Raw genomic sequence first — 72,089 nt, forward strand, 5'->3', positions numbered from 1 at the left:
ATGGCCCTCCGTGCCCCCGCACCACCGAAACCTGGTACCTGCAGCCCAAGCACACGGCCCAGCCGAACCTCCCCACCAGGACACACGCACCGACCCGGACATCCCCGTCCCTGGCCTCTCTCCTTTCGGCCACCCCGGGCCCGCGTGCCCACTTCATGCACCAAGATGGCCGCCCGGCCCCAGCGCGACCCGGGCCTAGAGGCGCCACTCCGGCTGGAGGACATCACGCTTCCAGGGGATGAGAGAGGGAGGAGCAGTTTCTATCGCACCTCTGAACTCCCCCGGGACGATGGGTTTCGATCGGCCCTCCGGCCTCCCTGAGGGCTGGCTCCATGCCTGCTGGGTGTCTGGGACTCCTCCCGACCCGGCCCTGAAAGGATCAAAAGACAATAGCAGGAAATCCCGACAAGCGACCCCCAGGTGACAAGACCCCTGCCTGCACAGACTCCGGACATCAAAGAGGGGTCGACCTATAACAAGGGGTGCTCTGGGTCTGTCCGGCAGATTCGACGCTGGAACAACGAGAGCCTGCCGACGTGGTCGCGGCTCCTGGAACTTGGACCCTCCTGAGCCCTGCTGAGTGACTCGCGGCTCCCTGAAGATCGTAAGACCTCCGAACTTGTACCTGAGCCCTGCTGAGTGACTCGCGGCTCCCTGAAGATCGTAAGACCTCCGAACTTGTACCTGAGCCCTGCTGAGTGACTCGCGGCTCCTTGAAACTCGTAAGACCTCCGAACTTGTACCTGAGCCTGCTGAGTGACTCGCGGCTCCTTGAAACTCGTAAGACCTCCGAACCTGTACCTGAGCCCGCTGAGTGACTCGCGGCTCCAACAGACTCTCACGGTCCCGCCGGACCCCGACTACAACATCGTATCCCCCAGCTCGAGGATTGTGAGCTGTGCGCCGGATACGTCCCTGCTTTGAACCTTTACCAGAGACTGTCCCGCTACCCCCTACCCCTTCCGAGACTCTTGAGCCCGTGCTCACCTTGTACATATTTGCAGTGATAACCTACCTGATAAAGATTGTTTTCTCAGAATACCCGGTGTGGTCACTCTGTGTCTTGTGGTGCCAGAAGTACGATCCTAGATACGAGATTCCTCCCCCTGGGGAGTCTCCCGCCAGTGCCCGGCTACGATACTTTGAGGGTGGGTCTCAGGGTAGTCAGGACCCCTTCCAGGCTCCTCTGAGGTCGCCGTCTAACAATAGCCTTGAATGGCCCTACCTTTTCAGAGTCTTGAGGGCCTTTGGCCTTGGGGAAGGGTTTTTGGCCTGGACAGCAATACTGTATAAGAGCTCCACCGCCAGGGTACGCGTGGGAGGAGTGATTTCAGAGGCCTGTGATGTGGGCAGGGGGACGAGACAGGGTTGCCCACTGTCTCCCCTCTTATTTGCCCTGGCGGTGGAACCCCTGGCTGTGCATGCGCTCTCAGGGCGGTACTACTGGGGGCTGGATGGAGTAGGCCAATCCCAATTTATTGCATTATATGCCGATGATCTTCTAATGTTCCTAGCCAACACTGCGGAGGAGCTGCAGGGTGCCAAAACTCTACCGACCAGACTAGGAAGGGTGGCAGGCCCCAATGTCAACTGGAGCAAGACATGCCTATTCAGGACTGACCCACCGGATGGGCTTGATGTTTAATGGGAGAACAGCTGTCTGACCTACCTGGGAGTACGCATTTATCATACGAACGCTGATGTACTGGAAGGTAATGTCGGACGAGCGATACCAACCACCAAGAGTAATTTCGAATTTTGGGGGACTCTCCTGCTATCAGTGGCGGACGGGTGGCGCTCCTAAAAATGGTCACGTTACCGCGATTACTCTATTATTTTGGGTCATTACCACTGTGGATCCCGCGAAGGTTCTTTACCCATTTTAACACCATGATCACGGGATTTTTGGGGGGATCCGGGAGACGCAGGGTAGCACTAGCCACAATGATGAGACCGAGACGGGAGGGAGGCTTTGCCGTGTCGGTTTTTGTGGCCTACTACCACGCAGCGCAGCTGCAGTGGTTCATGAAATGGATGGTGGGAAGGCTTCGCAATGGGGACGAGCTGGGGGGCTCAGACCCGGATCTGAGACCGCTCTCTCGCATGTTACTACGGCTCCCATTGAGCGAAAGGGACGCTCCGAGAGACCTGTGGACGATACGCCAATGCTGGAACCGAGTTAGTAGGAGAGCTCAACACCTACCCCCATATGCCCCTGAGATCCCGCTGCTGGTGTGTGAGGCCCTGCCCCATGGGGGAGACTGTCAGGGATTACGGACCTGGGTGGAGGCAGGGATCTCCACTATTGGAAACCTTTCTGAGGATAATACCCTGTTACCCTTTAATGACTTACTGGAGCGACACGAGCTTCCCAGGAGGGACTTTCTGCTCCATGCCTCTCTGACGATGGCCATCCGTAAACACTGGAAGAAGGGGATGGTAGAACCACCGGTTTCGTTGCCCTGCCAATATGTAGTATTAGTCGCTGGGACGATCAAGGCTTTCACTTGCCTCTATAGGTGGCTCACCCAGGAACTGAGGGAGCCGTTAGAGAGCCTTCGTCTTAAATGGGAAATGGACCTTGAGATGCCCATAGCTGAGAAGCCGTGGGAGGCACTAGTGGAGAGGGCATGGAAATGCTCTTGAAATGCGCGATTCCAGCTAATCCAGTTTTTTGGCCTCCACAGAGCGTATCTCACCCCGCACAAGATTAATGAGTATTTTGGGACCCGATCAGTTTGTCTGAGATGTCAATTAGAAAACGCCAAATTTTTACATATGTTTTGGGAGTGCCCATTGCTGGAGGGATTCTAGAGGGGGTTACTGAATGTACTGGACGACATAACGTAAAGAGACACTACCCTGACCCTGGGATATTGCCTGCTGCATAGGTTCCCCCACACTGCCCGGAATAAAGTTACCAGCAAATTTATAGACCTGGGGTTAGTCCTCGCTAAACGAGAAATTACCAGCCACTGGAAGGCGGCCGGTGCCCCTAGTGTCTTGAGGTGGCAGAGGGAACTTATAAAATGGGCTGACTGTGAGGGAATTCTTAGGCTGCAAATGGCACAGAGACTGGATAATGAAAAAATGCTGGGCATGGCGAGAGCGTGGGAGGCATTCGTTGAGTTGCTCAAGCGCCCGACAGATAACACCAACCCGCCCCTGAGTGAGAGGACCTGTGAGTGAGAGCTGAACCGATGCCTTATTGGGTTGTGGCATATGGGAGAATGACAATCTAGAGCCCATAGTGGCTTCCCTGGTCTAGATACCTCCCTAGCGGAATCACTGTGTCTGTTGACTTGTATGGATGGGTAGGATTCTCCACAGAACCAATGACGACCAAGCGACATGCCTGAGGGGTGGGGGCGGGAGTTACTTAGGGGGGAAGGGAAAGGGAGGGAGGGGTACGTTATTCTTGTTGTTTGTTGCGACCTCAATAAGCTCGGACTGGGACAAATTATTGGGATGCCGTTCTCTTACCTTGACGGTGCAACGCATAACTTCCCTGAGAACTCGAACGCCATACTCTGTTGATAATTCCCCATGGCCCATGCATGGGGAACCCTGCACCGGGAACTATGCGCCTGACTGTTTTATTTATTGCCACCTGATCACACGCTGTAAGCCTTAATCCCATTGTCTTATTTGTGTACCTGAAAATTGCTGAATAAAATCTGTTTACAAAAAAAAAGAAAAATTGGCTAAAACCGTCCTCTGTGATTCCATCATGAGCCTCCTAGCATCCCTTCTGTTCTCCAGCTCCTCTGGGGACAAGCCACTGCAGCATGGTCTGGAGGGACCCCCTCTACCAAAGCACATCTACCCTAGGAATAGGCTCTTCTGCCTCCACATTGAAATCTTCAGACTGCCCACTGGCATGTCTGGCTGCTTCCCAGGCCCTCAGCGCCTTTTATAGCTCCTCCTTCCTGGTGAGGCCTCTGACTTGGACCTTTAGGTTTTTCAATTCAATTCAATTCAATGAAACTTTATTCGGATCGTTGAGAATCCATAAAAGTACAAAAAGACAATTATAAAATCGTACAATAAACTAAAATACTATTTGCACATGAGAAATAATCCATCTAAACTTTAAGACATAGTAGACCGGGCACGAACCGCAGTTTTTAAAAAAGAGCTCACACGAAAAACAAGTTCATCATCGTCCAAGGCCAAAATCATTGAAAATGCAAGTTCCAGGCTAATAGGTTTTGTTTTTTTAAAATACGGAGTTAAAAACCATTTAATATACTTCATATAAAATTTACAGAAGAATAAAAAATGTAGAGTTGTCTGCCTGCTCTGGGAATCACAAGGGCATGGCTCAACACATTGGTCATTAAAATTCCATAGAGGGAAGCTAAGTGCATGCTTGATGGTGCCTGCCCTAAGGCGAAATATAAGGCCTCGCTCCCAATGACTCAACGGCAGGGTTAAATATCTGGGTGTGGGATGTATTATAAAATTGCAAGCTAAATAACCAGAAACACTAGATTTCAAGGACTCCCTTATTACCCTTTCGACATCAAATGACTTATAAAGTACTTTTTTAAATTCACATTTAGTGGGGTGCTTAGTGGTAGAGGGTTTAAGAAAAATGTCTTCAGAGTTCACGCTGCGAAAAATGCTATGCACTCCTGATAGCCAGGGAATGGTCATACCCCTGTCGCAGCGGAGGCAATCCTCAATGATGTCCCTAGTCAGTTTGGCAGCGGGGTTTTTCCAGATCGACAGCCAAAAAAGGGCTGGACGAGCACGGATAAAATCCCCTATAAAATGCAAACCCAATTCCCTATGGCATATAAAATGTGGGGAAGTAATGGGAACACAGAGAAGTTTCCTACAGAATCTATGTTCCTCAATAATTATGTCTGAGCAACTGGCAGTACCCCAGGTTTTTACAAATAGCCTTCAACCCTTTGACGTTGTAGGTTTTCAAACTTTCCTCCTCAAAGTCCACTTCTAGGGATGCAGTTGATGCTGAACCAGGCATGATGCAGTACGAAGTTCAAGTTCAAATAAAGATGGAAAGACAAAAATAGACCGAAAAAACAGTATGTGGTACGTAATGGTCTGTGATACGGTAGTAGTGTACACCAATCACTGTAGGTCAAGCGCAAACACAGGTCCCATCCTCACAGCTGACAACCAATGGAGGTCTCTAGTTGGCAATGGTTTGCACCTTTGTCCAAGTAGGGACCCTTCCTTCTAGTCAGGGTAAGGGGGATAACCTACTGAAATAACCGCTGCTCATCCCCTTGGTAGTTTGGTACGAGCAGTCAGGCTTATCTCAGAGGCAGTATGTAAAGCATTTGCACATAACCAACAGTAATATTTATTTATTTATAAAGTTTTGTATAGCGCGAACAAGACCCGAGCGGATATCAGAGCGCTTCACAATCAGGGTAGGTAGAACACAGTGGTAGGGGGAAAAACATTTGTTACATATATGTGCATAGCATGCTAAAACTGGGATTCCCAGGAGTACAATTATGTAGTAGTCCATCAAAGCATCAACACAGAGAGCAGGTTAGCAAACAGTAGAGCTAAGGCCTTTTAGGGCAGAAACTTGTTCATTAGGATTTTTTTCACTTCCTTTTTTGAAAGAATCGTGGATGAGATTCAACTGACTTCCCATGGTAGAGAGTTCCAGATATTGGTACTATGCACTTCCTGAACTGAATTACTTCATGGTTTTCTCAAATTGCTCGCTCCTGGAAAATGAGGCACTGTCATGTAAAGGGATCACACAATTTGGTCAAGTGAGGAAGCTGTGATTAGAGGCAATACTGTCTGATTACACATTGCACAATTCAGCCTCTGGATGGTTAGCTCTTCCGGTCTCCCATTGCTTAACAAAAACAAATTAATTTCAGGTGTCACTCGACAATAGCATCTTGGACACAATTGGTCTTAATTAGTATGACAATGGTGCAGGTTTTCTACAAGTGCACTCTGCTTCAGTTGTATTTTGCCATTTTCTTCTGCAAATGAGATCTGCTCGCACTCGCTCTTTCATTAGTATTTTATGCTTCAAGTGAAAGTCACTTAACGGCATTTTAGAATACAGGGAAGATAGTATGGTGTGGCTGGTGAGAGTGGAGAAGATCCTAGCATAATTCAGTGGAAACATCACAAAAGGACACCACATCAGTTTAGAAAAATATTCAATAATGTATATATCCAAAACAAGACCAACATGATGAGAATCCAACATACAGTACTTAAAAATATGCACTTTGCAAGAATAACCTTAAAAATGCAGTTTCTTGGAGTCAGTAGGTCCGTCCGGTGCTACCGCGGTGCTTAAAACAACAGAATCAAACAGTTCTGCCTGACCACGTCGGTCGAGGTGTCGGCCTTTTCATTCCGGCCGTTCACGTTGGTTTGAGCCGATTGTGGCGACCGTCGCAGTTGCGATGTGAAGTGCAGTGCGGCAAGGGGTGCCCTCAAGCCGCGGTGCAGGCAGCGGCAGTCGTCCAGCGGCATTGGTGAGACCAGGGTTGCAGTGAGGAGTGAGGCGGTGCTGACAGGTCACGGTGCAAGCGACAGAGTGGGTTGATAGAAGCGGGAGTTGGTAGGCCCAGACTGCGGTGTGGGACTGAGCTGTGCGTCGTGAGACTTACGAACTGTGCCCCCAAGCCACAGTGCATTCACAGGTGCCAAAGTCAGCAGGCAGCGATGGTGTCGGTGAGACCAGGGCCGCAGAGTAAAGCAAGGCAGTTTGTAGTGCGGTGCCCACAGGTAACGTTGTAAGCAGCGGCTCAGTGGCTGTCGTTGTCGGTGAGACCAGGGTTGCAGTGCGAGATGCGGCGGTGCCCTCTGCGGTGCCTCAGGACACAGATCCAGCGACGGAGTCGATGATGTAGTCGGCTAATTTCCCCCTCTGTGGCAACTGAAACCATGGTTCCAGAGGCAGTACCCAGTGGTCGGTGAAGTCCTTGTGGTCCATGAGACTTCGTGAACAGGAGGCAAGCTCTACTTCAAGCCCTTGGAGATACTCCGCAAGTTCAGTCCAGTCCTTTCACTGCCCAAGGCAGAAGCAGCAACTGTAGGCCAACCCAACAAAGCAGCAACACAGCAAAGGGGCAGTACTTCTCCTAGTAGTTCTTCCAGCTCTTTTTTTTGGCAGGTTCCTTGACTCCAGCAAGTTCTAACGTTGTGGGGTTTGGGTCCCAATATTTATACTCAGTTTATCTTTGTTCTCTTGGGCAGCGAGTGTCTGTGCTTAGTCCAAACCAGTTTTGTCCTCTCTGCCCAGCTTCACAGCAGGAGGTGGAGACAGCATTGTCCACGGCAGATCAGGCCCATTCAGGTGCAAGGAAATATCCTCCCACTACTCTAAATGCAGCCCAGCCCTGACTCATCCAGGAAAGGCAGGACACACCTCAACCCCCCCCAGTGGCTGTCTGTAGAGAATGCACATCCCCAGACCCTGTCATTCCAAAGCCAGCCAGTCAATACACAAACCAGCAGACACACACAGGATGGCTAAGCATGAAAATACCTTCTTTCTAAAATGGTATTTTCAAACACATAATGTAAAAGTCACCTTTATAAAAAGATGCATCTTTACATTCTGAGTTCAGTTATACTATGCCATTTCTCTAACTTGTGCCAATGGGAAGATCTGCTTATAAGATGCTATATGTAAACTCCTATTCTATCCTATAGGACAAATAGCCTTTCAATAGTGAAAAACAAATTACACTATATTTCACTGTCAGGACATGTTACACACACCAGTACATGTCCTAACTTGCACATACACTGCACCCTGCCCATAGGGGTACTTTGGGCCTACCTTAGGGGTGGCTTACATGCCATAAAAGGAAAGGTTAGTGCATTTCAAATGCAAGTCGACATGGCAGTAAAAACTGTGCGTAGACACTGCTGTGGCAGGTCTGAGAACCCTTTGAAAGGCTGCTCATGTGGGTGGCACAATCAGTGTTGCAGGTCCACTAGCAGCATTTTGATTCAAAGTCACTGGCACTCTCAGTGCAATTTACTAGGGACTTACCACTAAATCAAATATGCCAATCATGAAAACACCAATCCATAATATAATTTACAATAGGAGCCCTTGCACTTTAACACTGGACAGCAGTGGGAATGCACGCAGAGACACTAAACCAGCAAAAACAGAGTCAAAACCGGGAGGTCAGAAAGCAAAAAGCTAGGGGAAACACACCAAAAGTTGCCAGATCTAACAGATTGTGATGCTTCTGGCGTGCACTGTGTAGCATCTGGTGGATGGGGTACTTGTGGGTCATCCTCTGATGATAGGAAGGGTGCTATTTGCTCGGACGAAGGTTCTAGCGACTCTGGAGATGTCAACGGCAGTCTGAGTCTGCGCCATGTTTTGCAACTCAACAAAGTGGAATGTGGCCTCAAAGACAAGGATCTAGAAGTAAACAGTCTGGAAGACTAAGAAACTCTTGATGTTAAGATAGTCATTGAAGAATACTTTGACATCGGACCAGAATGCTCTGAAAAACGTTGAGCCCCTAAGAACATGTGTTGGTAAACACACTGATGGTGTCTTCAAACAAGATTGGTAGCCCCACTTGCAAACAGCGGTCAAGCAGAAAGGTGGAAGAGATATGACCTGGATCTTTTAGGAGCCAAGGAGAAGGAATGGGAGAGCACCTCTTGAAACAAAAAGGTCCTGGTAGGAGGAGAAGAAATAGGTGTGTCAGTCTCTCCCAGTAGCACCCACACTGAGGTGAACTCCTTTTCTGACTATCCATATCCTGTCTCATTAAAATAGTCCAAAGTACCATACCAGCTTATTTGTCTGACTGGGACAAACAACATATAAATAAATGCAGAAAAAGATTGTGCCTGCAGCATTGTTTCCTGATAAGCAAGGTTTGATAATTTTTCAGTGTTTATATTTAAAAATGTGTTACGGGATTTTGCAGACACAGAGATATTTCACTGTTTAGGAATATCATGCAGAATTCAAGGACTCTGAACACTAGATTGCCTACCCACCATTACCACAGTTGCAAAAAGACATGTGTTAATGTATCTACTGTCTAGAGCAGCACTCTCTCAGAGCCAGGAGACTTTAACTTGCCTTTGCATGCATGCATGCATGCATCTAAGTTCAGGTGAATACATTTAGTTTTTTGTGATTTTACTGTTCTTTTGTCAATTGTGCCTGTGTGTACATGTAAGTGAATTGTACATATAGAACCTCCTTCCTCTTACTGTTAGTTTGGACTTCCTCTGCACCATAAGAATGATGGGTGTGGAGGGGGCTTGGCCAACTGCTCCATCCTCTACCATCATCTCTCCGTAACTGTCCTGCATTGATCCAGCTGCACGAGATGTGCTTCAGGCTGCGGCAAAGCTGGGAGCCTGGGGTCTCGGCTCCAGGAACCTAAGAGTGTCTTTTGGTGCGCCTGTACGCCCGTGGAGTCGCAGCCTGACAGAGCGCAGAAGCAGCTGTGAGATGAGGGCGCAGGCCCGACCGCGAGGCTGCAGACTCGGCTGCACGGGCGCGCCCATGATTGCAGTAGTGAAAAGAGGCCTTCCTCCTGCCGCAGCGCAGAGAAACACAATGGAGACCCTGATCGGGCGGCGGAGGAGAGGACTCCTGAGAGGAGCACGTCTGGCAAATACAATCCTGTGAGATAAATTTCCCCCCAGATATGCCGATGTGACTAGTCGTGCGCCTGGACCAAGACGTGGTGTGATGCCGGTGCACACAAGGCTGGGCCGTTCTGGACCCCCTGCCGGCGCTCTTTCTGGGTGTAGAGGTGATCCTGACTCCCGGTGGCATTCGAGGTGCGGCCTGGCTCATGGAGGCACCGAGACTGGACTGCAGGTTCGTGAGGGCAAATATCCACTGGTCATCAATTTTATTTCACCCTAGAAAACCTTTACACCAGTATTCTTACCAAATAAGGCAAGCTCTCAAGGGGGCAGCCTCAGGAGGGGAGCACTTGCCGGAGGCATCTCCTCTGAAGGTTAGGCTCATTTCTGAATATATGCCGAGCAAGGCCATCCCATTGACATATAAAAAAATCATCAATTACCTACCAGACCGTTCCTTAGTCTCCAAGAAAGAGCCAGGCAGACGTCGGGTTTCTGGAGGAAGAGGACTGGAGGGAGGCGCTTGCGTCGCTTCGTGATTTGGCAATATCATCAAGACTGCGACTTGTTCAACTAAAAATACTCCACAGGTCATATATTACATGTACCTCACTTGTTAGAATGGGCAGGCTTGAGGATGCGTGGGTAGAAAAACATGTGGAGGTACTGGCACCTTCTTCCACACTCTCTAGGAGTGTCCATCCATCCAACGGTTCTGGGGTGCAATAATTACATGTATGAAATAAATAAATAGGGATACAGTATCACTGTCTCCTACAGTGTGCCTGCTGAATGTGTGGGAACCTACCATTCTCAATCGCGCTGAGCAGCTCTGGACTACCATGGGACTAATGATTGTAAAACGCAATATGGCTCGAAGATGGGGGGTGTGGGAGACACCGACTCTGGCTGAATGGAAGCAAGATATGGATTGGTGCATGATTGCTGAAGCGGAAGTTTACAAAACTAGAGGTTGCCCCCAGAAGCGCGACCAGGTCTGGGGAAAATGGAACAAGTTTAGAGGAAATATATGTACCCCTTCGCATGCCCGGAGATTTCCTGCTGGGAGGGCAGATAGCAGAGTGGAAGACCCAACTGCAGTCCTATGAGGTGGTTCTGTATGTCATTATTAAATTGCCTTGGAGGGTGTACTGGAAGATTGAGCCTGTGCAGGCTAAGTGAATGTACTGCTGCTAAACTGTTTTACTTCAAAATGTTCAATAAAAAGATTTTATTTTAAAAAAAAACAATGACAGGTGTAGGGACGTGGCCAGACTCACAATGGAGTAGAATTTGATCGCCATCCAACGCACCGGAGCTGGCCCACCGCTAAACAGTAAGGGGGAGTAATCAGTACTACTGTCCCCGCATGATGAAAGAACTTTGAAGAGTCATAGCTAACCGGCCTGGCAAGAAAGTGCACACCCTGGGTGGAGGTCTAGCCTCGCTGATGCCGGCAACTTGAGAGTTGGTGTTGTACCGAGGCACTGTTGGCGTTCCTGCAAGGACATTAAGCCCTGGCCCGGAAATGCAGACTCGGCAAAGGCATACTATGAGGGGGTGCATGAGCCAGAGCTTCTGCCGCAATGACTACAGCGGGCTGATGACTCCAGCGATTACTTTGTGGGATGCCTGTCAAGCAGAAGCAGATGAGCGGAGGTGGCTACAGCACTGCCAGGGAGTGATTCTGCCTTATGAAGCTGCCACTTGGAAAGGCCTGTCGCTGCAGCCCCACCACTGGGGCAGTGCTAGATAGAGTACTGGCAATCCCGCAGGGGGATTTGCCCTGCTGCTACCTCCTGGGCCCGCACAAGAGGGGGAGGTACTGGGCACATGAGCCTGCGATACTGCCACAGGAAAGCCGCAGCACAGACGCACCTTGCATCACTGTCCCCTATAGCCTGGCTGTCCCTGGGGGCTGAGAGACTTTCCCTGACTTGGTTGCGGCCCCCCTGGGGGACGCGCTGCCTGAAGGCATCTACATGTTGGGAGCCCAGTAGGCCTAGTGGGGAACTGGGCCTGGTGCCCTGGTCTGGAGCAACGGGTCTGCCTCTCGCCCGCATGATCACCAAAGGGGTGGCAGCACTCTGAGACTGCGATGTGGATTGAGCGGGTGCCTTTGCGATGTGACCTATTGGAGCTCTTGAGGTTTCTCTCTGCATCCCCCCCACCTCAAAAGACTAGAGGATTGTAGTGGTGAGGGCTGGGTTGTCCATAGGTGTGCCTTGAACAACTGCCAGCGCTTCACGCACAAGAGGTCCTCATCCCTTACACAGCCTCCCTGCTCAGTCCTCGTATCGTGCTCCCAGCTGAATCACAGCACTACACATGGGGGAGACAGTAAATGTGCTGCTGGGTCGTGTGTCTAACTCTACACGCCTAGGAGCCACTCCCCCTAGATTGCCAGGACCTATCTGTGGTGCAGCCTCTCTGAGGAAATAAAAATTATGAGACCTATGTGTCCCCTATGTGCCCCCCAACGCTTTATGTACACATGCATGTATCCCATGCATTTCCCCTCCATGGCCTGTCTATCATGATGCTTATGCTATAACGTGGCCTGCCATCATCCAGTCTCCCATGAGAGAAACGACAATTCTGCATTGAGGCCTACACGTTTTGCATCATGTTTTCCTGCACTTGTGTCATTTTCATGAAAGCCCATTTTTGTGGCTCAGCCAGAGCCGAAAAGAGGTTTCAGGCCTCAGACGCCCTGAGAGCTGCAGCTGCGTATCCTTGGCCTCGCACACTTGGGCCTCAGCCAAAGGGGCCCAGTCCGGGGTGCCGAGACAGTATTGAGCACGGTTATCTGCTTACTCCTACTGAACCACATTCCTGCCTGGAGAAGGAGGAATAAACACCACCCGTCTGCAAAGGAGAGAGCCTAGCCTTTCTGTCTCTTTTTGTGTGATTGCAAAGCTCACGTCAGTGAAAAACCCATAGCCCCCATGTAAGGCCTACGCAGTGAATGAAGAAATAGGTGCCACATCGGCTCTTGGTGATGGGCAACCTATGTCACAGATCAGTCCCTGCTCCGGACTTTAGATATCAGATAATACAAAATGTACTGGTCGTCCTGACACTGAAGGCCTCTCTTCCAGACTCCCCGACTGCACAGCAGCCTTCCCCCAGTTACACGTCAGTTACACGTCATGCTCGAGTTGAGCACAAGTAAGGCAAAGTTCCAGTAAAGTTCCAGCTGATCACGCAACCCCCTCCAGGTATCCACCCACCTATGACACTCACCTATGACTCATCAAGTGGACGCCCACATGGACGCCCACCTTCACGCCTACTTACACGCCCACATGCTCTTATCTCATTCTCTCTTGCTCTGCCTGAAGCACTCCTGCTTACGTATATTATTGAATGTATATATACTGTACTCTGTGAATAAAGTTTGAGAATATTCTGAGCAGAAGACCCTTCCTGATCCCTTGTGGTGATGGAACCATTCTCCCTATAACTCGAGTTATTGGAGTAAAAGCCCTTTTGAACCTGATACCACAGACTCAGCCTCTTGCTTTATGCATGATCCTATTGATACCTATAGAAATTATGAGTGCGTAATACTTTATTTACGACATTTAATGGCGCCCGAATAGGGACAAATCTCTTTCCCCACGCGCCGGAGATGAAGGTCCAGTTTTGCCCCCTTCCACAGCCGTGACGGACTTCAAGTGCGCATGTTGCGGGTTTTCCCGCCAACTCCCTCAGGCCAACGAAGGAGACGGACTGTGACCAGGCATCCATACGAGGCGGTGAGGATTGCGGATCGTCCCGACCCAGAGCCCACCCTGCGAGAGAGCTGTGTCCGAGGTTTCTAGAGATCCACCAAAGATACGCCATTCCCTGCGCAGCGTCAAGTGTCCGAGGCCTTCAAGTTCTGCTTCCCGGTGAGTTTTTCATGGGGGTTGCATAAAGACGGGTTCATTTAATGAACACGGTAAAGACGTGTCTCACTTCTGAGACCGGTATGTTTTCAAGTATTCAAGAGCATGCATCAAGTATTCAAGTCAAGTATTCAGGTGCACCGATTTAACTGTATGAATGTTATTGTCTTAGTCAGGTTCAGTTAGGTTTGAATGTGTCAGGTTTTTATGTAAGTTTGTTTCATTGTGATTTTTGTTTTTGGGTCATTGTGATTTTTGTTTTCGGTTACATTCCAACATGCCGTTGTTTTCGAAACTGCGTAAGATATGTACCAGAAAAGGTGTTCTAGAGGAACCAGTTAACATTCCGCCTAGAGACACACCTGGACATTTCATGTATTGTAAGCATGGTTTAGATGCCGTGTTGTTTTTAGAACTATGGGTGGATTACATGAAGGATTTAGAGACAAAGTATAGATGGCCTATCATGGGAACGTGGGATGCGGAATGCATCATGAAGGTAGAGGAAGAGCTATGGAAGAGAAAATGTAGACCTGCTCAGAAGGATGCCATTGAGTTTTGGCGCAAGGAGTCACATAGAAGAACAGACTAAGTGTTCGCCAAAGCAGAGAGAAGTAGACAGGAGTCTGAAAAAGCCAAAGAAAAGAAGTTACAGGAGGAAGGGGAGCGGGTAAAAAGAGAACAGACTGAAAGAGAAAGAAATACTGTCGTTGCTGGTATTTATCCCGTCCTTTCAGAGGAACTAGCAAGAGTGGCCCCAGTAGAAAGACCAGTTAGAGTGCCACCGCAAGTACCCCGATACATATAATAATGATATAGTAGCCCAAAGGTTCTTGAGCCTCCCACCAAAAGAACAGCGCATAGCTGGTGTTTACATGGTCCAACATTTGATTACGTTGTCAAAAGGAAATTGAGAGGGGTGTAGCTAGAGAAGGAGCAACACCTGTGATTTGATGACACCCCTAATGTACAAAGTGTTAACGAAAAAATAATTAGTGATCGGTTAAAAGTTTAGCTTGAGAAAAATTGTGGGTATTTCGAATTTGCAAATTGTTCAAGAATACAGGTTTGTGTTCTTGGTGGTTCAGTGAGCCAATGTGCTGGGTCCAGACGGTTGTGGGTCCTGATTCACGCTGAACATGCAGAGACTCCCACCTATTAGAGGTTGATAAAATAAGTACCATTGTGTGAAGTACTACCCAATATCTGCCCTGTACTAGTAAGTTATGTGCTGTACATTATTCACAGTGAGCGTTTCTACTAAACTGAGATTAGAAAAATAAGATTACGACCCCCTGAGAACAAATTGTATATAAAAACGATCTTTCAATAGGGCGAATTATTGCAGTTTATATGGAATTGAGAAGACTTTTTGTCTTTGACAGCTTCAGAGTGAGGAGAAGGTGGGGGCTGAATAGAGCAGAATTCTGACCTTGAAGCCAGTAAGGTGGGGGCCGGAAAAGGAGCAGTACACAGGCACTGCTTAGAAAGCTTCTCTGACATAGCATCTGTGTAATGCCTGCAGCCGGAGAGCCTTGAGGGCCAGGAGTAGACAGAAACAGATGGCTGGCAGCCCAGGCTCAAGCCGCGGGCTGAGGGGCTAGTTTTAGCTTCTCTGATAAGACAGGGCAGCTGAGAAATGAAACTCGAGAAGCATTCCTTTGTTCTATTCTGTGCAAAACCAGTGCCCCGAGGAAATGTCTATGGAAGACTGTTGTTTTATTTCTTAGCAAATGTTACATTGCTTCTAGACAAAAAGTAAAACGATGCTCTTGCTTGAAATTTTAATGGCTATATGCCTATATAAAAACGATTTTCAAATTCAGACAATTTTAAATTGTGGCCCAAAGCTGCCACCAGTTGGATTGGCAAAATGATCCAAAGGTTACAAGTATGAGAAGACACATGAGATATGCGCCTTCAAATAGGAAATCAGGGTACATTGTGTTGAAATAGATGCATAACACCTTTCCAAATAGAAAGAAATGTTCGTGTGTTCTTCATTTTTGATTATTCTTGCTGGTCCTGTGTGTCAGAAATAACGCAGTCAGTCCAGCTGACAGCTGCTCATCATTAGGATGAGCTTCTGTCAGATGGGGGGTGAGTAAGGCAGGAAAGGAAAATCAGTTATTGATAATAAGCCTGACAAATTAAGCAGGCCAGAATGTTCGCCTCTGAGCTGTAGGTACGGTAATTGCGCATCACTGCTCATTTATATATGTTATTAGTTATTACTAAATTTCACAGACATGATATTACCATTATCATGCTGTCAAAATAGCAGACAACACGTTATCAGTGTATGTCTAATTGGTATTGGAGATGAATAAAAGAAGAAAAAAGGTTATGCAAGACTAAAATATGTGTCACATGACTGCCCTTCTCTTATAGACAGGCAGCCTCGGTCATATGTTTCCAGATTGGACATTAAGGAACAATTATGATCTGTACACTGGCATCTTAACACTTGAAATGCCTGTTTTAAATAAGGACTGCCACCCCAGAGTGACAACTCTGCCTTTTAGAATGTTGTAAATGGGCTTCCACAAATGAGGCTCGGTATTTAGGGTAATGAGAAAATATCTGACAGGATTTCCTTTTTAAAGTTTTCTTTAGTAAGCTCATTCTTGTAAATGGTGGCGCCAAAAGTTGACATGTTTTTAACCCCTTCGCTGCCAGGCCTTTTCCCCCTCCTGTGCCAGGCCTTTTTTTGGCTATTTGGGGTAGTGCGCGCTTAGGCCCCTGTAACTTTTTGACCGCATTAGGTAGCCACGCCAAATTTGCGTCCTTTTCTTCCAACATCATGGGGATTCTAAAGGTACCCAGGGTTTGTGGATTCCCCTGGAGGGGTCACAGAAAAGAGCCAAAATACAGCAAAATTTTGGGTTTTTTTGGAAAAATTGGAAAAACGGGCTGCAAATGAAAGCATCTGGGTTTTTCCCTGCAAATGTTATCAAAAAAGGGTTTGTGGGGTTGAAATCACCATTTTCCCAGCTTTTCGGGGATACTTGACTTTTGATAGAAATCCAACATTTTTTACACAGTTTTGGCATTTTTCTGGGACATAGCCTATTTTTGCAATTTTTTGTGCTTTTGACCTCCTTCCAGTTAGTGGCTGAAATGGGTACAAAAGCAATAGTGGATCCTGGAAAGCTATACATTTTTGAAAAGAAGACAACATTCTGAATTCAGCAAGGGGTCATTTGTGTAGATCCATCAAGGTTTTTTTATAGAAACAAACAGTTAAATGTAGGATAAATTGAAATTCAGTTGAAAAAAACAGCCTTTTGTGTCAACGTTTTCACCTGTAACTTCTTCTAATTATGACAGCTCTTTGAAAGCAATTTACCGTTGCATCCGCTGGACATTACTGGTTGTGGGGATATATAGGACTTGTAGGTTCACCAAGAACCCGACGAACCCAGAGCCAAAAACTGAGTAGTAACTTGCAATGGTTTTTTATTATGTATCGGGTATATAGTAATTATTCTGTAAAAAAGTGTACATGGAAAAAACGGTATGAAAGACACCTATGTATTTCTGATTTGGGAACAAAATATAGAGTTTAGAAACAGTAGATATTTGCACATTTCTGAAATTGGGAATACTCATACTAGCATGAGAATTATCAGTCATTTTTTAGAATGACTTCTTTTTTACACAATATCTTTCATTTGGAAAGCAGAAATGCATGTAAAGTCAATAGATAATAACAGTTCCTTTACAAATCTGAATTACCCTAAGTCTCCCGATAAAAATGGTACCTCACTTGTGTGGGTAGGCATAGTGCCCACGACAGGAAACGGCGCAAAACGCAACGTGGTCACACCACATTTTCACAATGCAAAATTACCCTTTTTTTGCAAAGTGCCTAGCTCTAGTTTTTGAACCCTAGCTCTGCGGGCACCTTGGGAAACCTAGCAAACCTATACATTTTTGAAAAGTAGACAACCAGGGGAATCCAGGATGGGGTGACTTGACTGCTTCCCACCAGGGTCTGTTACCCAGAATCCCTTGCAAACCTAAAAAATTGGCAAAAAAAACACATTTTCCACACATTTCTGTAGTGGAAAGTTCCGGAATCTGCGTGGATCCACAAATTTCCACCCACCCCGCGTTCCCCAAAGTCTTACGAGAAAAACGGTACCTCACTTGTGTGGATCGGCCTAGTGCCCGCGACAGGAAACGGCGCAAAACGCAACCTGGTCACACCTCTATTTCGCAGTGAAAAATGACCCTTTTTTGGAAAAATGACTAGCTGTAGTTTTTGAACCCTAGCTCTGCGGGCACCTGGGGAAACCTAGCAAACCTATACATTTTTGAAAACTAGACACCCAGGGGAATCCAGGATGGGGTGACTTGACTGCCTCCCACCAGGGTCTGTTACCCAGAATCCCTTGCAAACCTAAAAAATTGGCAAAAAAAACACATTTTCCCCACAAATCTGTAGTGGAAAGTTCCGGAATCTGCGTGGATCCACAAATTTCCACCCACCCCGCGTTCCCCAAAGTCTTACGAGAAAAACGGTACCTCACTTGTGTGGGTCGGCCTAGTGCCCGCGACAGGAAACGGCGCAAAACACAACCTGGTCACACCTCAATTTCGCAGTGAAAAATGACCCTTTTTTGGAAAAATGACTAGCTGTAGTTTTTGAACCCTAGCTCTGCGGGCACCTGGGGAAACCTAGCAAACCTATACATTTTTGAAAACTAGACACCCAGGGGAATCCAGGATGGGGTGACTTCACTGCCTCCCACCAGGGTCTGTTACCCAGAATCCCTTGCAAACCTAAAAAATTGGCAAAAAAAACACATTTTCCCCACATTTCGGTCGTGGAAAGTTCCGGAGTCTGCGTGGATCCACAAATTTCCACCCACCCCGCGTTCCTCAAAGTCTTACGAGAAAAACGGTACCTCACTTGTGTGGCTCGGCCTAGTGCCCGCGACAGGAAACGGCGCAAAACGCAACCTGGTCACACCTCAATTTCGCAGTGAAAAATGACCCTTTTTTGGACAAATGACTAGCTGTAGTTTTTGAACCCTAGCTCTGCGGGCACCTGGGGAAACCTAGCAAACCTATACATTTTTGAAAACTAGACACCCAGGGGAATCCAGGATGGGGTGACTTGACTGCCTCCCACCAGGGTCTGTTACCCAGAATCCCTTGCAAACCTAAAAAATTGGCAAAAAAAACACATTTTCCCCACATTTCTGTCGTGGAAAGTTCCGGAATCTGCGTGGATCCACAAATTTCCACCCACCCCGTGTTCCCCAAAGTCTTACGAGAAAAACGGTACCTCACTTGTGTGGGTCGGCCTAGTGCCCGCGACAGGAAACGGCGCAAAACGCAACCTGGTCACACCTCAATTTCGCAGTGAAAAATGACCCTTTTTTGGAAAAATGACTAGCTGTAGTTTTTGAACCCTAGCTCTGCGGGCACCTGGGGAAACCTAGCAAACCTATACATTTTTGAAAACTAGACACCCAGTGGAATCCAGGATGGGGTGACTTGACTGCCTCCCACCAGGGTCTGTTACCCAGAATCCCTTGCAAACCTAAAAAATTGGCAAAAAAAACACATTTTCCCCACATTTCTGTCGTGGAAAGTTCCGGAATCTGTGTGGATCCACAAATTTCCACCCACCCCGCGTTCCCCAGAGTCTTACGAGAAAAACGGTACCTCACTTGTGTGGCTCGGCCTAGTGCCCGCGACAGGAAACGGCGCAAAATGCAACCTGGTCACACCTCAATTTCGCAGTGAAAAATGACCCTTTTTTGGACAAATGACTAGCTGTAGTTTTTGAACCCTAGCTCTGCGGGCACCTGGGGAAACCTAGCAAACCTATACATTTTTGAAAACTAGACACCCAGGGGAATCCAGGATGGGGTGACTTGACTGCCTCCCACCAGGGTCTGTTACCCAGAATCCCTTGCAAACCTAAAAAATTGGCAAAAAAAACACATTTTCCCCACATTTCTGTCGTGGAAAGTTCCGGAATCTGCGTGGATCCACAAATTTCCACCCACCCCGCGTTCCCCAGAGTCTTACGAGAAAAACGGTACCTCACTTGTGTGGCTCGGCCTAGTGCCCGCGACAGGAAACGGCGCAAAACGCAACCTGGTCACACCTCAATTTCGCAGTGAAAAATGACCCTTTTTTGGACAAATGACTAGCTGTAGTTTTTGAACCCTAGCTCTGCGGGCACCTGGGGAAACCTAGCAAACCTATACATTTTTGAAAACTAGACACCCAGGGGAATCCAGGATGGGGTGACTTGACTGCCTCCCACCAGGGTCTGTTACCCAGAATCCCTTGCAAACCTAAAAAATTGGCAAAAAAAACACATTTTCCCCACATTTCTGTCGTGGAAAGTTCCGGAATCTGCGTGGATCCACAAATTTCCACCCACCCCGCGTTCCCCAGAGTCTTACGAGAAAAACGGTACCTCACTTGTGTGGCTCGGCCTAGTGCCCGTGACAGGAAACGGCGCAAAACGCAACCTGGTCACACCTCAATTTCGCAGTGAAAAATGACCCTTTTTTGGAAAAATGACTAGCTGTAGTTTTTGAACCCTAGCTCTGCGGGCACCTGGGGAAACCTAGCAAACCTATACATTTTTGAAAACTAGACACCCAGGGGAATCCAGGATGGAGTGACTTGACTGCCTCCCACCAGGGTCTGTTAACCAGAATCCCTTGCAAACCTAAAAAATTGGCAAAAAAAACACATTTTCCCCACATTTCGGTCGTGGAAAGTTCCGGAATCTGCGTGGATCCACAAATTTCCACCCACCCCGCGTTCCCCAGAGTCTTACGAGAAAAACGGTACCTCACTTGTGTGGCTCGGCCTAGTGCCCGCGACAGGAAACGGCGCAAAACGCAACCTGGTCACACCTCAATTTCGCAGTGAAAAATGACCCTTTTTTGGACAAATGACTAGCTGTAGTTTTTGAACCCTAGCTCTGCGGGCACCTGGGGAAACCTAGCAAACCTATACATTTTTGAAAACTAGACACCCAGGGGAATCCAGGATGGGGTGACTTGACTGCCTCCCACCAGGGTCTGTTACCCAGAATCCCTTGCAAACCTAAAAAATTGGCAAAAAAAACACATTTTCCCCACATTTCTGTCGTGGAAAGTTCCGGAATCTGCGTGGATCCACAAATTTCCACCCACCCCGCGTTCCCCAGAGTCTTACGAGAAAAACGGTACCTCACTTGTGTGGCTCGGCCTAGTGCCCGCGACAGGAAACGGCGCAAAACGCAACCTGGTCACACCTCAATTTCGCAGTGAAAAATGACCCTTTTTTGGAAAAATGACTAGCTGTAGTTTTTGAACCCTAGCTCTGCGGGCACCTGGGGAAACCTAGCAAACCTATACATTTCTGAAAACTAGACACCCAGGGGAATCCAGGATGGGGTGACTTGACTGCCTCCCACCAGGGTCTGTTACCCAGAATCCCTTGCAAACCTAAAAAATTGGCAAAAAAACCACATTTTCCCCACATTTCGGTCGTGGAAAGTTCCGGAATCTGCGTGGATCCACAAATTTCCACACACCCCGCGTTCCCCAGAGTCTTACGAGAAAAACGGTACCTCACTTGTGTGGATCGGCCTAGTGCCTGCGACAGGAAACGGCGCAAAACGCAACCTGGTCACACCTCAATTTCGCAGTGAAAAATGACCCTTTTTTGGAAAAATGACTAGCTGTAGTTTTTGAACCCTAGCTCTGCGGGCACCTGGGGAAACCTAGCAAACCTATACATTTTTGAAAACTAGACACCCAGGGGAATCCAGGATGGGGTGACTTGACTGCCTCCCACCAGGGTCTGTTACCCAGAATCCCTTGCAAACCTAAAAAATTGGCAAAAAAAACACATTTTCCCCACATTTCTGTCGTGGAAAGTTTCGGAATCTGCGTGGATCCACAAATTTCCACCCACCCCGCGTTCCCCAGAGTCTTACGAGAAAAACGGTACCTCACTTGTGTGGCTCGGCCTAGTGCCCGCGACAGGAAACGGCGCAAAACGCAACCTGGTCACACCTCAATTTCGCAGTGAAAAATGACCCTTTTTTGGAAAAATGACTAGCTGTAGTTTTTGAACCCTAGCTCTGCGGGCACCTGGGGAAACCTAGCAAACCTATACATTTTTGAAAACTAGACACCCAGGGGAATCCAGGATGGGGTGACTTGACTGCCTCCCACCAGGGTCTGTTACCCAGAATCCCTTGCAAACCTAAAAAATTGGCAAAAAAACCACATTTTCCCCACATTTCGGTCGTGGAAAGTTCCGGAATCTGCGTGGATCCACAAATTTCCACCCACCCCGCGTCCCCCAAAGTCTTACGAGAAAAACGGTACCTCACTTGTGTGGATCGGCCTAGTGCCTGCGACAGGAAACGGCGCAAAACGCAACCTGGTCACACCTCAATTTCGCAGTGAAAAATGACCCTTTTTTGGAAAAATGACTAGCTGTAGTTTTTGAACCCTAGCTCTGCGGGCACCTGGGGAAACCTAGCAAACCTATACATTTTTGAAAACTAGACACCCAGGGGAATCCAGGATGGGGTGACTTGACTGCCTCCCACCAGGGTCTGTTACCCAGAATCCCTTGCAAACCTAAAAAATTGGCAAAAAAACCACATTTTCCACACATTTCTGTCGTGGAAAGTTCCGGAATCTGCGTGGTTCCACAAATTTCCACCCACCCCGCATTCCCCAAAGTCTTACGAGAAAAACGGTACCTCACTTGTGTGGCTCGGCCTAGTGCCCGCGACAGGAAACGGCGCAAAACGCAACCTGGTCACACCTCAATTTCGCAGTGAAAAATGACCCTTTTTTGGAAAAATGACTAGCTGTAGTTTTTGAACCCTAGCTCTGCGGGCACCTGGGGAAACCTAGCAAACCTATACATTTCTGAAAACTAGACACCCAGGGGAATCCAGGATGGGGTGACTTGACTGCCTCCCACCAGGGTCTGTTACCCAGAATCCCTTGCAAACCTAAAAAATTGGCAAAAAAAACACATTTTCCCCACATTTCGGTCGTGGAAAGTTCCGGAATCTGCGTGGATCCACAAATTTCCACACACCTCGCGTTCCCCAGAGTCTTACGAGAAAAACGGTACCTCACTTGTGTGGATCGGCCTAGTGCCTGCGACAGGAAACGGCGCAAAACGCAACCTGGTCACACCTCAATTTCGCAGTGAAAAATGACCCTTTTTTGGAAAAATGACTAGCTGTAGTTTTTGAACCCTAGCTCTGCGGGCACCTGGGGAAACCTAGCAAACCTATACATTTTTGAAAACTAGACACCCAGGGGAATCCAGGATGGGGTGACTTCACTGCCTCCCACCAGGGTCTGTTACCCAGAATCCCTTGCAAACCTAAAAAATTGGCAAAAAAAACACATTTTCCACACATTTCTGTCGTGGAAAGTTCCGGAATCTGCGTGGTTCCACAAATTTCCACCCACCCCGCATTCCCCAAAGTCTTACGAGAAAAACGGTACCTCACTTGTGTGGCTCGGCCTAGTGCCCGCGACAGGAAACGGCGCAAAACGCAACCTGGTCACACCTCAATTTCGCAGTGAAAAATGACCCTTTTTTGGAAAAATGACTAGCTCTAGTTTTTGAACCCTAGCTCTGCGGGCACCTGGGGAAACCTAGCAAACCTATACATTTCTGAAAACTAGACACCCAGGGGAATCCAGGATGGGGTGACTTGACTGCCTCCCACCAGGGTCTGTTACCCAGAATCCCTTGCAAACCTAAAAAATTGGCAAAAAAAACACATTTTCCCCACATTTCGGTCGTGGAAAGTTCCGGAATCTGCGTGGATCCACAAATTTCCACACACCTCGCGTTCCCCAGAGTCTTACGAGAAAAACGGTACCTCACTTGTGTGGATCGGCCTAGTGCCTGCGACAGGAAACGGCGCAAAACGCAACCTGGTCACACCTCAATTTCGCAGTGAAAAATGACCCTTTTTTGGAAAAATGACTAGCTGTAGTTTTTGAACCCTAGCTCTGCGGGCACCTGGGGAAACCTAGCAAACCTATACATTTTTGAAAACTAGACACCCAGGGGAATCCAGGATGGGGTGATTTCACTGCCTCCCACCAGGGTCTGTTACCCAGAATCCCTTGCAAACCTAAAAAATTGGCAAAAAAAACACATTTTCCCCACATTTCGGTCGTGGAAAGTTCCGGAGTCTGCGTGGATCCACAAATTTCCACCCACCCCGCGTTCCTCAAAGTCTTACGAGAAAAACGGTACCTCACTTGTGTGGCTCGGCCTAGTGCCCGCGACAGGAAACGGCGCAAAACGCAACCTGGTCACACCTCAATTTCGCAGTGAAAAATGACCCTTTTTTGGAAAAATGACTAGCTGTAGTTTTTGAACCCTAGCTCTGCGGGCACCTGGGGAAACCTAGCAAACCTATACATTTTTGAAAACTAGACACCCAGGGGAATCCAGGATGGGGTGACTTGACTGCCTCCCACCAGGGTCTGTTACCCAGAATCCCTTGCAAACCTAAAAAATTGGCAAAAAAAACACATTTTCCCCACATTTCTGTCGTGGAAAGTTCCGGAATCTGCGTGGATCCACAAATTTCCACCCACCCCGTGTTCCCCAAAGTCTTACGAGAAAAACGGTACCTCACTTGTGTGGGTCGGCCTAGTGCCCGCGACAGGAAACGGCGCAAAACGCAACCTGGTCACACCTCAATTTCGCAGTGAAAAATGACCCTTTTTTGGAAAAATGACTAGCTGTAGTTTTTGAACCCTAGCTCTGCGGGCACCTGGGGAAACCTAGCAAACCTATACATTTTTGAAAACTAGACACCCAGTGGAATCCAGGATGGGGTGACTTGACTGCCTCCCACCAGGGTCTGTTACCCAGAATCCCTTGCAAACCTAAAAAATTGGCAAAAAAAACACATTTTCCCCACATTTCTGTCGTGGAAAGTTCCGGAATCTGTGTGGATCCACAAATTTCCACCCACCCCGCGTTCCCCAGAGTCTTACGAGAAAAACGGTACCTCACTTGTGTGGCTCGGCCTAGTGCCCGCGACAGGAAACGGCGCAAAATGCAACCTGGTCACACCTCAATTTCGCAGTGAAAAATGATCCTTTTTTGGACAAATGACTAGCTGTAGTTTTTGAACCCTAGCTCTGCGGGCACCTGGGGAAACCTAGCAAACCTATACATTTTTGAAAACTAGACACCCAGGGGAATCCAGGATGGGGTGACTTGACTGCCTCCCACCAGGGTCTGTTACCCAGAATCCCTTGCAAACCTAAAAAATTGGCAAAAAAAACACATTTTCCCCACATTTCTGTCGTGGAAAGTTCCGGAATCTGCGTGGATCCACAAATTTCCACCCACCCCGCGTTCCCCAGAGTCTTACGAGAAAAACGGTACCTCACTTGTGTGGCTCGGCCTAGTGCCCGCGACAGGAAACGGCGCAAAACGCAACCTGGTCACACCTCAATTTCGCAGTGAAAAATGACCCTTTTTTGGAAAAATGACTAGCTGTAGTTTTTGAACCCTAGCTCTGCGGGCACCTGGGGAAACCTAGCAAACCTATACATTTTTGAAAACTAGACACCCAGGGGAATCCAGGATGGGGTGACTTGACTGCCTCCCACCAGGGTCTGTTACCCAGAATCCCTTGCAAACCTAAAAAATTGGCAAAAAAAACACATTTTCCCCACATTTCTGTCGTGGAAAGTTTCGGAATCTGCGTGGATCCACAAATTTCCACCCACCCCGCGTTCCCCAGAGTCTTACGAGAAAAACGGTACCTCACTTGTGTGGCTCGGCCTAGTGCCCGCGACAGGAAACGGCGCAAAACGCAACCTGGTCACACCTCAATTTCGCAGTGAAAAATGACCCTTTTTTGGAAAAATGACTAGCTGTAGTTTTTGAACCCTAGCTCTGCGGGCACCTGGGGAAACCTAGCAAACCTATACATTTTTGAAAACTAGACACCCAGGGGAATCCAGGATGGGGTGACTTGACTGCCTCCCACCAGGGTCTGTTACCCAGAATCCCTTGCAAACCTAAAAAATTGGCAAAAAAACCACATTTTCCCCACATTTCGGTCGTGGAAAGTTCCGGAATCTGCGTGGATCCACAAATTTCCACCCACCCCGCGTCCCCCAAAGTCTTACGAGAAAAACGGTACCTCACTTGTGTGGATCGGCCTAGTGCCTGCGACAGGAAACGGCGCAAAACGCAACCTGGTCACACCTCAATTTCGCAGTGAAAAATGACCCTTTTTTGGAAAAATGACTAGCTGTAGTTTTTGAACCCTAGCTCTGCGGGCACCTGGGGAAACCTAGCAAACCTATACATTTTTGAAAACTAGACACCCAGGGGAATCCAGGATGGGGTGACTTGACTGCCTCCCACCAGGGTCTGTTACCCAGAATCCCTTGCAAACCTAAAAAATTGGCAAAAAAAACACATTTTCCACACATTTCTGTCGTGGAAAGTTCCGGAATCTGCGTGGTTCCACAAATTTCCACCCACCCCGCATTCCCCAAAGTCTTACGAGAAAAACGGTACCTCACTTGTGTGGCTCGGCCTAGTGCCCGCGACAGGAAACGGCGCAAAACGCAACCTGGTCACACCTCAATTTCGCAGTGAAAAATGACCCTTTTTTGGAAAAATGACTAGCTGTAGTTTTTGAACCCTAGCTCTGCGGGCACCTGGGGAAACCTAGCAAACCTATACATTTCTGAAAACTAGACACCCAGGGGAATCCAGGATGGGGTGACTTGACTGCCTCCCACCAGGGTCTGTTACCCAGAATCCCTTGCAAACCTAAAAAATTGGCAAAAAAAACACATTTTCCCCACATTTCGGTCGTGGAAAGTTCCGGAATCTGCGTGGATCCACAAATTTGCACACACCTCGCGTTCCCCAGAGTCTTACGAGAAAAACGGTACCTCACTTGTGTGGATCGGCCTAGTGCCTGCGACAGGAAACGGCGCAAAACGCAACCTGGTCACACCTCAATTTCGCAGTGAAAAATGACCCTTTTTTGGAAAAATGACTAGCTGTAGTTTTTGAACCCTAGCTCTGCGGGCACCTGGGGAAACCTAGCAAACCTATACATTTTTGAAAACTAGACACCCAGGGGAATCCAGGATGGGGTGACTTCACTGCCTCCCACCAGGGTCTGTTACCCAGAATCCCTTGCAAACCTAAAAAATTGGCAAAAAAAACACATTTTCCACACATTTCTGTCGTGGAAAGTTCCGGAATCTGCGTGGTTCCACAAATTTCCACCCACCCCGCATTCCCCAAAGTCTTACGAGAAAAACGGTACCTCACTTGTGTGGCTCGGCCTAGTGCCCGCGACAGGAAACGGCGCAAAACGCAACCTGGTCACACCTCAATTTCGCAGTGAAAAATGACCCTTTTTTGGAAAAATGACTAGCTGTAGTTTTTGAACCCTAGCTCTGCGGGCACCTGGGGAAACCTAGCAAACCTATACATTTCTGAAAACTAGACACCCAGGGGAATCCAGGATGGGGTGACTTGACTGCCTCCCACCAGGGTCTGTTACCCAGAATCCCTTGCAAACCTAAAAAATTGGCAAAAAAAACACATTTTCCCCACATTTCGGTCGTGGAAAGTTCCGGAATCTGCGTGGATCCACAAATTTCCACACACCTCGCGTTCCCCAGAGTCTTACGAGAAAAACGGTACCTCACTTGTGTGGATCGGCCTAGTGCCTGCGACAGGAAACGGCGCAAAACGCAACCTGGTCACACCTCAATTTCGCAGTGAAAAATGACCCTTTTTTGGAAAAATGACTAGCTGTAGTTTTTGAACCCTAGCTCTGCGGGCACCTGGGGAAACCTAGCAAACCTATACATTTTTGAAAACTAGACACCCAGGGGAATCCAGGATGGGGTGACTTCACTGCCTCCCACCAGGGTCTGTTACCCAGAATCCCTTGCAAACCTAAAAAATTGGCAAAAAAAACACATTTTCCCCACATTTCGGTCGTGGAAAGTTCCGGAGTCTGCGTGGATCCACAAATTTCCACCCACCCCGCGTTCCTCAAAGTCTTACGAGAAAAACGGTACCTCACTTGTGTGGCTCGGCCTAGTGCCCGCGACAGGAAACGGCGCAAAACGCAACCTGGTCACACCTCAATTTCGCAGTGAAAAATGACCCTTTTTTGGACAAATGACTAGCCGTAGTTTTTGAACCCTAGCTCTGCGGGCACCTGGGGAAACCTAGCAAACCTATACATTTTTGAAAACTAGACACCCAGGGGAATCCAGGATGGGGTGACTTGACTGCCTCCCACCAGGGTCTGTTACCCAGAATCCCTTGCAAACCTAAAAAATTGGCAAAAAAAACACATTTTCCCCACATTTCTGTCGTGGAAAGTTCCGGAATCTGCGTGGATCCACAAATTTCCACCCACCCCGTGTTCCCCAAAGTCTTACGAGAAAAACGGTACCTCACTTGTGTGGGTCGGCCTAGTGCCCGCGACAGGAAACGGCGCAAAACGCAACCTGGTCACACCTCAATTTCGCAGTGAAAAATGACCCTTTTTTGGAAAAATGACTAGCTGTAGTTTTTGAACCCTAGCTCTGCGGGCACCTGGGGAAACCTAGCAAACCTATACATTTCTGAAAACTAGACACCCAGGGGAATCCAGGATGGGGTGACTTGACTGCCTCCCACCAGGGTCTGTTACCCAGAATCCCTTGCAAACCTAAAAAATTGGCAAAAAAAACACATTTTCCCCACATTTCGGTCGTGGAAAGTTCCGGAATCTGCGTGGATCCACAAATTTCCACACACCTCGCGTTCTCCAGAGTCTTACGAGAAAAACGGTACCTCACTTGTGTGGATCGGCCTAGTGCCTGCGACAGGAAACGGCGCAAAACGCAACCTGGTCACACCTCAATTTCGCAGTGAAAAATGACCCTTTTTTGGAAAAATGACTAGCTGTAGTTTTTGAACCCTAGCTCTGCGGGCACCTGGGGAAACCTAGCAAACCTATACATTTTTGAAAACTAGACACCCAGGGGAATCCAGGATGGGGTGACTTCACTGCCTCCCACCAGGGTCTGTTACCCAGAATCCCTTGCAAACCTAAAAAATTGGCAAAAAAAACACATTTTCCCCACATTTCGGTCGTGGAAAGTTCCGGAGTCTGCGTGGATCCACAAATTTCCACCCACCCCGCGTTCCTCAAAGTCTTACGAGAAAAACGGTACCTCACTTGTGTGGCTCGGCCTAGTGCCCGCGACAGGAAACGGCGCAAAACGCAACCTGGTCACACCTCAATTTCGCAGTGAAAAATGACCCTTTTTTGGACAAATGACTAGCTGTAGTTTTTGAACCCTAGCTCTGCGGGCACCTGGGGAAACCTAGCAAACCTATACATTTTTGAAAACTAGACACCCAGGGGAATCCAGGATGGGGTGACTTGACTGCCTCCCACCAGGGTCTGTTACCCAGAATCCCTTGCAAACCTAAAAAATTGGCAAAAAAAACACATTTTCCCCACATTTCTGTCGTGGAAAGTTCCGGAATCTGCGTGGATCCACAAATTTCCACCCACCCCATGTTCCCCAAAGTCTTACGAGAAAAACGGTACCTCACTTGTGTGGGTCGGCCTAGTGCCCGCGACAGGAAACGGCGCAAAACGCAACCTGGTCACACCTCAATTTCGCAGTGAAAAATGACCCTTTTTTGGAAAAATGACTAGCTGTAGTTTTTGAACCCTAGCTCTGCGGGCACCTGGGGAAACCTAGCAAACCTATACATTTTTGAAAACTAGACACCCAGGGGAATCCAGGATGGGGTGACTTGACTGCCTCCCACCAGGGTCTGTTACCCAGAATCCCTTGCAAACCTAAAAAATTGGCAAAAAAAACACATTTTCCCCACATTTCTGTCGTGGAAAGTTCCGGAATCTGCGTGGATCCACAAATTTCCACCCACCCCGCGTTCCCCAGAGTCTTACGAGAAAAACGGTACCTCACTTGTGTGGCTCGGCCTAGTGCCCGCGACAGGAAACGGCGCAAAATGCAACCTGGTCACACCTCAATTTCGCAGTGAAAAATGACCCTTTTTTGGACAAATGACTAGCTGTAGTTTTTGAACCCTAGCTCTGCGGGCACCTGGGGAAACCTAGCAAACCTATACATTTTTGAAAACTAGACACCCAGGGGAATCCAGGATGGGGTGACTTGACTGCCTCCCACCAGGGTCTGTTACCCAGAATCCCTTGCAAACCTAAAAAATTGGCAAAAAAAACACATTTTCCCCACATTTCTGTCGTGGAAAGTTCCGGAATCTGCGTGGATCCACAAATTTCCACCCACCCCGCGTTCCCCAGAGTCTTACGAGAAAAACGGTACCTCACTTGTGTGGCTCGGCCTAGTGCCCGCGACAGGAAACGGCGCAAAACGCAACCTGGTCACACCTCAATTTCGCAGTGAAAAATGACCCTTTTTTGGACAAATGACTAGCTGTAGTTTTTGAACCCTAGCTCTGCGGGCACCTGGGGAAACCTAGCAAACCTATACATTTTTGAAAACTAGACACCCAGGGGAATCCAGGATGGGGTGACTTGACTGCCTCCCACCAGGGTCTGTTACCCAGAATCCCTTGCAAACCTAAAAAATTGGCAAAAAAAACACATTTTCCCCACATTTCTGTCGTGGAAAGTTCCGGAATCTGCGTGGATCCACAAATTTCCACCCACCCCGCGTTCCCCAGAGTCTTACGAGAAAAACGGTACCTCACTTGTGTGGCTCGGCCTAGTGCCCGCGACAGGAAACGGCGCAAAACGCAACCTGGTCACACCTCAATTTCGCAGTGAAAAATGACCCTTTTTTGGAAAAATGACTAGCTGTAGTTTTTGAACCCTAGCTCTGCGGGCACCTGGGGAAACCTAGCAAACCTATACATTTTTGAAAACTAGACACCCAGGGGAATCCAGGATGGGGTGACTTGACTGCCTCCCACCAGGGTCTGTTAACCAGAATCCCTTGCAAACCTAAAAAATTGGCAAAAAAACCACATTTTCCCCACATTTCGGTCGTGGAAAGTTCCGGAATCTGCGTGGATCCACAAATTTCCACCCACCCCGCGTTCCCCAGAGTCTTACGAGAAAAACGGTACCTCACTTGTGTGGCTCGGCCTAGTGCCCGCGACAGGAAACGGCGCAAAACGCAACCTGGTCACACCTCAATTTCGCAGTGAAAAATGACCCTTTTTTGGACAAATGACTAGCTGTAGTTTTTGAACCCTAGCTCTGCGGGCACCTGGGGAAACCTAGCAAACCTATACATTTTTGAAAACTAGACACCCAGGGGAATCCAGGATGGGGTGACTTGACTGCCTCCCACCAGGGTCTGTTACCCAGAATCCCTTGCAAACCTAAAAAATTGGCAAAAAAAACACATTTTCCCCACATTTCTGTCGTGGAAAGTTCCGGAATCTGCGTGGATCCACAAATTTCCACCCACCCCGCGTTCCCCAGAGTCTTACGAGAAAAACGGTACCTCACTTGTGTGGCTCGGCCTAGTGCCCGCGACAGGAAACGGCGCAAAACGCAACCTGGTCACACCTCAATTTCGCAGTGAAAAATGACCCTTTTTTGGACAAATGACTAGCTGTAGTTTTTGAACCCTAGCTCTGCGGGCACCTGGGGAAACCTAGCAAACCTATACATTTCTGAAAACTAGACACCCAGGGGAATCCAGGATGGGGTGACTTGACTGCCTCCCACCAGGGTCTGTTACCCAGAATCCCTTGCAAACCTAAACAATTGGCAAAAAAAACACATTTTCCCCACATTTCGGTCGTGGAAAGTTCCGGAATCTGCGTGGATCCACAAATTTCCACACACCCCGCGTTCCCCAGAGTCTTACGAGAAAAACGGTACCTCACTTGTGTGGATCGGCCTAGTGCCTGCGACAGGAAACGGCGCAAAACGCAACCTGGTCACACCTCAATTTCGCAGTGAAAAATGACCCTTTTTTGGAAAAATGACTAGCTGTAGTTTTTGAACCCTAGCTCTGCGGGCACCTGGGGAAACCTAGCAAACCTATACATTTTTGAAAACTAGACACCCAGGGGAATCCAGGATGGGGTGACTTGACTGCCTCCCACCAGGGTCTGTTACCCAGAATCCCTTGCAAACCTAAAAAATTGGCAAAAAAAACACATTTTCCCCACATTTCTGTCGTGGAAAGTTTCGGAATCTGCGTGGATCCACAAATTTCCACCCACCCCGCGTTCCCCAGAGTCTTACGAGAAAAACGGTACCTCACTTGTGTGGCTCGGCCTAGTGCCCGCGACAGGAAACGGCGCAAAACGCAACCTGGTCACACCTCAATTTCGCAGTGAAAAATGACCCTTTTTTGGACAAATGACTAGCTGTAGTTTTTGAACCCTAGCTCTGCGGGCACCTGGGGAAACCTAGCAAACCTATACATTTTTGAAAACTAGACACCCAGGGGAATCCAGGATGGGGTGACTTGACTGCCTCCCACCAGGGTCTGTTACCCAGAATCCCTTGCAAACCTAAAAAATTGGCAAAAAAACCACATTTTCCCCACATTTCGGTCGTGGAAAGTTCCGGAATCTGCGTGGATCCACAAATTTCCACCCACCCCGCGTCCCCCAAAGTCTTACGAGAAAAACGGTACCTCACTTGTGTGGATCGGCCTAGTGCCTGCGACAGGAAACGGCGCAAAACGCAACCTGGTCACACCTCAATTTCGCAGTGAAAAATGACCCTTTTTTGGAAAAATGACTAGCTGTAGTTTTTGAACCCTAGCTCTGCGGGCACCTGGGGAAACCTAGCAAACCTATACATTTTTGAAAACTAGACACCCAGGTGAATCCAGGATGGGGTGACTTGACTGCCTCCCACCAGGGTCTGTTACCCAGAATCCCTTGCAAACCTAAAAAATTGGCAAAAAAAACACATTTTCCACACATTTCTGTCGTGGAAAGTTCCGGAATCTGCGTGGTTCCACAAATTTCCACCCACCCCGCATTCCCCAAAGTCTTACGAGAAAAACGGTACCTCACTTGTGTGGCTCGGCCTAGTGCCCGAGACAGGAAACGGCGCAAAACGCAACCTGGTCACACCTCAATTTCGCAGTGAAAAATGACCCTTTTTTGGAAAAATGACTAGCTGTAGTTTTTGAAACCTAGCTCTGCGGGCACCTGGGGAAACCTAGCAAACCTATACATTTCTGAAAACTAGACACCCAGGGGAATCCAGGATGGGGTGACTTGACTGCCTCCCACCAGGGTCTGTTACCCAGAATCCCTTGCAAACCTAAAAAATTGGCAAAAAAAACACATTTTCCCCACATTTCGGTCGTGGAAAGTTCCGGAATCTGCGTGGATCCACAAATTTCCACACACCTCGCGTTCCCCAGAGTCTTACGAGAAAAACGGTACCTCACTTGTGTGGATCGGCCTAGTGCCTGCGACAGGAAACGGCGCAAAACGCAACCTGGTCACACCTCAATTTCGCAGTGAAAAATGACCCTTTTTTGGAAAAATGACTAGCTGTAGTTTTTGAACCCTAGCTCTGCGGGCACCTGGGGAAACCTAGCAAACCTATACATTTTTGAAAACTAGACACCCAGGGGAATCCAGGATGGGGTGACTTGACTGCCTCCCACCAGGGTCTGTTACCCAGAATCCCTTGCAAACCTAAAAAATTGGCAAAAAAAACACATTTTCCCCACATTTCTGTCGTGGAAAGTTCCGGAATCTGCGTGGATCCACAAATTTCCACCCACCCCGCGTTCCCCAGAGTCTTACGAGAAAAACGGTACCTCACTTGTGTGGCTCGGCCTAGTGCCCGCGACAGGAAACGGCGCAAAACGCAACCTGGTCACACCTCAATTTCGCAGTGAAAAATGACCCTTTTTTGGAAAAATGACTAGCTGTAGTTTTTGAACCCTAGCTCTGCGGGCACCTGGGGAAACCTAGCAAACCTATACATTTTTGAAAACTAGACACCCAGGGGAATCCAGGATGGGGTGACTTGACTGCCTCCCACCAGGGTCTGTTACCCAGAATCCCTTGCAAACCTAAAAAATTGGCAAAAAAACACATTTTCCCCACATTTCTGTCGTGGAAAGCTTCGGAATCTGCGTGGATCCACAAATTTCCACCCACCCCGCGTTCCCCAGAGTCTTACGAGAAAAACGGTACCTCACTTGTGTGGCTCGGCCTAGTGCCCGCGACAGGAAACGGCGCAAAACGCAACCTGGTCACACCTCAATTTCGCAGTGAAAAATGACCCTTTTTTGGAAAAATGACTAGCTGTAGTTTTTGAACCCTAGCTCTGCGGGCACCTGGGGAAACCTAGCAAACCTATACATTTTTGAAAACTAGACACCCAGGGGAATCCAGGATGGGGTGACTTGACTGCCTCCCACCAGGGTCTGTTACCCAGAATCCCTTGCAAACCTAAAACATTGGCAAAAAAAACACATTTTCCCCACATTTCGGTCGTGGAAAGTTCCGGAATCTGCGTGGATCCACAAATTTCCACCCACCCCGCGTCCCCCAAAGTCTTACGAGAAAAACGGTACCTCACTTGTGTGGATCGGCCTAGTGCCCGCGACAGGAAACGGCACAAAACGCAACCTGGTCACACCTCAATTTCGCAGTGAAAAATGACCCTTTTTTGGAAAAATGACTAGCTGTAGTTTTTGAACCCTAGCTCTGCGGGCACCTGGGGAAACCTAGCAAACCTATACATTTTTGAAAACTAGACACCCAGGGGAATCCAGGATGGGGTGACTTGACTGCCTCCCACCAGGGTCTGTTACCCAGAATCCCTTGCAAACCTAAAAAATTGGCAAAAAAAACACATTTTCCCCACATTTCTGTCGTGGAAAGTTCCGGAATCTGCGTGGATCCACAAATTTCCACCCACCCCGCGTTCCCCAGAGTCTTACGAGAAAAACTGTACCTCACTTGTGTGGCTCGGCCTAGTGCCCGCGACAGGAAACGGCGCAAAACGCAACCTGGTCACACCTCTATTTCGCAGTGAAAAATGACCCTTTTTTGGAAAAATGACTAGCTGTAGTTTTTGAACCCTAGCTCTGCGGGCACCTGGGGAAACCTAGCAAACCTATACATTTTTGAAAACTAGACACCCAGGGGAATCCAGGATGGGGTGACTTGACTGCCTCCCACCAGGGTCTGTTACCCAGAATCCCTTGCAAACCTAAAAAATTGGCAAAAAAAACACATTTTCCCCACATTTCGGTCGTGGAAAGTTCCGGAATCTGCGTGGATCCACAAATTTCCACCCACCCCGCGTTCCCCAAAGTCTTACGAGAAAAACGGTACCTCACTTGTGTGGATCGGCCTAGTGCCTGCGACAGGAAACGGCGCAAAACGCAACCTGGTCACACCTCAATTTCGCAGTGAAAAATGACCCTTTTTTGGAAAAATGACTAGCTGTAGTTTTTGAACCCTAGCTCTGCGGGCACCTGGGGAAACCTAGCAAACCTATACATTTTTGAAAACTAGACACCCAGGGGAATCCAGGATGGGGTGACTTGACTGCCTCCCACCAGGGTCTGTTACCCAGAATCCCTTGCAAACCTAAAAAATTGGCAAAAAAAACACATTTTCCACACATTTCTGTCGTGGAAAGTTCCGGAATCTGCGTGGTTCCACAAATTTCCACCCACCCCGTATTCCCCAAAGTCTTACGAGAAAAACGGTACCTCACTTGTGTGGCTCAACCTAGTGCCCGCGACAGGAAACGGCGCAAAACGCAACCTGGTCACACCTCAATTTCGCAGTGAAAAATGACCCTTTTTTGGAAAAATGACTAGCTGTAGTTTTTGAACCCTAGCTCTGCGGGCACCTGGGGAAACCTAGCAAACCTATACATTTTTGAAAACTAGACACCCAGGGGAATCCAGGATGGGGTGACTTGACTGCCTCCCACCAGGGTCTGTTACCCAGAATCCCTTGCAAACCTAAAAAATTGGCAAAAAAAACACATTTTCCCCACATTTCGGTCGTGGAAAGTTCCGGAATCTGCGTGGATCCACAAATTTCCACCCACCCCGCGTTCCCCAAAGTCTTACGAGAAAAACGGTACCTCACTTGTGTGGATCGGCCTAGTGCCCGCGACAGGAAACGGCGCAAAACGCAACCTGGTCACACCTCAATTTCGCAGTGAAAAATGACCCTTATTTGGAAAAATGACTAGCTGTAGTTTTTGAACCCTAGCTCTGCGGGCACCTGGGGAAACCTAGCAAACCTATACATTTTTGAAAACTAGACACCCAGGGGAATCCAGGATGGGGTGACTTGACTGCCTCCCACCAGGGTCTGTTACCCAGAATCCCTTGCAAACCTAAAAAATTGGCAAAAAAAACACATTTTCCACACATTTCTGTCGTGGAAAGTTCCGGAATCTGCGTGGTTCCACAAATTTCCACTTACCCCGCATTCCCGAAAGTCTTACGAGAAAAACGGTACCTCACTTGTGTGGATCGGCCTAGTGCCCGCGACAGGAAACGGCACAAAACGCAACCTGGTCACACCTCAATTTCGCAGTGAAAAATGACCCTTTTTTGGAAAAATGACTAGCTGTAGTTTTTGAACCCTAGCTCTGCGGGCACCTGGGGAAACCTAGCAAACCTATACATTTTTGAAAACTAGACACCCAGGGGAATCCAGGATGGGGTGACTTGACTGCCTCCCACCAGGGTCTGTTACCCAGAATCCCTTGCAAACCTAAAAAATTGGCAAAAAAACCACATTTTCCCCACAAATCTGTCGTGGAAAGCTCCGGAATCTGCGTGGATCCACAAATTTCCACCCACCCCGCGTTCCCCAAAGTCTTACGAGAAAAACGGTACCTCACTTGTGTGGGTCGGCCTAGTGCCCGCGACAGGAAACGGCGCAAAACGCAACCTGGTCACACCTCAATTTCGCAGTGAAAAATGACCCTTTTTTGGAAAAATGACTAGCTGTAGTTTTTGAACCCTAGCTCTGCGGGCACCTGGGGAAACCTAGCAAACCTATACATTTTTGAAAAGTAGACACCCAGGGGAATCCAGGATGGGGTGACTTGACTGCCTCCCACCAGGGTCTGTTACCCAGAATCCCTTGCAAACCTAAAAAATTGGCAAAAAAAACACATTTTCCACACATTTCTGTCGTGGAAAGTTCCGGAATCTGCGTGGTTCCACAAATTTCCACCCACCCCGCATTCCCCAAAGTCTTACGAGAAAAATGGTACCTCACTTGTGTGGATCGGCCTAGTGCCCGCGACAGGAAACGGCACAAAACGCAACCTGGTCACACCTCAATTTCGCAGTGAAAAATGACCCTTTTTTGGAAAAATGACTAGCTGTAGTTTTTGAACCCTAGCTCTGCGGGCACCTGGGGAAACCTAGCAAACCTATACATTTTTGAAAACTAGACACCCAGGGGAATCCGGGATGGGGTGACTTGACTGCCTCCCACCAGGGTCTGTTACCCAGAATCCCTTGCAAACCTAAAAAATTGGCAAAAAAACCACATTTTCCCCACAAATCTGTCGTGGAAAGTTCCGGAATCTGCGTGGATCCACAAATTTCCACCCACCCCGCGTTCCCCAAAGTCTTACGAGAAAAACGGTACCTCACTTGTGTGGGTCGGCCTAGTGCCCGCGACAGGAAACGGTGCAAAACGCAACCTGGTCACACCTCAATTTCGCAGTGAAAAATGACCCTTTTTTGGAAAAATGACTAGCTGTAGTTTTTGAACCCTAGCTCTGCGGGCACCTGGGGAAACCTAGCAAACCTATACATTTTTGAAAACTAGACACCCAGGGGAATCCAGGATGGGGTGACTTGACTGCCTCCCACCAGGGTCTGTTACCCAGAATCCCTTGCAAACCTAAAAAATTGGCAAAAAAACACATTTTCCCCACAAATCTGTCGTGGAAAGTTCCGGAATCTGCGTGGTTCCACAAATTTCCACCCACCCCGCATTCCCCAAAGTCTTACGAGAAAAACGGTACCTCACTTGTGTGGATCGGCCTAGTGCCCGCGACAGGAAACGGCACAAAACGCAACCTGGTCACACCTCAATTTCGCAGTGAAAAATGACCCTTTTTTGGAAAAATGACTAGCTGTAGTTTTTGAACCCTAGCTCTGCGGGCACCTGGGGAAACCTAGCAAACCTATACATTTTTGAAAACTAGACACCCAGGGGAATCCAGGATGGGGTGACTTGACTGCCTCCCACCAGGGTCTGTTACCCAGAATCCCTTGCAAACCTAAAAAATTGGCAAAAAAAATACATTTTCCACACATTTCTGTCGTGGAAAGATCCGGAATCTGCGTGGTTCCACAAATTTCCACCCACCCCGCATTCCCCAAAGTCTTACGAGAAAAACGGTACCTCACTTGTGTGGATCGGCCTAGTGCCCGCGACAGGAAACGGCACAAAACGCAACCTGGTCACACCTCAATTTCGCAGTGAAAAATGACCCTTTTTTGGAAAAATGACTAGCTGTAGTTTTTGAACCCTAGCTCTGCGGGCACCTGGGGAAACCTAGCAAACCTATACATTTTTGAAAACTAGACACCCAGGGGAATCCAGGATGGGGTGACTTGACTGCCTCCCACCAGGGTCTGTTACCCAGAATCCCTTGCAAACTTAAAAAATTGGCAAAAAAAACACATTTTCCACACATTTCTGTCGTGGAAAGTTCCGGAATCTGCGTGGATCCACAAATTTCCACCCACCCCGCGTTCCCCAAAGTCTTACGAGAAAAACGGTACCTCACTTGTGTGGATCGGCCTAGTGCCCGCGACAGGAAACGGCGCAAAACGCAACCTGGTCACACCTCAATTTCGCAGCGAAAAATGACCCTTTTTTGGAAAAATGACTAGCTGTAGTTTTTGAACCCTAGCTCTGCGGGCACCTGGGGAAACCTAGCAAACCTATACATTTTTGAAAACTAGACACCCAGGGGAATCCAGGATGGGGTGACTTGACTGCCTCCCACCAGGGTCTGTTACCCAGAATCCCTTGCAAACCTAAAAAATTGGCAAAAAAAACACATTTTCCACACATTTCTGTCGTGGAAAGTTCCGGAATCTGCGTGGTTCCACAAATTTCCACCCACCCCGCATTCCCCAAAGTCTTACGAGAAAAACGGTACCTCACTTGTGTGGCTCGGCCTAGTGCCCGCGACAGGAAACGGCGCAAAACGCAACCTGGTCACACCTCAATTTCGCAGTGAAAAATGACCCTTTTTTGGAAAAATGACTAGCTGTAGTTTTTGAACCCTAGCTCTGCGGGCACCTGGGGAAACCTAGCAAACCTATACATTTCTGAAAACTAGACACCCAGGGGAATCCAGGATGGGGTGACTTGACTGCCTCCCACCAGGGTCTGTTACCCAGAATCCCTTGCAAACCTAAAAAATTGGCAAAAAAAACACATTTTCCCCACATTTCGGTCGTGGAAAGTTCCGGAATCTGCGTGGATCCACAAATTTCCACACACCTCGCGTTCCCCAGAGTCTTACGAGAAAAACGGTACCTCACTTGTGTGGATCGGCCTAGTGCCTGCGACAGGAAACGGCGCAAAACGCAACCTGGTCACACCTCAATTTCGCAGTGAAAAATGACCCTTTTTTGGAAAAATGACTAGCTGTAGTTTTTGAACCCTAGCTCTGCGGGCACCTGGGGAAACCTAGCAAACCTATACATTTTTGAAAACTAGACACCCAGGGGAATCCAGGATGGGGTGACTTGACTGCCTCCCACCAGGGTCTGTTACCCAGAATCCCTTGCAAACCTAAAAAATTGGCAAAAAAACCACATTTTCCCCACAAATCTGTCGTGGAAAGTTCCGGAATCTGCGTGGATCCACAAATTTCCACCCACCCCGCGTTCCCCAGAGTCTTACGAGAAAAACGGTACCTCACTTGTGTGGGTCGGCCTAGTGCCCGCGACAGGAAACGGCGCAAAACGCAACCTGGTCACACCTCAATTTCGCAGTGAAAAATGACCCTTTTTTGGAAAAATGACTAGCTGTAGTTTTTGAACCCTAGCTCTGCGGGCACCTGGGGAAACCTAGCAAACCTATACATTTTTGAAAAGTAGACACCCAAGGGAATCCAGGATGGGGTGACTTGACTGCCTCCCACCAGGGTCTGTTACCCAGAATCCCTTGCAAACCTAAAAAATTGGCAAAAAAAACACATTTTCCACACATTTCTGTCGTGGAAAGTTCCGGAATCTGCGTGGTTCCACAAATTTCCACCCACCCCGCATTCCCCAAAGTCTTACGAGAAAAACGGTACCTCACTTGTGTGGATCGGCCTAGTGCCCGCGACAGGAAACGGCACAAAACGCAACCTGGTCACACCTCAATTTCGCAGTGAAAAATGACCCTTTTTTGGAAAAATGACTAGCTGTAGTTTTTGAACCGTAGCTCTGCGGGCACCTGGGGAAACCTAGCAAACCTATACATTTTTGAAAACTAGACACCCAGGGGAATCCAGGATGGGGTGACTTGACTGCCTCCCACCAGGGTCTGTTACCCAGAATCCCTTGCAAACCTAAAAAATTGGCAAAAAAAACACATTTTCCCCACAAATCTGTCGTGGAAAGTTCCGGAATCTGCGTGGATCCACAAATTTCCACCCACCCCGCGTTCCCCAAAGTCTTACGAGAAAAACGGTACCTCACTTGTGTGGGTCGGCCTAGTGCCCGCGACAGGAAACGGTGCAAAACGCAACCTGGTCACACCTCAATTTCGCAGTGAAAAATGACCCTTTTTTGGAAAAATGACTAGCTGTAGTTTTTGAACCCTAGCTCTGCGGGCACCTGGGGAAACCTAGCAAACCTATACATTTTTGAAAACTAGACACCCAGGGGAATCCAGGATGGGGTGACTTGACTGCCTCCCACCAGGGTCTGTTACCCAGAATCCCTTGCAAACCTAAAAAATTGGCAAAAAAAACACATTTTCCCCACATTTCGGTCGTGGAAAGTTCCGGAGTCTGCATGGATCCACAAATTTCCACCCACCCCGCGTTCCCCAAAGTCTTACGAGAAAAACGGTACCTCACTTGTGTGGCTCGGCCTAGTGCCCGCGACAGGAAACGGCGCAAAACGCAACCTGGTCACACCTCAATTTCGCAGTGAAAAATGACCCTTTTTTGGACAAATGACTAGCTGTAGTTTTTGAACCCTAGCTCTGCGGGCACCTGGGGAAACCTAGCAAACCTATACATTTTTGAAAACTAGACACCCAGGGGAATCCAGGATGGGGTGACTTGACTGCCTCCCACCAGGGTCTGTTACCCAGAATCCCTTGCAAACCTAAAAAATTGGCAAAAAAAACACATTTTCCCCACATTTCTGTCGTGGAAAGTTCCGGAATCTGCGTGGATCCACAAATTTCCACCCACCCTGCGTTCCCCAAAGTCTTTCGAGAAAAACGGTCCCTCACTTGTGTGGCTCGGCCTAGTGCCCGCGACAGGAAACGGCGCAAAACATAGTGAGGTGACATCAAAATTGCCTATCTCAAAACCACCTGGTTTTGCAAGGGGGGTCTCTTGGCTTTTTGGCCCTGGGCACGGCGGCCATCTAGGGAAACCTACCAAACCCACGCATTTCTGAAAACTAGACACCCGGCGGCTTCCAGGGAGGTATGGCTTGCGTGGATCCCCCAACGTTTCCTTACCCAGAATCCCCAGCAAACCTCAATTTTTGCTGAAAAAATCACTTTTTTCACACATTTTGGGGTGGGAAAGTAGTGGCATCACCGGGCTCACACAAATTTACCACCACCCAGCGTTCCCCCAGGTCTCCCGGTAAAAATGGTGCCTCACTTGTGTGGGAGGCCCAAGTACCCGCCGCAGGCAAGGGCCCAAAACGCAGTGAGGCGACATCAAAAGGGCCTGTCGCAAAACCACCTGGTTTTGCAAGGGGGGTCACTTGGGTTTTTGGCCCGGTGCTCGGCGGCCATCTAGGGAAACCTACCAAACCCACACATTTCTGAAAACTAGACACCCGGCGGCTTCCAGGGAGGTATGGCTTGCGTGGATCCCCCAACGTTTCCTTACCCAGAATCCCCTGCAAACCTCAATTTTTGCTGGAAAAATCACTTTTTTCACACATTTTGGGGTGGGAAAGTAGTGGCATCACCGGGCTCACACAAATTTACCACCACCCAGCGTTCCCCCAGGTCTCCCGGTAAAAATGGTGCCTCACTTGTGTGGGAGGCCCAAGTACCCGCCGCAGGCAAGGGCCCAAAACGCAGTGAGGCGACATCAAAAGGGCCTGTCGCGAAACCACCTGGTTTTGCAAGGGGGGTCACTTGGGTTTTTGGCCCGGTGCTCGGCGGCCATCTAGGGAAACCTACCAAACCCACACATTTCTGAAAACTAGACACCCGGCGGCTTCCAGGGAGGTATGGCTTGCGTGGATCCCCCAACGTTTCCTTACCCAGAATCCCCTGCAAACCTCAATTTTTGCTGGAAAAAGCACTTTTTTCACACATTTTGGGGTGGGAAAGTAGTGGCATCACCGGGCTCACACAAATTTACCACCACCCAGCGTTCCCCCAGGTCTCCCGGTAAAAATGGAGCCTCACTTGTGTGGGAGGCCCAAGTACCCGCCGCAGGCAAGGGCCCAAAACGCAGTGAGGCGACATCAAAAGGGCCTGTCGTAAAACCACCTGGTTTTGCAAGGGGGGTCACTTGGGTTTTTGGCCCGGTGCTCGGCGGCCATCTAGGGAAACCTACCAAACCCACGCATTTCTGAAAACTAGACACCCGGCGGCTTCCAGGGAGGTATGGCTTGCGTGGATCCCCCAACGTTTCCTTACCCAGAATCCCCTGCAAACCTCAATTTTTGCTGGAAAAATCACTTTTTTCACACATTTTGGGGTGGGAAAGTAGTGGCATCACCGGGCTCACACAAATTTACCACCACCCAGCGTTCCCCCAGGTCTCCCGGTAAAAATGGTGCCTCACTTGTGTGGGAGGCCCAAGTACCCGCCGCAGGCAAGGGCCCAAAACGCAGTGAGGCGACATCAAAAGGGCCTGTCGCAAAACCACCTGGTTTTGCAAGGGGGGTCACTTGGGTTTTTGGCCCGGTGCTCGGCGGCCATCTAGGGAAACCTACCAAACCCACGCATTTCTGAAAACTAGACACCCGGCGGCTTCCAGGGAGGTATGGCTTGCGTGGATCCCCCAATGTTTCCTTACCCAGAATCCCCTGCAAATCTCAATTTTTGCTGGAAAAATCACTTTTTTCACACATTTTGGGGTGGGAAAGTAGTGGCATCACCGGGCTCACACGAATTTACCACCACCCAGCGTTCCCCCAGGTCTCCCGGTAAAAATGGTGCCTCACTTGTGTGGGAGGCCCAAGTACCCGCCGCAGGCAAGGGCCCAAAACGCAGTGAGGCGACATCAAAAGGGCCTGTCGCAAAACCACCTGGTTTTGCAAGGGGGGTCACTTGGGTTTTTGGCCCGGTGCTCGGCGGCCATCTAGGGAAACCTACCAAACCCACACATTTCTGAAAACTAGACACCCGGCGGCTTCCAGGGAGGTATGGCTTGCGTGGATCCCCCAACGTTTCCTTACCCAGAATCCCCTGCAAACCTCAATTTTTGCTGGAAAAATCACTTTTTTCACACATTTTGGGGTGGGAAAGTAGTGGCATCACCGGGCTCACACAAATTTACCACCACCCAGCGTTCCCCCAGGTCTCCCGGTAAAAATGGTGCCTCACTTGTGTGGGAGGCCCAAGTACCCGCCGCAGGCAAGGGCCCAAAACGCAGTGAGGCGACATCAAAAGGGCCTGTCGCAAAACCACCTGGTTTTGCAAGGGGGGTCACTTGGGTTTTTGGCCCGGTGCTCGGCGGCCATCTAGGGAAACCTACCAAACCCACACATTTCTGAAAACTAGACACCCGGCGGCTTCCAGGGAGGTATGGCTTGCGTGGATCCCCCAACGTTTCCTTACCCAGAATCCCCTGCAAACCTCAATTTTTGCTGGAAAAATCACTTTTTTCACACATTTTGGGGTGGGAAAGTAGTGGCATCACCGGGCTCACACAAATTTACCACCACCCAGCGTTCCCCCAGGTCTCCCGGTAAAAATGGTGCCTCACTTGTGTGGGAGGCCCAAGTACCCGCCGCAGGCAAGGGCCCAAAACGCAGTGAGGCGACATCAAAAGGGCCTGTCGCAAAACCACCTGGTTTTGCAAGGGGGGTCACTTGGGTTTTTGGCCCGGTGCTCGGCGGCCATCTAGGGAAACCTACCAAACCCACACATTTCTGAAAACTAGACACCCGGCGGCTTCCAGGGAGGTATGGCTTGCGTGGATCCCCCAACGTTTCCTTACCCAGAATCCCCTGCAAACCTCAATTTTTGCTGGAAAAATCACTTTTTTCACACATTTTGGGGTGGGAAAGTAGTGGCATCACCGGGCTCACACAAATTTACCACCACCCAGCGTTCCCCCAGGTCTCCCGGTAAAAATGGTGCCTCACTTGTGTGGGAGGCCCAAGTACCCGCGGTAGGCAAGGACAACAAACGTAGTGAGGCGACATCAACATTGCCTATCCCAAATGTCGCCTCACTACGTTTGTTGTCCTTGCCTGCCGCGGGTACTTGGGCCTCCCACACAAGTGAGGCACCATTTTTACCGGGAGACCTGGGGGAACGCTGGGTGGTGGTAAATTTGTGTGAGCCCGGTGACGCCACTACTTTCCCACCCCAAAATGTGTGAAAAAAGTGATTTTTTGAGCAAAAATTGAGGTTTGCTGGGGATTCTGGGTAAGGAAACGTTGGGGGATCCACGCAAGCCATACCTCCCTGGAAGCCGCCGGGTGTCTAGTTTTCAGAAATGCGTGGGTTTGGTAGGTTTCCCTAGATGGCCGCCGCGCACCGGGCCAAAAACCAAAGTGACCCCCCTTGCAAAACCAGGTGGTTTGGCGATAGGCCATTTTGATGTCGCCTCACTACGTTTGTTGTCCTTGCCTGCCGCGGGTACTTGGGCCTCCCACACAAGTGAGGCATCATTTTTACCAGGAGACCTGGGGGAACGCTGGGTGGTGGTAAATTTGTGTGAGCCCGGTGATGCCACTACTTTCCCACCCCAAAATGTGTGAAAAAAGTGATTTTTTGAGCAAAAAGTGAGGTTTGCAGGGGATTCTGGGTAAGGAAACGTTGGGGGATCCACGCAAGCTATACCTCCCTGGAAGCCGCCGGGTGTCTAGTTTTCAGAAATGCGTGGGTTTGGTAGGTTTCCCTAGATGGCCGCCGCGCACCGGGCCAAAAACCAAAGTGACCCCCTTGCAAAACCAGGTGGTTTTGCGACAGGCCCTTTTGATGTCGCCTCACTGCGTTTTGGGCCCTTGCCTGCGGCGGGTACTTGGGCCTCCCACACAAGTGAGGCACCATTTTTACCGGGAGACCTGGGGGAACGCTGGGTGGTGGTAAATTTGTGTGAGCCCGGTGATGCCACTACTTTCCCACCCCAAAATGTGTGAAAAAAGTGATTTTTCCAGCAAAAATTGAGGTTTGCAGGGGATTCTGGGTAAGGAAACGTTGGGGGATCCACGCAAGCCATACCTCCCTGGAAGCCGCCGGGTATCTAGTTTTCAGAAATGTGTGGGTATGGTAGGTTTCCCTAGATGGCCGCCGAGCACCGGGCCAAAAACCCAAGTGACCCCCCTTGCAAAACCAGGTGGTTTTGCGACAGGCCCTTTTGATGTCGCCTCACTGCGTTTTGGGCACTTGCCTGCGGCGGGTACTTGGGCCTCCCACACAAGTGAGGCACCATTTTTACCGGGAGACCTGGGGGAACGCTGGGTGGTGGTAAATTTGTGTGAGCCCGGTGATGCCACTACTTTCCCACCCCAAAATGTGTGAAAAAAGTGATTTTTTGAGCAAAAATTGAGGTTTGCAGGGGATTCTGGGTAAGGAAACGTTGGGGGATCCACGCAAGCTATACCTCCCTGGAAGCCGCCGGGTGTCTAGTTTTCAGAAATGCGTGGATTTGGTAGGTTTCCCTAGATGGCCGCCGCGCACCGGGCCAAAAACCAAAGTGACCCCCCTTGCAAAACCAGGTGGTTTTGCGACAGGCCCTTTTGATGTCGCCTCACTGCGTTTTGGGCCCTTGCCTGCGGCGGGTACTTGGGCCTCCCACACAAGTGAGGCACCATTTTTACCGGGAGACCTGGGGGAACGCTGGGTGGTGGTAAATTTGTGTGAGCCCGGTGATGCCACTACTTTCCCACCCCAAAATGTGTGAAAAAAGTGATTTTTCCAGCAAAAATTGAGGTTTGCAGGGGATTCTGGGTAAGGAAACGTTGGGGGATCCACGCAAGCCATACCTCCCTGGAAGCCGCCGGGTGTCTAGTTTTCAGAAATGTGTGGGTTTGGTAGGTTTCCCTAGATGGCCGCCGAGCACCGGGCCAAAAACCCAAGTGACCCCCCTTGCAAAACCAGGTGGTTTTGCGACAGGCCCTTTTGATGTCGCCTCACTGCGTTTTGGGCCCTTGCCTGCGGCGGGTACTTGGGCCTCCCACACAAGTGAGGCACCATTTTTACCGGGAGACCTGGGGGAACGCTGGGTGGTGGTAAATTTGTGTGAGCCCGGTGATGCCACTACTTTCCCACCCCAAAATGTGTGAAAAAAGTGATTTTTCCAGCAAAAATTGAGGTTTGCAGGGGATTCTGGGTAAGGAAACGTTGGGGGATCCACGCAAGCCATACCTCCCTGGAAGCAGCCGGGTGTCTAGTTTTCAGAAATGTGTGGGTTTGGTAGGTTTCCCTAGATGGCCGCCGAGCACCGGGCCAAAAACCCAAGTGACCCCCCTTGCAAAACCAGGTGGTTTTGCGACAGGCCCTTTTGATGTCGCCTCACTGCGTTTTGGGCCCTTGCCTGCGGCGGGTACTTGGGCCTCCCACACAAGTGAGGCACCATTTTTACCGGGAGACCTGGGGGAACGCTGGGTGGTGGTAAATTTGTGTGAGCCCGGTGATGCCACTACTTTCCCACCCCAAAATGTGTGAAAAAAGTGATTTTTCCAGCAAAAATTGAGGTTTGCAGGGGATTCTGGGTAAGGAAACTTTGGGGGATCCACGCAAGCCATACCTCCCTGGAAGCCGCCGGGTGTCTAGTTTTCAGAAATGTGTGGGTTTGGTAGGTTTCCCTAGATGGCCGCCGAGCACCGGGCCAAAAACCCAAGTGACCCCCCTTGCAAAACCAGGTGGTTTTGCGACAGGCCCTTTTGATGTCGCCTCACTGCGTTTTGGGCCCTTGCCTGCGGCGGGTACTTGGGCCTCCCACACAAGTGAGGCACCATTTTTACCGGGAGACCTGGGGGAACGCTGGGTGGTGGTAAATTTGTGTGAGCCCGGTGATGCCACTACTTTCCCACCCCAAAATGTGTGAAAAAAGTGATTTTTCCAGCAAAAATTGAGGTTTGCAGGGGATTCTGGGTAAGGAAACGTTGGGGGATCCACGCAAGCCATACCTCCCTGGAAGCCGCCGGGTGTCTAGTTTTCAGAAATGTGTGGGTTTGGTAGGTTTCCCTAGATGGCCGCCGAGCACCGGGCCAAAAACCCAAGTGACCCCCCTTGCAAAACCAGGTGGTTTTGCGACAGGCCCTTTTGATGTCGCCTCACTGCGTTTTGGGCCCTTGCCTGCGGCGGGTACTTGGGCCTCCCACACAAGTGAGGCACCATTTTTACCGGGAGACCTGGGGGAACGCTGGGTGGTGGTAAATTTGTGTGAGCCCGGTGATGCCACTACTTTCCCACCCCAAAATGTGTGAAAAAAGTGATTTTTCCAGCAAAAATTGAGGTTTGCAGGGGATTCTGGGTAAGGAAACGTTGGGGGATCCACGCAAGCCATACCTCCCTGGAAGCCGCCGGGTGTCTAGTTTTCAGAAATGTGTGGGTTTGGTAGGTTTCCCTAGATGGCCGCCGAGCACCGGGCCAAAAACCCAAGTGACCCCCCTTGCAAAACCAGGTGGTTTTGCGACAGGCCCTTTTGATGTCGCCTCACTGCGTTTTGGGCCCTTGCCTGCGGCGGGTACTTGGGCCTCCCACACAAGTGAGGCACCATTTTTACCGGGAGACCTGGGGGAACGCTGGGTGGTGGTAAATTTGTGTGAGCCCGGTGATGCCACTACTTTCCCACCCCAAAATGTGTGAAAAAAGTGATTTTTCCAGCAAAAATTTAGGTTTGCAGGGGATTCTGGGTAAGGAAACGTTGGGGGATCCACGCAAGCCATACCTCCCTGGAAGCCGCCGGGTGTCTAGTTTTCAGAAATGTGTGGGTTTGGTAGGTTTCCCTAGATGGCCGCCGAGCACCGGGCCAAAAACCCAAGTGACCCCCCTTGCAAAACCAGGTGGTTTTGCGACAGGCCCTTTTGATGTCGCCTCACTGCGTTTTGGGCCCTTGCCTGCGGCGGGTACTTGGGCCTCCCACACAAGTGAGGCACCATTTTTACCGGGAGACCTGGGGGAACGCTGGGTGGTGGTAAATTTGTGTGAGCCCGGTGATGCCACTACTTTCCCACCCCAAAATGTGTGAAAAAAGTGATTTTTTCAGCAAAAATTGAGGTTTGCTGGGGATTCAGGGTCAGGAAACGTTGGGGGATCCACGCAAGCCATACCTCCCTGGAAGCCGCCGGGTGTCTAGTTTTCAGAAATGGTGGATTTGGTAGGTTTCCCTAGCTGGCCGCCGAGCACGGGCCAAAAAGACAGTTGACCCCCTTGCAAAACAAGAAAGTTTCGACATTGTTTCTACAACGTGAGAATTTTGGAACAAAATTGCATGGACAATGTGATCGATATTTTGAGGTTTGCAGGACATTGAGGATAAAAAACCTTTTTGAAATTCACAAGAGAGACATCACCATGAACTCCCATGGGTTTACCACAATATCTACAGTCGGTGGGTTATTTTTACATGGAACATACACTTTGGCAGAGAAACTAAACAGACAAAGAATCCTGCACAGCCACCTATTCCTCAAACACACACACATACTGGTTGGATTTGGCACGAGGGCGAGTGATGGTTCAGTATATTAAATTTTATTAACAAGAGATTTCACAAAAATGAAATGCACTGTCAATAATTCAATGGAGAAAAAACTGAACCAATGACTCGCAGCTCGTGAGCTGTAAAGCCACGGCAAGGCACCAACCGCTTTACAGGCCATTCACACATCTTTCATACGTGATACACACAAGACCATTCACACCACCAGGCACAAAAAAAACACATTACAAAATTCACAAAAGGGACAAGGTACACCCTGCTTCAGAAAGGCAAATATTACTGCACAGCCATCTAAACCTCAAGCACACACACATACTGGTTGGATTTGGCACGAGAGTGAGTGATGGTTTAGAATATACAATTGTATTAGCAAGTGATTTCACAACAATGAAATGCACTGTTAATAATTGAAAGGGCGAGAAACTGAACCATTGACTCACAGCTCGTGAGCTGTAAAGCCACGACAAGGCACCAACCTCTTTACAGGCCATTCATACACCTTTCATACGCGTGAGACATACAAAACCATTCATACCGCCAGCCGCGGGCCCATCACATAACAAAACTCCCACCAGCACACAGCGCCATTCAAGGGCCCATCACTTTCACACGCCCACATTCCTGAAACAGAAACTACACAAGTAGATGGATTGCGTGGAGTGGCACTCAGCTAGCAGTGTGTGTAGTGACCAGCAGCAAGTCACTACTCACACAGCCAGCCGAGCGCCAGTCCACGCACACCGCTAGCCGAGCACCAGTTCACGCACACCGCCAGCTAAACACCAGTCCACGCACACCGCCAGCCAAGCACCAGTCCACGCACACCGCCAGCCAAGCACCAGTCCACGCACACCGCCAGCCAAGCACCAGTCCACGCACACCGCCAGCCAAGCACCAGTCCACGCACACCGCCAGCCAAGCACCAGTCCACGCACACCGCCAGCCAAGCACCAGTCCACGCACACCGCCAGCCAAGCACCAGTCCACACACACCGCCAGCCAAGCACCAGTCCACGCACACCGCCGGCCAAGCACCAGTCCACACACACCGCCAGCCAAGCACCAGGCCACGCACGCCAACAGCCAAGCACCAGTCCACGCACACCGCCAGCCAAGCACCATTCCACGTACACCGCCAAAGAAGTGCCAGTCCACACACACTGCCAACACATTTAGGATTTTTTTAGCCAAAAATAAAAACACAAACAAATCACAAATACATAAAAATCTACAAACACAAAATCAGAAACTTAACACATTGCACTAAAGCCAACCTGGAAACAGAATCACATTTTCCAAAGAAAACAAACCAATCAGTTAACTTTACCACTCATGATTGCTCCCAAAACTTCTTTTGGGTATGGTACGCTCTAAAACAAGCAGGGACACACAGCCCAGGTTTAGATGGACAGTCGGAGCAGTACATACGAGTCTCCTTCCGCTTATCTCTTCGCCAACAGACTCTACATCTCCTAGTGGGAAAATCTTTTGCCGGTGTGGGAGGGATGAAATCAGGAAAGTGGCGATCTTTCAATCGAACCACATCCTCCACCACTTCAAATCTAGGAACACTTGCCTGTTCCACAACAACAAGGCTAGCTATCACAGAGTGCTGAAACTGAATAAATGTCAACTTTGACGCAGGAGAACACTCCTTGAACACAATAAAAGCATTGAACATTGCTAATTCGAAGAAATGGATGGCCAACTTCTTATACCAAACATAAGCCTTACGAATAGCAGAGTAAGGTTCCAACCTCTGATCTACTCTGTCAACACCACCCATGTGCTTATTGTAGTCTAGAATGCACACAGGTTTGCGCACTTCAGCAACCTGACCCCAAACAGCCACAGGTGAAGTACTCTCATCATGGATGGTAGTCAGCATGTACACATCCCTCCTGTCCACAAATTTCACAGCTAGTAGTTCATCACTACGCAAGGAACTGCACTGCCCCCTCTGAAGTTTTTTGCAAACAAGCTCTTTCGGATAAGCTTTACGGTTAGAGCGGATTGTGCCACATGCAAAAGTGTCCACTTTATACAATTCCTTAAATAATTGCACAGCAGTATAGAAGTTATCCAGGTACAAATGGTGGCCTCTGTTAAACAGTCTCCTAGCAAGATCCCACACAATTTTCTCTGCAACTCCAAAAGTGGACGGACATCCTGGGGGGTCAATGGCAGAATCTCTACCAGTATACACACGAAAATTAAATACATATCCTGTCCTACTCTCAGACAACATATACAGCTTAATTCCATAGCGTGCCCTCTTGCTAGGGATGTACTGCCTAAAAACCAAACGGCCCTTGAACAAGACCAAAGACTCATCAATAGATATTTCTTTACCGGGAGTATAGATCTCAGAAAACCGATCCACAAAGTGATCAAGAACGGGCCGAATCTTAAAAAGACGGTCACAGTCAGGGTGATCTCGTGGCAACGCCATTGAATTATCAACAAAATGCAGCATACGTAGCAAAAGTAAATACCGATTACGAGTCATAACTGCAGGAAATATGGCAGTTGCCAACAAGGGGCTAGTAGACCAATATGAAGCCAAGGTTGGCTTCCTTACCACACCCATCAATAAAGTCAAACCCAAAAACTTCTTAATCTCTTCCAGATATGTGGGAGTCCACCGGGTAGCTCTAGACTGGGGCCTAAGTTTGTCACTGTTGATCCTCAAAAACTGTTCAGCATACAAATTCGTCTGCTCAACAATCTCACCCAAAAATACATCATCCATAAACAACTGAAAAAACTGAATAGGCAAAAAGTTTTCACAATTCACTGTACACCCTGCAACACCACTAAAGGCAGGCAACACCGGCTGCACCATGTTTGGATCAACCCAAAGTCCAGCACTTCCAGTAGGAAGCCTAGCAGCCTCAGACTGCAATCCAGATGCCTCTTGCACCATCGGCACAGCAGTTTCCTCCTCTAAGACAGGCACTTCATCCGCACTGAGAGTTGCTTCATCCACACCAAGAGTACCTTCATCTGCACTGAGAGTACCTTCATCATCCGATGATTCCATGTTGAGTGAAAACTCACTGCCAGAATCTTCCCCTCCCTCCTCTCCCTCAGACGCACTGTCAGTCTCATAATCATGATCAGAGGAAGATTCAAGAAGCATACCGACCACCTGTTGAGCAGTCATTCTACGGCTAGCCATATTGCTTACTAATAAATGTAACTTGTCAACAACAACAAACTCTTTGTAAAATAAGTAATAAGCAAAAAGCACCTTTATCAAAAACTCAAATATACTCCAAAACAATACCACTCACTTGCCAGAGGCAGCAAAACTACTCACCACCACCTACTCTGTACAGACACAGTATGGATCAACAATATCCCACTAAAAAAGAAAGAGAAAAACAATTACACATAAGACTATGCAAAACACATCGCAAAGATTTTCATGCTCAAACCACTAACTAAATATGCCGCCATTATGACATCACTTACAAAAAAAATCATTCGGACATTACATTATTACTCATTTGGTGTAAATACAACAACAAAAAAATTCTTACCAACACAATGCAACTACACAAAACTGCAGAACAGCCACCGTTGAAAAGCTTTAGTCTAGAAAAAAAAGAGGAAAAAAAACTTTATTGTAACATATACATATAATGCTCTAGACCATCACGTACTGCGCAAAATGTTTTGCTTGACCCTCCTACTTTCAAAAAGGAAAGATTGATGGCCCAATCCTTTACAAGCAACGTGGCAAGATTCTGGAACTGAGCCTCAGCTCCGGACCACCCCCTCCCTCTTCCCAGTCCTTCAAAACTAACCTCAAATTTCTCCTCCTGCAAAGACACTTCCAAACTTAATTCACACCCTCTCCATTGTGTGAAGTAAGTCTTTACATTATAGGAAATTCTGTTCTCCATGCCCGTAGAAGTGCCTACCCAGTGTGTTCCTGTGTTTTGCGTGTCTGCCATTTATTGCACTTTTATACCTCTAGTCTTAGCACAAGCAGGTGTAATGTAGTGGTGTCAACTTACAAAGAGTATAAAGTACAACCATGGTGCACATTGTGTTTTCCAATTCACCCATCAACCAGGTATTGCAGTACCTACAGAAATGGTAACCTCTCCCACCCTAGAAACAACAATGCTGTTCAAAGGAAGACGAGAAAATGAAAGTAGCAAAACACTGGCAAACTCTGACGCTGGTGTACTTGGATGCAAATGAAATCAATCTGGCCACTTTGCAACCCCTCTGTCTTACATTATTTCGCCCCCCCTGGAAACAACAATGCTGTTCAAAGTTAGATGAGAAAACGAAAGTAGCAATACACTGGCAAACTCTGAAGCTGGTGTACTTGGATGCAAATAAAAACAATCTGGCAACTTGGCAACCCCTAAGTCTTACTTTATTTCGCCCCCCCTGGGAACAACAATACTGTTCAAAGTTAGGCGAAAAAACTAAAGACGCACTGCACTGGCAAACTCTGATGCTGGTGTGCTTGGATGCAAATAAAATAAATCTGGCCACTTTGCAATCCCTCTGTCTAACTTTACTTCGCCCCCCCTGGGAACAAGGCGAGAAAACTAAAGACGCACTGCACTGGCAATCTCTGATGCTGGTGGGCTTGGATGCAAATAAAATCAATCTGGCAACTTTGCAATCCCTCTGTCTAACTTTATTTCGCCCCCCCTGGGAACAACAATACTGTTCAAAGTTAGGCGAGAAAACTGAAGACGCACTGCACTGGCAAACTCTGATGCTGGTGTGCTTGGATGCAAATAAAATCAATCTGGCCACTTTGCAATCCCTCTGTCTAACTTTATTTCGCCCCCCCCGGGAACAACAATACTGTTCAAAGTTAGGCGAGAAAACTAAAGACGCACTGCACTGGCAAACTCTGATGCTGGTGTGCTTGGATGCAAATAAAATCAATCTGGCCACTTTGCAATCCCTCTGTCTAACTTTTATTTCGCCCCCCCTGTGAACAACAATACTGTTCAAAGTTAGGCGAGAAAACTAAAGACGCACTGCACTGGCAAACTCTGATGCTGGTGTGCTTGGATGCAAATAAAATCAATCTGGCCACTTTGCAATCCCTCTGTCTAACTTTTATTTCGCCCCCCCCCTGTGAACAACAATACTGTTCAAAGTTAGGCGAGAAAACTAAAGACGCACTGCACTGGCAAACTCTGATGCTGGTGTGCTTGGATGCAAATAAAATCAATCTGGCCACTTTGCAATCCCTCTGTCTAACTTTATTTCGCCCCCCCTGGGAACAACAATACTGTTCAAAGTTAGGCGAGAAAACTAAAGACGCACTGCACTGGCAAACTCTGATGCTGGTGTGCTTGGATGCAAATAAAATCAATCTGGCCACTTTGCAATCCCTCTGTCTAACTTTATTTCGCCCCACCCTGAGAACAACAATACTGTTCAAAGTTAGGCGAAAAAACTATAGACGCACTGCACTGGCAAACTCTGATGCTGGTGTGCTTTGGTAAAAATAAAATAAATCTGGCCACTTTGCAATCCCTCTGTCTAACTTTATTTCACCCCCCCAGGGAACAACAATACTGGTCAAAGTTAGGCGAGAAAACTAAAGACGCACTGCACTGGCAAACTCTGATGCTGGTGTGCTTTGTTGCAAATAAAATCAATCTGGCCACTTTGCAATCCCTCTGTCTAACTTTATTTCGCCCCCCCAGGGAACAACAATACTGGTCAAAGTTAGGCGAGAAAACTAAAGACGCACTGCACTGGCAAACTCTGATGCTGGTGTGCTTTGGTGCAAATAAAATCAATCTGGCCACTTTGCAATCCCTCTGTCTAACTTTATTTCGCCCCCCCTGGGAACAACAATACTGTTCAAAGTTAGGCGAGAAAACTAAAGACGCACTGCACTGGCAAACTCTGATGCTGGTGTGCTTGGATGCAAATAAAATCAATCTGGCCACTTTGCAATCCCTCTGTCTAACTTTATTTTGCCCCCCCCTGGGAACAACAATACTGTTCAAAGTTAGGCGAGAAAACTAAAGACGCACTGCACTGGCAAACTCTGATGCTGGTGTGCTTGGATGCAAATAAAATCAATCTGGCCACTTTGCAATCCCTCTGTCTAACTTTATTTCGCCCCCCCCCTGGGAACAACAATACTGTTCAAAGTTAGGCGAAAAAACTAAAGACGCACTGCACTGGCAAACTCTGATGCTGGTGTGCTTGGATGCAAATAAAATCAATCTGGCCACTTTGCAATCCCTCTGTCTAACTTTATTTCGCCCCCCCTGGGAACAACAATACTGTTCAAAGTTAGGCGAGAAAACTAAAGACGCACTGCACTGGCAAACTCTGATGCTGGTGTGCTTGGATGCAAATAAAATCAATCTGGCCACTTTGCAATCCCTCTGTCTAACTTTATTTTGCCCCCCCCTGGGAACAACAATACTGTTCAAAGTTAGGCGAGAAAACTAAAGACGCACTGCACTGGCAAACTCTGATGCTGGTGTGCTTGGATGCAAATAAAATCAATCTGGCCACTTTGCAATCCCTCTGTCTAACTTTATTTCGCCCCCCCCCTGGGAACAACAATACTGTTCAAAGTTAGGCGAAAAAACTAAAGACGCACTGCACTGGCAAACTCTGATGCTGGTGTGCTTTGGTGCAAATAAAATCAATCTGGCCACTTTGCAATCCCTCTGTCTAACTTTATTTCGCCCCCCCCAGGGAACAACAATACTGGTCAAAGTTAGGCGAGAAAACTAAAGACGCACTGCACTGGCAAACTCTGATGCTGGTGTGCTTTGGTGCAAATAAAATCAATCTGGCCACTTTGCAATCCCTCTGTCTAACTTTATTTCGCCCCCCCAGGGAACAACAATACTGGTCAAAGTTAGGCGAGAAAACTAAAGACGCACTGCACTGGCAAACTCTGATGCTGGTGTGCTTTGGTGCAAATAAAATCAATCTGGCCACTTTTCAATCCCTCTGTCTAACTTTATTTCGCCCCCCCTGGGAACAACAATACTGTTCAAAGTTAGGCGAGAAAACTAAAGACGCACTGCACTGGCAAACTCTGATGCTGGTGTGCTTGGATGCAAATAAAATCAATCTGGCCACTTTGCAATCCCTCTGTCTAACTTTATTTTGCCCCCCCCTGGGAACAACAATACTGTTCAAAGTTAGGCGAGAAAACTAAAGACGCACTGCACTGGCAAACTCTGATGCTGGTGTGCTTAGATGCAAATAAAATCAATCTGGCCACTTTGCAATCCCTCTGTCTAACTTTATTTCGCCCCCCCCTGGGAACAACAATACTGTTCAAAGTTAGGCGAAAAAACTAAAGACGCACTGCACTGGCAAACTCTGATGCTGGTGTGCTTTGGTGCAAATAAAATCAATCTGGCCACTTTGCAATCCCTCTGTCTAACTTTATTTCGCCCCCCCCAGGGAACAACAATACTGGTCAAAGTTAGGCAAGAAAACTAAAGACGCACTGCACTGGCAAACTCTGATGCTGGTGTGCTTTGGTGCAAATAAAATCAATCTGGCCACTTTGCAATCCCTCTGTCTAACTTTATTTCGCCCCCCCCAGGGAACAACAATACTGGTCAAAGTTAGGCGAGAAAACTAAAGACGCACTGCACTGGCAAACTCTGATGCTGGTGTGCTTGGATGCAAATAAAATCAATCTGGCCACTTTGCAATCCCTCTGTCTAATTTTATTTCGCCCCCCCTGGGAACAACAATACTGTTCAAAGTTAGGTGAAAAAACTAAAGACGCACTGCACTGGCAAACTCTGATGCTGGTGTGCTTGGATGCAAATAAAATCAATCTGGCCACTTTGCAATCCCTCTGTCTAACTTTATTTCGTCCCCCCTGGGAACAACAATACTGTTCAAAGTTAGGCGAAAAAACTAAAGACGCACTGCACTGGCAAACTCAGATGCTGGTGTGCTTGGATGCAAATAAAATCAATCTGGCCACTTTGCAATCCCTCTGTCTAACTTTATTTCGCCCCCCCTGGGAACAACAATACTGTTCAAAGTTAGGCGAGAAAACTAAAGACGCACTGCACTGGCAAACTCTGATGCTGGTGTGCTTGGATGCAAATAAAATCAATCTGGCCACTTTGCAATCCCTCTGTCTAACTTTATTTCGCCCCCCCTGGGAACAACAATACTGTTCAAAGTTAGGCGAGAAAACTAAAGACGCACTGCACTGGCAAACTCTGATGCTGGTGTGCTTGGATGCAAATAAAATCAATCTGGCCACTTTGCAATCCCTCTGTCTAACTTTATTTCGCCCCCCCTGGGAACAACAATACTGTTCAAAGTTAGGCGAAAAAACTAAAGACGCACTGCACTGGCAAAATCTGATGCTGGTGTGCTTGGATGCAAATAAAATCAATCTGGCCACTTTGCAATCCCTCTGTCTAACTTTATTTCGCCCCCCCCTGGGAACAACAATACTGTTCAAAGTTAGGCAAAAAAACTAAAGACGCACTGCACTGGCAAACTCAGATGCTGGTGTGCTTGGATGCAAATAAAATCAATCTGGGCACTTTGCAATCCCTCTGTCTAACTTTATTTCGCCCCCCCTGGAAACAAAAATACTGTTCAAAGTTAGGCGAGAAAACTAAAGACGCACTGCACTGGCAAACTCTGATGCAGGTGTGCTTGGATGCAAATAAAATCAATCTGGCCACTTTGCAATCCCTCTATCTAACTTTATTTCGCCCCCCCTGGGAACAACAATACTGTTCAAAGTTAGGTGAAAAAACTAAAGACGCACTGCACTGGCAAACTCTGATGCTGGTGTGCTTGGATGCAAATAAAATCAATCTGGCCACTTTGCAATCCCTCTGTCTAACTTTATTTCGCCCCCCCTGGGAATAACAATACTGTTCAAAGTTAGGCGAGAAAACTAAAGACGCACTGCACTGGCAAACTCTGATGCTGGTGTGCTTGGATGCAAATAAAATCAATCTGGCCACTTTGCAATCCCTCTGTCTAACTTTATTTCGCCCCCCCTGGGAACAACAATACTGTTCAAAGCTGGGCGAGAAAACTAAAGACGCACTGCACTGGCAAACTCTGATGCTGGTGTGCTTGGATGCAAATGAAATCAATCTGGCCACTTTGCAATCCCTCTGTCTAACTTTATTTGGCCCCCCCCTGGGAACAACAATACTGTTCAAAGTTAGGCGAAAAAACTAAAGACGCACTGCACTGGCAAACTCTGATGCTGGTGTGCTTGGATGCAAATAAAATCAATCTGGCCACTTTGCAATCCCTCTGTCTAACTTTATTTCGCCCCCCCTGGGAACAACAATACTGTTCAAAGTTAGGCGAGAAAACTAAAGACGCACTGCACTGGCAAACTCTGATGCTGGTGTGCATGGATGCAAATAAAATCATTCTGGCCACTTTGCAATCCCTCTGTCTAACTTTATTTCGCCCCCCCTGGGAACAACAATACTGGTCAAAGTTAGGCGAAAAAACTAAAGACGCACTGCACTGGCAAACTCTGATGCTGGTGTGCTTGGGTGCAAATAAAATCAATCTGGCCACTTTGCAATCCCTCAGTCTAACTTTATTTCGCCCCCCCTGGGAACAACAACACTGTTCAAAGGAAGACAAAAAAACGAAAGAAGCACATCACTGGCAAACTCTGATGCTGGTGTACTTGGATGCAAATAAAATCAATCTGGCCACTTTGCAATCCCTCAGTCTAACTTTATTTCGCCCCCCCTGGAAACAACAACAGTGTTCAAAAGAAGACAAAAAAACGAAAGAAGCACATCACTGGCAAACTCTGATGCTGGTGTACTTGGATCCAAATAAAAATAATCTGGCCACTTGGCAACCCCTCTGTCTTACTTTATTTCGCCCACCCAGGGAACAAGAATACTGTTCAAAGTAAGGCTGAGAAAACGAAAGTCGCACTGCACTGGCAAACTCTGATGCTGGTGTGCTTGGATGCAAATGAAATCAATCTGGCCACTTTGCAATCCCTCTGTCTAACTTTACTTTGCCCCCTGGGAACAACAATACAGTTCAAAGGAAGACAAAAAAACGAAAAAAGCACATCACTGGCAAACTCTGATGCTGGTGTACTTGGAAGCAAATAAAATCAATCTGGCCACTTTGCAACCCCTGTCTCACTTTCTTTCGCCCCCCCTTGGTACAACAATGCAGTTCAAAGTTACACGAGAAAACGAAAGTCACACTGCACTGGCAAACTCGGATGCTGGTGTTTTTATAAGCAAATAAAATCAATCTGGCCACTTTGGAACCCCTAGGACTGACTTTATTACGCCCCCCACCCCCATCCCACGCTAGCAGCACCCCCCAGGTGAAACAGACAAAGAAACGAAAACGAGCGTTTTTTTTTTTTTCGAAATTCGCATCAAATCGCCTGCGCTTTGACGATCAAAGAGCAGAAACAAAGCAGAGATCTCAAAAACCCACTTACACCCCCCCAACATTGTGCCCCCACCCTACCTAGCGCACACATCCACTGATACCCCCTCCCCAGCCCCAAAACTGACCTTTACTCTCCGACGCGCAGGAAGCAAATGGCTTCCAGCGCCTCGGAGAGCAAAGGGGAAGCCTACGGTGACGTCAGCGCGGCTCCCGCGCTGACGTCATTGATGACGCGGGCGGGGGGGGCGGGGGGAGGCAGGGGAAGGTCTTCCCCTGCCTCCCAAGCAAAAAAAAAAAAGATCGCGGAATCACGGGGGGAGCGCCAGCGCTTCCCCCAAGGGTGGGACCCATGACGAGCTGGACTCGTCATGGGCACAGCGCGACTGTGCTCCATGACGAGTCCAGCTCGTCATGGGCACTGAAGGGGTTAAATTAGGCTATTGGGTTTGGGCTTCTGAAGGGAGACGTTTGAATATGAAAGGCGAGGGATGCAGCTTATTGTATAGGTGGAAATTATTGCAAAATGACTGGTTTCTTTAGCAGATAAATTATTAATTATGAAATTATCAACATTAATAAATGTTCTTAAACTTGGTTTTCCAAATATTTAGGAAGCTTAGCATTCCTATTAGGGCCTCCTAGCATTAATATTGACTTCAGGTTGGTGTAGGTTCACATAATAGGGACATTTGCATATGAGATGTCATTTGGCCAGCCTATGAGCTCACACAATGAGGTTTGTACATTTGCTAGAAGGATTTCTCGCCATTTCAAATGCGCTGTGTATCTCCTATAATTTTGCTTACGCCCAGTTGCTGCACACAGGGATCGATAGTGTTTGACAGCAGTGAAATCTGTTTCAGATTTCCTCCTGTCAAAACGGGGGGAAGGAGGAGAATATTGGCCAATTCAATCCAGGAGAATATTGGCTTCCTGCTGGCCCCTGAGGAGGTTCGCTTCCCGCTAGCCCCTTAGAAATTAAGCCCCTTGGAAATTAAATTAGCCCCCTTAGAAATTAAGCCGAGGAAATAGGTATGTTGCTTTTCCTTTTTCTCATGTTTTATTGTGATCTTTCAGGGGAATTAGTTGTGGGCACCGGAACGTATTCAATTGATTTCTGGCCTTTCACAGCCCAAGACACAAAAGGAAGTACGTGCATTCATTGGCCTCACTTCATATTGCAGGCAGTGGATCCCCCAGTATGCTTACATAGCCAAGCCCCTAATACAGTTGACGACACAGGAGGCAGCTTCTACTAATGTCCTCCCTTGGACAAAAGAACACACTGTGGCATTTGAAGAATTAAAAAGAGCTTTATGTCAAGCACCAGTTTTAGCGATCCCTGATTACAACAAATCTTTTATGCTTTTTGTGACAGAGCGGGATGGAACAGCGCTATCTGTCCTAACACAAGATCATGCAGGAAAACACAAGCCCTGTGCTTATTTTTCTAGTACATTGGACCCAGTAGCACAGGCTTTGCCTGCGTGCCTAAAATCTGTTGCAGCAACAGCCTTAGCCATAAGACAAAGTGACTCGATAGTGCTGGGCCACCCCCTGACAGTACAAGTACCACACGCAGTGGAGGTTCTCTTGAACCGAACACAAACCCAACACCTGACTGTAGCGAGACTGACAGGTTATGAGCTGACGTTATTTCAACCACACATAGAGATCAGACGATGCAACATACTGAATCCTGCTACTCTTTTGCCCTCCAATACAGAAAACGTTTCCCCACATGACTGTGTTGAAGTAATACATACCGTGACTAAGCCAAGACAAGACTTGACAGACGTTGCACTCCCAGACCCTGACCTAACACTCTATGTTGACGGCTCATGCATGAGGACGGGGGCGGGAGAATTAGTGGCAGCGTATGCAGTGACCACTGCTACTGAAATCATAGAGACTAAAAGAATAGACATACTGTCAGCACAAGCAGCAGAGCTCATCGCCCTGACACAAGCGTGCATAAGAGCTAAGCACTTGAGGGTAAACATTTACACCGATTCACAATACGCATTCGGGGTAGTTCATGATTTCGGAGTACTGTGGAGAGAAAGAGGTTTCTTGACCTCTCACGGGGCCAAGATACAGCATGGCCCCCTTATACAAGCCCTTCTGGAAGCGATACATTTGCCGACAGCCATAGCTATCCTGAAATGCAAAGCACATACTAAAGCCACAGATACCATTTCTCAAGGCAATGATCTGGCAGACCGAACTGCTAAACAGACAGCTCAGACCCCACTAGACATGACGAACTCACAGATACCATCAATGACCAAAGCCATGACAGTCAGGGATCCTTCCAGGGATGTACATGACATACAGACACATGCTACTCTAAACGAATTAAAGAAATGGTCGGAACAAGGAGGGGTACTGACTGATCAGGGTTGGATGACTAAGGGCAAAGCAACATGGTTTCTTCCTGATTCAATGGTACAAGTGATCATAAATACCGCACATAGTCCTGCACACTTAGGAGAGAAAGCAATGCTAGACAGCTTGCAGAATATATGGTTCAACAAGCACCTGCGTGCAGCAGCGAAACAAAAAGTCAGAACATGTATGATCTGTTGCCAATTCAATCCAGGTAAAGGCATTGAGGTGGAACAAGGTGGATTTCTCTCCACCTGACCATCCTTTTGAAGTCCTCCAAATGGATTATATCCAAATGAACAGATGTAGAGGTTACAAATATGTCCTGGTACTGATTAAGCAGGTGTCCCTTCTGTTAGGGTATACCTGGAAGTTCCATTGTGTACGACATCCTGAGGCAGCAGGCCTTGTAGAAAGACACAATCAGACCTTAAAGATAAAACTAGCAAAGATTTGCGCAGACAAAGGTGTAGATTGGATGGTAGCCCTGCCGGTTGCCCTCTTTTACATGCGAATGGTAGCCCATTCTAGAACAGGCTTATCTCCCTATGAAGTGGTCTTTGGTAGACCACCGAATATGTGGGGCACTCCGATGCCTAAAAAGATTACTGATGTTGATAGTAACATGCTGACAGATTACCTGGCTTCCTTGATGTCTGCACTACTCTCTTGTCGTTCGCAGGTTGCTGCCGCCTTCCTTGACAACACCCAGGTCAAGGAACACTCCATCGCTCCTGGGGATTATGTCCTAATAAGGAACTTTGATAGATCGAGCCCTCTTGAGCTGAGGTGGAAGGCGCCGAAGTTAGTGTTATTAACAACGAGGACAGCCGTTAAAGTCGAAGGACGGAAAGGATGGGTTCATCTTCATCATTGTAAACGCTACTTCGGGGATAACGATTCTTTTAAAAAGGACACGAACTTTTCAGACTTTGAGACCCCTTTACTAGAGGAGACTCCCCAGCAGGAGTACAAAGCTAAACTTAGATCTAAAAAGTCAGAACCCGTTTGATCAATTAAGTCCACTAGGCGGTGAAGCGGTTGAACATGTATTCTGGCTTGCATAAGATCTTGGACAATGATAATGATAAAAAGAGCAAAATGAAAAGAAAATACTGTAAAATATTACGTAGTAGATGTCGAGTGACCTTGATTTTTCTATCTCTTCTATGCATCACGATAATATGTATCAGCTTAATACTACATGCTATTTTTCCTCCTATTGCCTCACTCTTACACTCCTCCACTAATGATACCATAAAGCACACATTTAGTGATCTGCCATCCCATGAGCTATCATATCGACTTGCCTTACGCAACAATACCTTTATTCAGATGCTGCACCATTCACATCAGACTAGCAATGCTACAGACTGCTGGGTCTGTGGCCGACTTCCCCCGTATCAGAAGGTGAAGGGAGTGTTGCCTCTTTTCCCTTTTCCGTTCTCCCATAATGGTTCTTGCGGAGCATGGTTTGCCTTAATGACATCCATCAACGGTGATGCCAAAGAATGTCAAGACAAGGAGTGTTGGGGTGACTGGGTATGGGGTAACTTGAATAAAGTCATGAATGAAGCATGTTTCCCAGATGAAGAAGGTCTTCCCCAAAGGAAAGGAACAGATCTAGAAAATGAAGAGTATCTGCAAGGAAATGCGACCCTCGACTTTATAGTGTTGAATGTTAAGCCCATACACAATTTAGGTCCATCCTCAATTACAGTCCTGCCAGTAAAAGGGAACTTGTGTGTCAGAAAAGAAGGCTCAGTACATTTGGGGCACAGCGAGTGTAATACTATAATAGTGTTTAAAGACATAGGAAAGTCCTATTTCAGAGCATCACGACACACCTACTTTATTTGTGGCCAGACAGCCTATGTGCAACTGCCCTTAGACTGGGGTGGGACGTGCTACATATCATTTCTTTTACCACCCGTTTTCTTGGCCCCATCGAACTATCATAAAGATCTCCAACTAGCACTTATCAGACACAGACGAGGGCTCGATGCCTCCGGCATTGACCAGACTGAGACAGCTTGGGAGCAATATACAGATTTCAACAAAGGATTCTTTTTCTTCATAGGTCCCGTCCAGAATAGTAAACTTATCCGCAGGTTAACAAGGATTCTAGAAACAGTTGCAAATGAGACTGCATCAGCCCTGGGGAACTTGACCCAGGAACAGTCTGCTATGAGAATGGTCGTTCTTCAGAATCGTCTTGTTCTTGACGTCATTCTGGCGGATAGGGGCGGGGCTTGTAGGATCATCGGCTCCAGCTGTTGCGTTTTCATCCCTAATAACGCACCGTCTGTATACAAAGCAATAACATGGCTCCACAAGATTGCCCAAAGCATACACCAAGACCCAGGCACGTGGACTTGGTCCGGTTGGCTCTGGGGAATAATATCGGCATGGGGATGGAAAGTGTTGACCGTCTGTGGGTTAATACTACTGATGATATTCAGTTGTTGTCTATGTCTGCAGTGTGGCCCGGCCGTTTGCGGCCTGTGTGCTACTGCATGTGTTCCACATCCCCATTTACAGAGCATTGAAAATGAAAAAATAATGCTGCGAGAACAGATCGACTGTCTCATGAGAATAGATGTGACATGAAGGGTCCACTAGGGGACAAGGAGGGAATGAGGAAATAAAAATTATGAGACCTATGTGTCCCCTATGTGCCCCCCAACGCTTTATGTACACATGCATGTATCCCATGCATTTCCCCTCCATGGCCTGTCTATCATGCCCTTACACAGCCTCCCTGCTCAGTCCTCGTATCGTGCTCCCAGCTGAATCACAGCACTACACATGGGGGAGACAGTAAATGTGCTGCTGGGTCGTGTGTCTAACTCTACACGCCTAGGAGCCACTCCCCCTAGATTGCCAGGACCTATCTGTGGTGCAGCCTCTCTGAGGAAATAAAAATTATGAGACCTATGTGTCCCCTATGTGCCCCCCAACGCTTTATGTACACATGCATGTATCCCATGCATTTCCCCTCCATGGCCTGTCTATCATGATGCTTATGCTATAACGTGGCCTGCCATCATCCAGTCTCCCATGAGAGAAACGACAATTCTGCATTGAGGCCTACACGTTTTGCATCATGTTTTCCTGCACTTGTGTCATTTTCATGAAAGCCCATTTTTGTGGCTCAGCCAGAGCCGAAAAGAGGTTTCAGGCCTCAGACGCCCTGAGAGCTGCAGCTGCGTATCCTTGGCCTCGCACACTTGGGCCTCAGCCAAAGGGGCCCAGTCCGGGGTGCCGAGACAGTATTGAGCACGGTTATCTGCTTACTCCTACTGAACCACATTCCTGCCTGGAGAAGGAGGAATAAACACCACCCGTCTGCAAAGGAGAGAGCCTAGCCTTTCTGTCTCTTTTTGTGTGATTGCAAAGCTCACGTCAGTGAAAAACCCATAGCCCCCATGTAAGGCCTACGCAGTGAATGAAGAAATAGGTGCCACATCGGCTCTTGGTGATGGGCAACCTATGTCACAGATCAGTCCCTGCTCCGGACTTTAGATATCAGATAATACAAAATGTACTGGTCGTCCTGACACTGAAGGCCTCTCTTCCAGACTCCCCGACTGCACAGCAGCCTTCCCCCAGTTACACGTCAGTTACACGTCATGCTCGAGTTGAGCACAAGTAAGGCAAAGTTCCAGTAAAGTTCCAGCTGATCACGCAACCCCCTCCAGGTATCCACCCACCTATGACACTCACCTATGACTCATCAAGTGGACGCCCACATGGACGCCCACCTTCACGCCTACTTACACGCCCACATGCTCTTATCTCATTCTCTCTTGCTCTGCCTGAAGCACTCCTGCTTACGTATATTATTGAATGTATATATACTGTACTCTGTGAATAAAGTTTGAGAATATTCTGAGCAGAAGACCCTTCCTGATCCCTTGTGGTGATGGAACCATTCTCCCTATAACTCGAGTTATTGGAATAAAAGCCCTTTTGAACCTGATACCACGGACTCAGCCTCTTGCTTTATGCATGATCCTATTGATACCTATAGAAATTATGAGTGCGTAATACTTTATTTACGACACTCCAGTGACTCTATAGCAGGGGGGGCAATCGCGACCAGCCCCAAAGGACACACCATTGCAGGCACTTTCTTGGGCCCTCCCCTCTAATGGGTGGTTGATTACCTCTCGCCGATATGCCACACAACAAGAAGTCTGCTGGAGACTCTAGGTAACTTCCTTCTGCGGTAAAGCAGTGCCTGCAGAATTGGACAACCCCCCTATAACCAAAGATGAGCCTGGAGAGACCCCTCCCATGGCTCCCATAACACCGGACTATATGAATCACTTCCTATAAGAAATTAAGTCAAAGATTGGATCACAAAGCGCAGATAGATTTTAAGGCGTGTGTTAGAGACCTCAAGTAGGAAGTATCAGACATAGGAAAGCTAGTGGATGATTTAGAACACATGGTTGATGTCCAGTCAGGGAACCCGGAGATGCTCTGGTAGCGCATCACAGCCCTGAAAGAGTAACACATTGACCTCCAGGCCAAGCAAGAAGACCTAGAAAATTGCAGTTGATGGAACATTATCCGTATTCAGGGGGTGCCAAAAGGGCAGGAAGGCACTGACATCATGGCATTCATGATAGCCCTCCTCCAGGCGATTTGGGGAGATGCCGATGCACCCTCATCTCGGATAGAGCACACCTGGTAGCCTCTGCGCACAAATGACCTGACATGCCACCAGACATCCTGGCAAGTGTCTATTACTTCACAAACAAGGAGACCATCCTACACACTGGCAGAAAGAAAGTGGGTCTGGTCTTCAAGGGTCACACTATCCAAATATTTCAGGACCATTACCTACGACCTTGCAACACAGACAGAAGTTCAAACTGATCAAGACGAACTGCGTGGTATGTACATCAGATATCAGTAGGGCCACTCCTTCGCTCTGCTGTTTACCTGGTAAGGCAAGCGGGGATCTATATGCTCTCTGGCTGAGGCAAGGCGGCTACTGGGAATGGCTTCTCCTGATAGAGATGGGCCTTCCTCCCCGGCACGGCACGCACCCAAGGATGCTTTGAAACCTTTCTGGACCAGAAAGGGCTCCCGTAGCCCCACAAAAATGCCCGGCGGAATCGCTTGCCCTGGATGCTAAGCAGGATATTATCCAGCAACTCGGGAGCATGGACAAGGATGCATCACAGGCACCCTTCCGCTCCTGAATTTGGTTAGTGAGGGCGTCCTTGCAATGGCTGGGTTCACCCTCGATATGAGAACTGGACAGATATCTGGTCCACATCAGGAACTTAAGATGGCGGTGGTGAATGAGGGGCCCTGGAGATACCTTGATGGACTCCTGCCCTTCATTGGTGGCCCCCCATGCATTACTCACCCCTTGAGGGTAACTCTTCTGGCAAGATGCAGGTGCATTTTTCCCAGTCTCAGTGGGAAGTGAATACACAAGTTGGACCCTATTGGTCTTCAACTGTTATTTGGTTTGTTATGATGTTCTTCCTCTACAAGTATTAGTGCTACTGTGTAAATTGTAATGATTGTGGGTGGGTTACGCTGGATGTTTCACCCCCTGGTGCACTACTCGGGTGGGGCAAGTCTGCTTCAGGGGCCATTCGTAGCCATACTTGGGTTGACTACTACCACCCAACGTCCCTTTCATGGATGAGGGTTTTAAATGTCTTTCTGTGAAGGTCCATAGCCTTAACTCCCCCAACAAGCGCAACCAAGTTTGGGATTATATCCTCCTCCATGACCCCACTTCGTCTTTTTGCAAGATACACCTTCGTGGCATAGACAGACATAGGATGGTACACCCACGATATCCTATAAGCCACTGAGCCAGCACTGGCTCTAAAACACTAGGTCCCACCATGATAAAGGTAATGAGCGATAAAGAGGGCCGGTCCCTGACCCTCCACTTGACCAATGAGCAACACCATCTCACATTACTAAACATATATGTCCCCAATGCCTCACAAGACTCCTACCTTAGCTGTGTCTTCCGGAAACAATTATGAACCTCAATCTAGTCTGGGACCCTATGATGATAGAAGCTTTGCATCATACCAGTGCTCAAGGGCCATGTCCACGCAACTAAAAAGAGAGATAATGGGCCTGGGCCTTGATGCCAGGTGGCACTGCTGAGATATCTGATATCTTCCTCTCTGACTAAGCACATGTAGGACTGACATGACCCACCACATCTCTACATACCAGTGTCACCTCATGGTGACGTCTGCCACCAAGTCTGCTCCTTGGCCCTGTCGATGTAGAGGAAATACGCAAGAGCATTGTGGACTACTTTACCCATAACACTGTGCGGTGAGACAGGTTTGAGGCCACCATTCGGGGGTTTATATTATCAGTAGATATCACTTGAAACAGGGAGGCGCGCTTAGTTGAAGATAAACTGGCAACAGAGATAAATACATTAGAGACGCAAGACAAAGTGACACCAACTTGACCCCTCAAATGGCAGTTGGCAGTGCTACGGGGGCAGCTGCGAGCACACCGGACAAACAAGGCAGAACACTCCCTTCTGGCGCTCAAACAACGATATTACGAGGGATCAACAAAGTAGGTACACTTCTGGCACGTAGGTTGCACCAAGCATATGCAAAAGAACATATTGCCAAACTCAAGACATTGGCAGAGGGATGGGCAAACGCAGAGCATGATAAGAGGAGAGAATTCTATAACTATTATCAAGCCCTGTATGACAGCGAAGAGATCTCGCTGTGCTGATAGTGGCATATACGGCACAGTGTGACTCAAGGCCCATACAGTCCCAACATGCAGAGCTATCGGATGCCCCTATCTCAATGGAAGAGTTTGCCTGGTGCATCGAGTGCTACCACTTCGCAAGACAATCCTGTGCCGGTTGGCATACCGAATAGTTTCTATAGATTTTTCCTCAGCTGGGTGACCACCTGATATGCCTATTAAGCTACTTTACACACAAACCTTGCCTCACCCTCTCCAAGGCCGCCGCAGAGATATCGCTTATTCCCAAGCCAGACGACGACCCTTCCCTCTGCTCCTCATATCGCCCCCTTTCCTTGTTAAATACGGATGCAAAGGTCTTCACTAAGATCCTGGCCACTAGACCTGAGCGCTAGCTACCTTCCCTAATAGATCCAGGTCAGGTAAGCTTCAGACATAACAGACAGGGAGAAGATAATGTTTGCCGGATAGCTTATTTAGTAGAAAAAGGGCAGCACTACCATTTGCCGGCGTGCCTTTTCTCACTGGAAGCAGGGAAGTCCTTTGACTGGGTAAATTGGGCTTTTCTGCGCGAAGTCTTGGTTAAAAGAGGGATGGACCAAAGATGATCTCTAGAATCATGGCCTCTTATGTAGCCCCAGTGGCAACCATTCAGGCCAACATACAGAATAAGAACCCCATCGCAATTCATAGGGGTACGAGGCAGAAATGCCCACTCTCACTCCTCTTATTTGCTTTAGCAGTGGAATCCTTGACCATTAACATCCGGCACACCGAAGCAGTACAGGGCATACTTTTTGGGGTCAAATAAACAAGATTAATTTATTTGAAGATGACCTGGTTCTTACCCTCTCACAACCAGCCACCTCTTACCCAGTGGTGGTCTCTAGCCTTCTGAAGTTTGCGGCCATATCGGGCTCCAAAGTAAATATGTCAAAATCAAGCATACTTAATCTCACAGTACCAGCAGCTGACGTACCCCAGCGTCAGGCTCTGGCCTCATTTCTGTGGTGCCCAGCAAGATTAAGTACCTGGGCTTATACCTCACACCCACGCTTACCACATGGATGAGGGTGAACTAGCCTCCCCTCCATCGTGCCATCTTAGAGGATCTTCGGAGGTGGAGACCCCTGCCGGCCTCGTGGTTGGTGAGGGTTAGCGTAGTCAAAATGAACATCTTACAGTGGCCTCTGTACTTGTTTCAGAAACCACAAACCCCAATCCCACAAGAGTACATAGCACAATTGCAGCGTGACAATAGTGCATTTAAATGGGAAAAGGAAGTGACCTAGAATATCCAATGTCCTCATTAAGAAGCCCCGCGATCATGGAGGTCTAGCTTGCCCCAACTTCTTACAATATTACTGGGCGGCACATCTGCGATTCATCTTTGCCTGGGTGGCTAGAAAGTGAGGCTCATTGGCAAAATATGGACAGAGCTGTAGCTCTAGCGAGTATATCGCCAACCCTACTAAGACTGTCTTCAACATCTAGGACAAACTGATGCTTACAAAGGGGTTGACCACCTTCCCCTCACCTAACCTAACACCCCGGTTGCGCGCAACCTCGTATTTATACCTGCACTGGCCCCCAAAGCTTTTAAGGACTGGACTGATAACAATTGTAGGGCACTCTGATACTTATTTGTAGGGACAGGTATGAAAACCTTTGAACAATGCAAGACGGAATGCCGCTTACCTGACAGCCAGGATACAATATCTTCAGTCGAGACATTGGGTCCATCACCCCACTGTGTATACCGAAATCATTAAACCGTACACTCTTTTTGAAACATTAGGGCGTACCTATGATGGTTCGTGTGAGCTCATCTCAAACACTTACAGCACACCCGTCCATACCCACCCATACTGTTGTAATGTACCTTTTTATTAAGTGATGTTTCTTTAAGCATCTCTCATGATGCATTTACTCGTGGAATGTTTGTGTCCTAGCAACTTGCTGTACTTGTTTTCCTGGGAGGCTGTTGGCAGAGCAGGTTCGCTGAGCTCCGTTTCCTATGTAGCCAAATAAATAACCAGCTTACAACCTATTACTCCTGCCTGGTTACTTCATATATTTGGCGACGATTTTTCTTTTGGCTACATATAAGAACCGACGCAGCGCTGCTGATTTGGAGTCTTCAAGAGTTATCGCTGTTTCAGCTATTCACATGCTCAAGATTTTCGCTACACTTTTGTCTCGTCAGATGATTGGAGACAAGGCGTGATGGCGTGATCTACATCTACATTAAGGTAATTTTTCTTAAATGACTATACTTTACTAATACCAAGAATCATCATCCTTTGAGATTGTGAACACCAACGTTTGCTCGCAACTTAAACAAGGGAAGAATTGATTCTTCGCCGAAGTATTTTCTGCTTAATGTGACTCTCGCTTTATTTATTTTATTCGGAGCAATTGTAAAAGTTATCACGTTGTTGGCATAAACCAAGGGACGCTGCCGTCACAAGACTACTCTTGCGCACCTCATAGAGCATTCACGAGCGCTGATTTTACCTCAGTCTCAGCGGTGACTTGTTTGCGCATGACTTCTCTGTCCTCCTTTAATCTCCGCCTCACGGAACATCTCAGGCTGACCTAATCACGTCCTCTCACGTAACGTGAGATCCGCCATATTTGTTTGGGAAGTTGTGATTGTACAGAGATCTTCCTGTACTATCACAAGAAGAACTTTGCGGCATTGACGAGTATGAGAAAACAATCATCAAATTAAGGACTACATTTGACAACCTAGCCTTATGGTGCTAAGACACCATTTTTTAAAAAGAAAACAGACAGATGGAGAAGACGTGGATGCCTACATTTCTGTGCTCCGAAGATTAGCGGCGGATTGTAAGTTTGATAACTTCACAGAACAACTTATCAGGGACCAGTTCACCTGCAAGGAGAAAAGTATACGTCAAAAATTGCTTAGTTTGGGTAATCCCACCCTTGATGAAGTGATAAAAATAGCCAAAAGTATTGAAAGTTCAATTGTCTAACTAAAAGAACTGGAAGACAAACCAATTGAGAGTATAGATGTTATTAATGCCACAAATTCTGTGAAACCACGTAGAAAAACTGTGGTTTCCTCTAACCCTCCTGTCCAAGTAAAGCCAGATACAATAAGTCCATCATATGGAAATAGTTCCTATAAGTGTATGAGGTGTGGCAATCCTCCGCACACCAAAGGTTCTCAGTGCCCAGCGAGTAATGTTATGTGTAATTACTGCAAAAAGTTGGGGCATTTTGCAAAGGTATGTCTCAAGAGGAGTAGGAGTGTTAGGAAGCCTACTTTTTGCACTGTTGAATCTGGGTGCGACTCCGAACCAGAGGTCATTTCTGTTGTACAAAGTTTGGATGATAATTTGTATCAAGATCTGCATCAAGGGGTAGTTGTTGGCGACCCTTCCTCTTGTGCGGATCCTATAGTAGATACAGTTAAATTGTTAGTAGACTCTGGGGCAAAAATCACAATGATTACACAAGAACTGTTTGATGCGACCTGGAAAGGTTCTCTCGCTCTTTCTCCTCCTGATCGTTCCCCCGTCTCTTACGAAGGACGGAAAATAGATCTATTGGGTTTCTTTGAAGAAGAAATGGTATTTAAAGGCAGGAAAATAAAGGGGAAGATTTACGTTGCAGTGAAAGGGCTTGACATATTGGGGTGATTCCACCAGGGGCTCTTCGGAATGATACTGAGGCCGGGAGCCAAGGAACAAGTATTGGTCGTAGATTGTGAAGATGTCAGTCTTGGTTGGAAAGAAAAATTCCCAGAAGTATTCAGCAAGTACTTATGGAAGATCAAGGGCTTTAAGCACAAGATCATAGTCAAGAATGGGGCAACACCCATTAAACATAAATTAAGAGGTTTACCATTTAGTGTTAGAGCTGACCTGGAAAAAGAACTATAGGAGTTGTGTGAACGAGGGATCATAGAAACTACGTATTCTTCATTG

This window comes from Triturus cristatus, chromosome 4_2 (assembly GCF_964204655.1).
Source record: "Triturus cristatus chromosome 4_2, aTriCri1.1, whole genome shotgun sequence".
In the NCBI taxonomy this organism is placed as follows: Eukaryota; Metazoa; Chordata; class Amphibia; order Caudata; family Salamandridae; genus Triturus; species Triturus cristatus.